Source organism: Glycine max, chromosome 19, assembly GCF_000004515.6.
Source record: "Glycine max cultivar Williams 82 chromosome 19, Glycine_max_v4.0, whole genome shotgun sequence".
Taxonomy (NCBI): Eukaryota; Viridiplantae; Streptophyta; class Magnoliopsida; order Fabales; family Fabaceae; genus Glycine; species Glycine max.
Window position 1 is genome coordinate 15,309,133 of NC_038255.2, and position 72,089 is coordinate 15,381,221.

Here is a 72,089-nt window from a genome sequence, read left to right on the forward strand (position 1 = left end):
TTTTTTTCCTATGATTAATAAAGAATATGACGTTATTTCAAGTACTCTAAAAATTAACAATAACAATTCTAAAATGAGCTGTCCAAGGAATATAAAAAATAGAGTAGAAATTTGAGAAATTAAATAATTAAGAAAATGGAAACAAATATACCTTATGATCACTAGACAAGTCCACGGCCTCACCTCCTCTTCCCAACACGGCCCTAGAATCACCGCAATTAGCAACGATAACCTCCTCCACCGCCACGACGGCGACAACCGCTGTGGAACCCACCATCCTGACGGCCGCGTTACCGGCGACCTCGCTGTCCATTTTCCGAAAACACCCTTCCATCACTCCCCGCCAGTCCCATTCCACGTGACTCTCACTACTCCCCACCACTTCCTCCGCCACCAGCCGGTGCAGCCTCTCCTTGCACGCCTCCGCCACCTGAGCTCCGCCGTGGCCGTCGTACACCGCAAAGAAGTCGCACTTCGCTGCAAACCCTATCTCCGAGCTCACCGCGTCCTCCATCTCCGTCCTGCTCCCTATCACCGACGCCGAACCGTACGACAAAACGCCGTCGCTTTGCTTCGACGACAATCGCTCTTCCTCTTCCGACGACGAGGAAGCCAGCGACAGCGATATCTCCACGTGCTCGTCAATCTCTCTCTTCTCTCCTTCAGAATCCACCGCCGGCGGTTGAGACACGCCGCCAGCGCCGGCGTCATTCCTGACGCGGATCTTCGTCTGGCAAGTGTACTTCATTCGCTTGATTTTGATCCTTCTCCGGCCACCGTTCTTGAACCTCGTGACGATCTCGCCGGAATCAGACTCCACTGGTCGAGCAGCGTTTGCCGGCGACGATTGGCGTTTTGGCGTCTTCATAGTCGTTTTTGCATGTAACGAAGGAAAGAACTGAACACAACACAACAACACAAAACAGGACAACACGAAACTCAGAACATGACGACATAAAAAAAACGGCAATAAAAGAGAAACGGCGTGTAGTGAGGAAGGAGGGAGTTTAAAGTGTTTGATTGCGAGATCTGAGAGGCGTGGAATGTGGACCGTTGATTTGAAAGGGAGGGTGTGATGGGGGTAACAGGTGGATATTTAAGGACCAGTGGGTTGGATTCTAGTGAGGGAGACGTGGACGGCTGAGATTGGAGGAGTAGGTACGTGGAGCGTCGATGTTGTGAGAAGCGATACGGTTGTGTGAAAGATGAGGTGAGGGTGGGGGCCATTGGTGAAAGGAAATGATAAAAAGAGAGAAGGGTCAGAGTCATAGGTTAGTTTACGTGGCATGATAGAGGTTGCTTTCCGTAATTTTTGCTTTTGTTGAGTTGCGCGAGATCGGAGGACAGTGTTCTCTCAAGCTGGGTTGCGTCTCTGATTTGGGCCATAGATACGATTTGCTCTCTTTCCAACTTTTTTTATAAGATTTTTTTAAAATTTTAAATGTATTGATTATTTTTTCACATATTTTAATTAATTATTTTTTTTAAAAAAATTAAATAGATAAAAAGATAAAATAATAATAATTTTGAAATCATAATATAAATAATTGATATATTTAATATGATTAATTAAATTAATTAATTTTTATAAAAAAATATAAATTAATTAAAAATGTCTTAAAATTAAGAACAAGGAGAGTATTACGCAGGGCAGAGACATATCGCAGTCACTCTCTTCTTTTCCTTTCTTTCTCTGTCCATGCTGATATTATTTCGTGTGGCCTAACCTTGTGCGCCTTGTTTTCTTTTGTATTTTACTATGTTCGTTCATCTCCGAAGCCTATATCATTTTTTGAAAAGGAAGCCAAACGTTTGGTGTTTGAACATTTTGTTTTTATATTATTATTATTTATTTGTATATTTTATTCTTGAAATCTTATTTATAGGGTTTTAATGTTTTGTAACTGGTATGATTGTTTGTCTTTCGTGGTGATTTTTTTTTTTTTGCTTTTTAAAAATAATAATATTAGGTACATTCTGTTCGGTGAATTATTATAGTCGTAGACTAGTGGCCCTAAGTTATGGGAAAATATCTTAGTGCCAGCTGCGGGTTTCTCCTCCCTGCGCCGAGTTTCCATAAAAAAGACATACGTAACTGGCAATCAGTGATTTGCCTGCACTTCTTTCAATAAACACGTGTGACAAATTTTCATGCTGTGTCGCAAACATAATTATAAAAAGGTTAAAATATATGTTTAGTTTTTCAAAATATAAAAATGTTTAGAATTTATTTTTGTAAGATTTTTAGTATATTTTTTATTTTCATAAAATTAAAATGTGTTATTTTTTTTGTGCGGCATAGAATAAGGTTTGAACATTCGAACTTATGTGCATGACTTTTAATATCAATTATATATATAATCGATGTAAAAAATATCATATTTTACATTGATTATACACACAATCTGAACCTACTTACACGCCAAAAAAATGTTGTGTTTTAATTTTGTAAGGACGAAAAGCATATTGAAAATTTTGCAGGAACGGATTCCAAATATTTTCATATTTATGAGGACAAAAAAACATATTTTGCTCTTATGAAAAATCGACCTAGTCATCGATTCAATTGTAGCACTAGGTCAATGTGTTTGAGGTCGAACTAGTGGGTCAGTTATTAGCCTGGTTGATTCAAGGATATTATGGTATTTTCCATTGGTTGTGAAATCCAATGGTTGTTGGTCCAGTTGTAAACTAATTGTGTTAGTGAAAATATCATCTTGAAGAGTGAGGATTGGATGTAGTCCTATATTAAGGTGAACTAATATAAAAATATTTGTGCACTCTTCCTCCCCATCTCTTTTATGTTGCTCTTGCATAGATCTCAAATATGGTTTTTATTAAAAACACTAAATTTGTTATTTTACTTCTTAACAATAGGACCAAACTTGTTTTGATCAAAAGGCTTTGAAAGAAAAGCTTTTATCTTTAAAAGAACTATTTTTTCTAGAATGGTTATATTTCCATGTTGAGCAAGAGGCAAGGAACTATTCCAACTACCCTTTTGTTCTAGTGCACAAGCTCTAAGAAGGTCCTCTAAGGATTGGATGATTCTCTCGATCTGGCCAGCAATTTGAGGATGATAAGCTAAACTCAACCTATGCTTGGTTCCCCAAGCTTTATGTAAACTTTCCCAAAACTCTATCAGATTACAAAAGATTAGATGACCAATATAGAAGAAAAGAGTACTTAACTAGATGACCAATGTTGTTGTCTGTCCTATCTCTATCGTCCATCGTCCAACAATCAACAATCTCCACCTTGGTTCAATAACATTTTTGAATTACAAGTAACTTTGTTCATCTCTAGCAATCTACATTAAGTACATCCAGGCAGTGCATAAACTTACTTCTTGGAACATGCTTCATGAACATATCAGTTGTATTCTCCCTCGTATTAACTTTCTGGACTTTGACCTTATTCTTAGTACGAATAAGTTGTATTTGATGTTAATGTGTTTAGTCCTTTCATGATGGAATTGATCCTTGGCTAAATAGATTGCACTTAGACTGTTGTAGAAAATGACAACCTTTTCTTGTGAAAATCAAAGATTTCTAATCGGACCCTTCAGTCAAATCCCTTCATTTGTTGCCTCTTCCAAAGCCATGTGCTCTTCCTATATAGTGGATTCACTATTAGAGATAGGGGGAACAACATGAGCAACATGGTACAACCTAAGGCTAAAGCTTGAAGAAGTTTTTTTGGAGAAGTTTTGGCTTTTACATGCCTAACTCCCTTGAGTGGCATTTGTATTGGTTGTTATTTTTGTTGTTGCATCTTAGTACATTTGATATATGTTTTGCATTGTGCATTATCATAGTGCGTGTGAAGAAAATTTTCTAAGTTAAAAAAATTTCTTTAGAGGCAAAAACTCTCTATGTTAATCGATTGCAACCTCATTGTAATCGATTACAACAAATTGTTTGAAGCTTGTAGAGTTAAGTCTCGTATCGGTTTAATCGATTATCGATATCTCATAATTGATTACACTGCTGTTTGAGACAATGATTGATTTAGTCAGGAGTCTCCACTTTAATCGATTACCAAGTGGATTAATCGATTACTTCTCTCTCGTTCATGTGTTCAGAGGTGAAAAAGAACACTTTAATCGATTACATAGGTCATCTACTCGATTATATTGTCCTTGAGTTGTTTTCTAGATGTTGGATGAACACTTTAATTCATTACTTAGATAATCTAATCGATTACTTTGTTAAAATAATCGATTACCTTATAGATTTAATCGATTACTGACAATTATAATTGTTTTCTCTATAAATAACCTTATGTTAGACCTTGTGGCCTCAATAATCTTAAGAGGGATAGACTTAGAATGCTGAAGAAGCAGCAACAATCAATTTAATAATGTTCTTTAAACATGCAAGGAAAAATTGATTGCAATAACATAAATGAGATAAGGGAAGAGAGAATGCAAACACAGTTTTATACTGGTTCGGCCACAACCCATGCCTATGTCCAGTACTCAAGCAACCCACTTGAGATTTCCACTATCTTTGTAAAATCCTTTACAACTTCTGAACCACATAGGGACAACCCATCCCTTGTGTTCAGGAATCCTTACAACTCAAGAGACCCTCGGTCCCTTAATTAATTTCATTGAGTAAGAAGAATGGAAGAAGAAATCTCTCTTCAAGAGAAGAATATTACAATGAAGATCATGTAAGAATCCTTATAGATTTGGCAAGTGTTTGGCCAAGGATTTCTTTTGAGAGAGCATTTGGCAATGAAGTTCTTTTGGAATCTCTCTCATTGTCTTTTGAGAGGATAAGACATTTTTGCCAAGAAAAACTCTCTTAATCTTTTGAGAGGATAAAACATTTTTAATCAATCAAAACTCTCTCTTTGTAAAATTCGTGCCCAAGTCACCTATTTATAGGCCTTTGATGGCCATTCACAAATCTAATGAAAAGATGTGACTGTTGGCAGATTTTCTGAAAACTTTCCACTGGTAATCAATTACAATGTTTGTGTAATCGATTACACAGTTATAATTTGAAGGGTTATGACTTTTGAATTTGAATTTTCAAAGTTCCGTTGCTGGTAATCGATTACAGACATATGGTAATCGATTACAGACATATGGTAATCGATTACATGTTGAAAATTCAAATTTAAAACCTTTTTCAACAGCTATTTCTCAACCCTGTCTTCTGGTAATCGATTACACTTCCTGGTAATCGATTACCAGAGCCTTGCATGTCTTGAAAGCACTTTGTTTTAAGGCAAGGCTTGGTCTTTAGTGAATCTTGAAACAAGGCTTTGTTTGTTGAAGCAATCTTGAATTATTCTTGAAGCAAATGCTTATCATTTGAAGCAGCCTTGTTTGATTCTTCTTTGGCATCATCAAAATCATGTATACATACATTCACACCTTATAGCATCTACATATCAAGAGATCATTAGATAATGCTCAATACATCTTGAAAATAACATCTTAGTCTTAGAATGAGCAAGACTTTGTGCTTTCATTAGTGGATAAGAGAATGGAAGAAAAGAGCTATATAGTAACTCACAACTTCTTAATCGTTTGGTTATGAAGATCTTTTCTTGAAAGTGAGTTGTGTCTTTTGACTAGAAAAAGATCACTTTCTCAATCCAGCAAGGTTTTTGTGGAAAGATTGGTCAGATTCTATCCCTCCTACTTGGTTTTTCTTGTGTATGGTTTTTACACGGTGTTTGTGTTTTATGCATGAATTGCTTACAATATGCTAGAATAGGGTTTTCTAGTTTGGGCTAAGAGTAGGTTCTCTTAGGCTTGTATTCACAAAGGATCCTAGTGTTGGGTGCCTTAGTCTCTTTTTCCGGGGTGGGAATTGTATATTGGTTGTGATTGCTTGTAAGGATTAATGTAGCTCCATGTGGAGCTTGTGGGCTTTGGATCTTCTTCATCAATAGAGTCTTTTGCTTCTTGAAGATCAATGGCAGCATAATGGAGAAGGAGGAAAGGTTATTGGAGACACCACTTCAAAGAGAAGTTGAGTCAAGAACAACCTCACCACCATAGGAAGCCATGGATAAGAGCTTGAAGGTAGGAGAATATGAGTGGAGGGAGAGGGAGAGAGGGGAACAAAATTTTGAGAGAAAGAAGAGGGAGAATGAGGTCTTAACTTTGAAGTCTAATTTATCAAATGATCAAAGTTGCAAAATGCACACACAAGGCTTCTATTTATAGCCTAAGTGTCACACAAAATTGGAGGAAAATTTGAATTTTTATTTAAATTTCACTTGAATTTGAATTTGAATTTGTGGAGCCAAATTTGGAGCTGTTAGACCCTAATTTCATCTGTGTATAATGTTTTTATCATTCGGATATGATTTTTTGATCATTGCTAATTGAATTACGGTGTTTGGCATCGGTTACAACACAAGGCCAAGGGGTTGCGCAGGGTTTTGATGGTTGTTTGTTAGTTCCAGAAACAAAAGCCACAAGGAAAGGGCAAAATGGTCATTTTCTAGATTTTTCAGGACCTAAACTCGCCCAGGCAAGCATGTGGCTCGCTTGGGCCATGAAATTTCTTCATCCCTAAGCAAACCATTCGCCAAGGCGAGCTGATACCTTCAGCTTTAAGCAACCAACTCACCTGGGCGAGCTTCCCTTGCACCAAATGGCCTTTTCCTATAAATAGCCATGCAGGGGAAGGGTTTAAGGGTTCAAAGAACTAAAGAAAGAGAGAAAAAATGCAGAAAGGAGAAAGAGAAGAAGAAAAAAAGAAAAACCGAGGTGTTGCCGAATCGAACCGTGGATTGATTCCTACATCATTTCTCTTGCAAGCCTTGTACCCTGTGCAACAGTCGGTTAGTTTTTCTTAAGATTTTGATGTAATCTTTGTACCCTTATGTATGCCTCTTGATATTATATATGTAATCTTTTCTACTCAAATATCACTTGAGATCGTTTCAAGGTCTAATGCCTTAACGACTCCCTCCGCTTTTTAAAATCTAAAACTGTCGTTTCAAGGTCCAATGCCTTAATGACTCTTTGTTTGCAATTAAAATAAATCTTTAAAAAAAACATAAAATCAATTCAACACACAAACATTTAGACTTAAAGAATTACGTAAGTCTGATTTCTTCAATGCACCTGAGAATACATAGGTGTAAGGGCAACATGCTTGTCGATTCAAAAAAAAAATTAAATAAAAAAATAATATAGTAAAAGAAAAGAAATTCACCACTCTTGGAAAAATAATTAATTTTGTAGTCACACTATTTTTATTGCACACTCGATTAAAGGCCGTCGTTCTTCGTGACGGGCGCATGGGGTGCTAATACCTTCCCTATGCGTAAACAACTCTCGAACCCTTCTTTTTAAAATTCACAGACCACTTTTGGTTTTTCTAACGTTTTCCTTGTTAGACAAGTGGCCTCAGTATCTTAAGAAGGAGGGTTGAATTAAGATACCAAACTATCCCAATTAAAATTTAACTCTCTTTTTAACTAATAATGAAACCCTAATTATGAATTATTTCAAGAACAATTCAAAATAAACTTCTTTAAAATGAAATATAAACTGCAATAAATAAAATAAATTTAAGGGAAAAGAGAATGCAAACTCAGTTTTTATACTGGTTCGGTCATGCCCTATGCCTACGTCCAGTCCCCAAGCAATCCGCTTGAGATTTCCACTATCTTGTAAAATTCTTTTACAAAATTTTGAACCACATAGGGACAACTCTTCCCTTGTGTTCAGATAACCTTACAACTTAAGAGACCCTTGGTCCCTTAATCAATCTCTTTGAATAATAATAAGAAGAAGAATTCTCTCTTTAAGAGAAAAATATTACAATTGAAGATCACTCAAGATTCCTTATTGAATTTGCAAGTGTTTTGGCCAAGGAATTCTTTTTGAGAGTTATAAGACAATTTGGTATTGAGAGGATAAGACAATTTGTTCAAGCAAACTCTCTTGAAAATTTCATGTCCCAAGTCACCTATTTATAGGCCTTTGATAGCCATTCAAAAACTTCTTGAACAATTGTGACTCTTGGGAGTTATTTTCAAAAATTCCTTACTGGTAATCGATTACATAATTGTTGTAATCGATTACACAATTAGTTTCTGAAGAGTTGTGACTCTTCAGATTTGAAATTTGAATTTTCATGTCTGGTAATCGATTACACACAAGTTGTAATCGATTACAAGCTTTAAAATTAAATTCAAATTTCTAAAGACTGTTATAAAACGTTTAAAACTTCTGGTAATCAATTACAAGCCTTGTGTAATTGATTACAGGCTTAAAATTTAAATTCAAATTTTGTAAGAGCATTTCCAAAATTATTTTGGCCATTGGTAATCGATTACAGCCTCTGGTAATCGATTACCAGAGAGTAAATATCATATTTAAGAAATCTTAGAAATTTTTTTGGAAAATATCCTTTGGCCAAACCTGTGCATCATCAATTAAGAAACTCTTTCTTAGATTCTAGGAACTAAGTTCATCAATTATCTTGAATTTCTGGATTCTTGACTTGAATTAAACTTGAGAAGCGCTTATCTTTGGCATCATCAAAACTTCATAGCATACATGCTACTACATTCCTCGAATAAACGTTGGTGGCGCCTCCCACTCATTTTCTCCCTAGGAGGCGAACGTGCTTTTATTTATTTTCTTTTGTCGTCCCGTCGTAAGGTAGGTTGCGACAGATGGCAACTCCACTGGGGACTTGTTAGAGAGTTAAGTCATTTGATCGAGTGTGCAATTTTATCGTGACCTTCTATTTATTTATTTTTCCTTTCTTTTTAATCTCTGTGTTGTACTCATGTTCGTTAAAGTTTCATTCTGTTACCGTTTGTTTTGCAGTTTAGCTTTGAACTCACTTTCTTTATTCGTTGTTGCTCATGTTTGTATATAACCTTTGCTATGTTGTTACTTCTTGGTGTGTATCTTTGTATCTATTACCTTTGTAGTTAGAAATAAATTGTGCCATTGAATCCTAGGATTGATGACATGTGCTATAATTCTTGTATCTGCCTGGGAAATTTTTGGTTGTTTTGCAGGTGGGGTTGGGTAATTCTTAGGTTGCTCCATTCACACATGACACCCATAATTTTTGCACACACTTTGAGATGTTGGGCCTTATACCCAGGTCTGTGTTAGCCATAGGGAGTGTAGGTCGATCTGTGGTCACGCTGGGTCCCTAACTCGCTTGATAACAGTGAAGTCTCATCTAGAGTTTTCCTCTTTTTGTTGACACATTATCGTTGATAGTCCGTATCGCCATAGTGTATTACCTAAGAGGATGATATCTCTAGAGGCCGGTAAGGTTACATGAAAATACCCTTGGGAGTTGTCACTAGATAATGGACTTTTGGATCCTTTCATTTAGGTTCCTGAATTAAGGACATGGAGCAAACTCACCATGTCTGATTTCCTTGATCGCATCATGCATATCTTCATGGCATCATAATGGACACATCATTCCTGCATTTATCATTTATCATATTCATGCATTGCATTTGCGTAAGTCATTGCATTGTCATACATATTCATTTAGCATGTTTTTGTTCAGCCAATTGCATACATTCTATTATCATTGTTCGCATGTTATGCATAATCCTGCCGTATAGTTGTTCACACCTTGCATGCCCTTCTTCGTCGCCAAAAGTGACAATGAAGTGTGAAAGTTTACACCACGTTTTTAGTTTCATGTGTTAGGTACCATGGTAATAGCTATGAACAATCCATGTTGGGGTTATACAATCCTTTCTCCTGAAAATGATTGAAGTCACATGAACATGGTACCCAATGCATTGTTAACAAGAAAGAGTTGTCTTTCGGGCGTCTTGGGTCGGTTTGATAAATACATTTGTCATGCATAGCATAACTATGCCCTGATTATTCATCATATCTCTTCTATGATAGATTGTTGAAATATTGGCGATCAAAATTTTTATTCCTGTGAACATAGGGTCGAACCAAGTGCAATCTTTTAAGAAAAGGATTTTCTCAAGTCAAGGTCAAAGTATGGAAGTAACCAGCTTGTGAAAGTTGGGGCAAAAGATGGGTCGAGTTTACATAGCTTCTTTGACTACTGCCAACACATTATTGAGCTAATAACTTACAAAATTAGGAACCTTTGATGTGTCCATGTTTTATTTCCAGTTGCACTTTGACTCTAATGAGATTTAATGAAAATTAGAGTTGATTCGACCCTATGTTCTACTGAGTGTCCTGTGTAAAATTCGCAATACTTCATCAACGTATCATTCACATGCATTCATGCTTGTTTGTCTTTCCACATTGGTTGCATTGCTCATTGCATTCTTTCCTTGAAATCAGAATCATAATCATTGTAACCCAAGAGAAAGATTGCGCTTTACGACACCCTTACCAGATGCGTGCCAAGGCCAGAGTAATGAGTGAAATCAAAGAAGTACAGGAACAAATGAAGGTCGATATGGAGGCCATGAAGGAAAAAATGACAACGATGATGGAATAAATGATGAGCATGAGGAAAATGATGGAGAATAACACTACTACAGTTGTTACTGCGAGTACTGCTACTGAGATGGACCCGATTCACTCAGCCAGTTTCAATCAAGTGAATCTTCTAGTCTCAGATGTAGTAGGTCAAGGAGGCGAGTCAACGAAAAATGCATGTGAGCCTCATCATGTTTAGGTTCAGAGAAAGCATTCCTTCCCACCATGTGGGTTGCCTCCTAATTATACACCGCCCACTGTTGTATACGCTTCTGGTGAGAATATCAACAATTTGGCACTCGTACTCATTCATAATCAAAAACCCTAATCTGATCATGCATATGTCTCTCAACCCATGGGGGAAACACATGAAGTTCCCCAAGACCACACTTTGGCTAAGTTCAGGGTCTATCCAGGATATACCACTGAAGGGTAGGCATTTTCTGGCATCCCTATGTCAAACGCTCCCGAATATCTCAATGTCGCCCGTTATCACAACCCTTGCATTTTGTGAGGGGAGAGGGGCCTTCCACAGTACTTGAAAAGGAAGGGATTAAGCATATGGAGGATAGGCTACGTGCCATTAAAGGATGAGGAAATTATGCCTTTGCTGGCATGGCAGAGTTGTGCTTGGTACCCGACATGGTTATTCCTCCAAAGTTCAAAGTGCCAGATTTTAATAAGTACAAGGGAGCCACTGGCCCAAAGAATCACCTGAAAATGTATTGTAGGAAGATGAGGGCGTATGCGAAAGATGAAAAGTTATTGATGCATTTCTTCCAGGAGAGTCTTGTTGGGGAAACTATTACCTGGTATACTAACCCGGAACTTTCCCAGGTCCATTCCTAGAAGGACCTAATGGCTTCTTTCATTAGGCAGTATCAGTATAACTCTAATATGGCTCCAGATAGAATGCAACTACAAAATATGTGCAAGAAAGACAATGAATCTTTCAAATAATACGCTCAATGGTGGAGAGATCTGGCAGCTCAAGTAGCACCCCCAATGATGGAGAGAGAGATGATAACAATGATAAGGACACATTGCCGGTGTTTTACTATGAGAAGATGGTAGGTTACATGCCTTCAAGTTTTGCAAATTTAGTGTTTGCTGGCGAGAGGGTCGAAGTGGGTCTAAGAAGAGGGAAATTTGATTATGCTGCTACTGCGAGTTCTAGTAATAGAAGACCTGGGACGAGTGGAGGGAATTAGAAGGAGGGAGAAACCCATACTTTGACTGTCATTCCTACATGACCAAATTTCCCACTAGCCCTTTTAAATCCCATGTGCCAATATCCTCCCTAACAATATCAATACTTAGCCAATATCAGTCCTTCCTATTACTCACCACCCTACCAACCAAGAACGCCCAATCATCCACAAAGGCCACCCCTAAATCAGCCATAAAATCCACCTGCTGCACATCCAAGACCAAACACCACCCCTAATACCAATCAAAACACCAACCAAGGAAGGAACTTTTACAAAAAAGAAGCATGTAGAATTCACCCCAATTCCAATGTCGTATGCTGACTTACTCCCGTATCTGCTCGATAATGCAATGGTAGTCGTAAGCCTATCAAAGATTCCTTAACCTCCATTTCCTAGAGGATACAACTCTAACGTGACATGTGCTTATCATGGGGGAGTTCTAGGGCATTCCATTAAGCATTGTATGACCTTGAAACATAAGGTGCAAAGTCTGATTGATGCAGGCTGGCTGAGATTTAAGGAGGAGAATCGCTTGTGAATTCTGATGTCATCAAGCAATACTATTCATGATGCTTAGGGCAATTTGAAGGTTGCTGTTAGATGTTTCCAATGACTTATTAGGATTTTCAGGTTTATGCTATTACTATAAACAACACTCACAATGTTAATAATATGGATGAATTTGATGTTGTTGTCTCTCATTCTCTCACAATTACATCTTTGCTTATTTAACCTTCACTGGAATGTGAATGTACGTCGTTGGTTTGTTTGCTCAAGTGACTTGCACTCCTGAGTTGATCTCCAAGTCCGCCTAATCAAAAATTGCACGTTCTACACGTTTGGTGGGGGTGTCATAAGTGACGAGTAAAGTTGAATAAACATTTGATTGACTGTGTTTCCAAATAAAAAATAGGAAGTATAGACATTCATCTGACCTCATCTTATCATTCTTAAAAAGTTGTCTTTCTCGAGAAAAAAAGTAAGTTGTGAAGAACAAGAGTCATTTGACTTAATTTGTCAATTGAAAATCCTTTAAATATTTCTTGTCCTTGAAAATTATTTTTCGAGAACCTGCACAGTTTCTTTCATTTCTTCTTGCTACAAGGTTGTCGCAACGTGCCCTTTTGCGGGCGAGCGAGGACGAGGCTCACGGGTGCGCTTTCCAAAGGAGGAAAGATGCGCGGAGTCGCCACCAATGTTTATTTGTGGAAAACGTCGGAAAAACCGAAGGAAACCGGTCAAAATGAAAATTCTAAGTTCGGGAGTTGTATTTACGCTTGAGGAAGGTATTAGCACCTCTCACGTTTGTCTCAAAGGACAACAGCCTATTTTTTAGAATTGTGGAAATTGTGTTACCTTAACTTTTATTTCTTTTTATTTTTTGAGGTCGACAAAAGCGGGGCTTTTGCTCCTACGTACCCTCCATCGAAGAGGAAATCAGACCTACGTAGTTCTTTCTTATGCGTGAATCAAGTGATTCTTTTTACTTGAAGGGTGATCATTTTAAGGCATTGGACCTTAAAAATGATCCATTTTACTTAGTAAGAAACTGAAATGATAAACTTTCAAAAAACCTATTTTTGTGGACGAGCTTGACTAGGCGAGTTGATTTTAGCCTTAGTTTCACTTTAGTTATTAGTCAATTCAATTAAGAATGAGAAATCCCAAAGAGAAAAACGTCCGATTGATTTTTCGCTTTACTTTACTAAAAGGTATTTTTTTGATTATTATATTATTATTTTACCTCTTTTTTTTTTATTTCCAACGTGGTTACGGCACGACCGAATGGTCGGAATTTATTTTAACCGAAATTAACGGATGATACAATTCAAACGATCGGTGGAAATTTATTTTATTTTTAGATTAGGCGAGAAATGACTTAAATAAATGACTTAAGCACGTCAAAAGGGGGTATAAAAAGCGAATGAAAACGAGAATAAAAATACATGAAACAAAATGTGGACCACCACGGGTACATAGAATGAATTGAAAAGCTCGGGTACATAGCAGACTCACAACTCACTGGCCGAAAGGTTCGACCTGCTCTGATACCACTAAATGTAACGACCCGCCTCGTCGCTACGGTATCCACACTCTAATATTAGATAATTTCAATTTTTATAAAAAGAACTCCCTTAATTTTTGATTATGAAAATAGAAGTGATTTTGTGACAACATAAATTCATCCAACAACATGCCATTACTTAAGTGAATATGCATAATTACATAGAAAGAATAATTCAGTACATGTCATACACATAACGAAAATTAAATATGTTCATATATATATAATTAAAATTCCAGTTTTTACATCTTTAACTCAACAAAATAAAACTTAAAAACCAACTACGGAGGAGTTGATTACAAAACACAACTCTCTCCCAAAATAACGCCAACGTCATCACGTCGGCTCGGCGGCTCCTCACCAGAATCTTACTCCCTACACCCTGCCACTGTCATTCTGCTCCCACGAACAAGGTTCGTGATCATCACAGGTATCAACCACACGATACAAAATTGCAAGGGTGAGTTTATTATAAAAGAACCAATACCAATTCCAAATAACCACAATTAGCAAGGAACATAGGCAAACATGATAAGCATACACAACAATCATTATTCAACACTCATATCCAACAAATATTCATCATTCACATCCAACAATTACTCATCATCCATCCATGGACCCAATCAAGACTGCACAGAATGATGCATGCACCTAACTCAACACTCAGATGCAATGTGGTACGTACCAACAACAACCAAATATCAGGAAATAGCCTAAGCGTGTCCACACGACACTCTCACTTAGGGAACTGTGCTGAGTTTGTCGAGACCACCCGGTTGTGCACGTAACAGCCCCCCTCCCATAGGTGATCAGCCTGGGAGCCCAAAGGTGTTCCCTACCAGGTGACAGCCCCCTAGTACAAAGTACACTTGGCCACAGTTACTCTATTTCCTGTGTCGTATGAACTATGATCACGGCCAAAAGTAAATGCCAAAGACCATGGACCAATTAAAGCACCTAAGCATCCCCTCAGGAATGCTTAGATTCTCTAACCACGCTAGTTACCCACGTCTGGGCCATCCGACAAGGTCAGTGCACTTTACCCCCCATGACATACACTTCATACGACGTATGATCGTGGCTAAAAGCTAGTGCCAAAGACCCTGGAAGGTCAGTGCACAGTGCCCCCCACGATCATACACAACATCCAACGTATGAACGTGGCCAAAAGCTAGTGCCAAAGACCCTGAAAGGTCAGTGCACAGTGCCCCCCACGAACATACACAACATGCACATGCCAATGCATTTCCAACATCAATGAACAAATCGTATTTCCATGTCATTCACAACATAAATATCATCTCATCTCAATGACGTTATCAACAACAACAACAACCTCATTTCATATTCACATATTCATCAAAAATAACAATTCATGTTGACATGGTCTTTATTAACAATGTCATCTCAAATCAATATCATCATAATCATCATTATCATCACATATCAATTAAAATCCTCAATAGCAACATCAACAACAATTCAAACAAACACAATAATATCATTTCCACACGCATAGTCTTCAAACAGCCAAAACAATATCATTCATCACAATACATATATATATCGCATCCCATTAGTTAAAACGTAATTTTCTTTGAAGAAAAATCAACATGCAACAAGGACAGGCAGATATCCTCATAGCTAGGTTCCCTGACCCTAACTATGGTGTTAAAATGGTAAATTTTATAATAAACTCCCCTTACATATTCACTTGAAGATTCCTTTTTGTCCTTGCTTGTCGATTCCACACAAGCCTCTACCATGCCAAAACGAAGGAGACTTAGTATGGATTTTAGAAAACAAAGCTAGTAACAATGCTCTGGGTCAAACACCACATCACTACATGAAAGAGTTGAGAGCATTTCGGGTTTTACAAAGGAACGTAATTTGGAAATTCCGACCACGCCAATGTGACCGAGGTTCAGTGTAGGTTACGAAAATAACATGCATTTCATGAAAGGATAATGTTTACAAAGTCTCTTTCTCTAAGGTTTTTCAAAGGAAGCATAAGACATGCAATGGCGGTTGCAAAGTTAGAAAAGATGCAAAGACTAGATGAAACTAACAAGAAACAAGCATAGAACCATGGTTACCTCGAAAGAAAACGAAATATCAGATTAGGGTTTTCGTTCTCTACCGAAACCGCAAGCCAAGTTGGAAATTCTGCTTCGGTTGAAGGGTTCCTCTCGGTGTGGGTTTTCAATGGAGAACAATGATGGTTTGTGGTGGCTAATGGTGGATGTGGGTGATGGAAAAAGTACTTGGAACTTTAGAAATGGATTTGGAAGAAAGAAAGAAGAAGAAATGGCATTTTTCCTAAGCTACAAGAAAGCAAAGGCTGAAATGCTTAAATAAGAGATGCTCTCGGGAACGGAAGCTTCTAGCACACTCCAGATATTTTCTCAAAGATCCCAACGGTAAATCATGGTAAATTGTCTTGTGAAGTTGCAAACCAAATTTTGAGAAGATCCAACGGTTAAGGAAGGCTGGGAAGCGTTTCTACCGAGGCAGCTTGTAGTTTTCTCTAGAAGCTTCATTAAGAGGCTTCCTCCAGAAGCTTCATTAAGAGGCTTCTAGAACACTCCAGACAACTTCTCAAAGATCCCAACGATTAGATAATGGAAAAGTGTCTTGTGAAGTTGCAGACCAAATTTTGAGAAGATCCAACGGTTAACAAACGCTGGGCATCGTTTTTATCGAGGCAGCTCCATGTAGCTTTCTCTAGAAGCTTAATTAAGAGGCTTCCTCCAGAAGCTTCCTCATGGCTTCTTTGAGAAGCTTTCTCAACAAGCTTCTTTGAGAAGCTAGATCCTTATCTATCCACACCCTTCTATTAACTAAATTAACTTCCTTAAAAATAATTACGGATGAAAATAACGCAACAAATAATCAAACATCAAACATAATTACTAATAATATATAGATATATATATCAGGGTGTTACAGTCCGCACTTAGACAATCATGAAACACAGCTCCAAACTCGAAAGTGGAGGACACATGAACAGCGTTAGGCAATAATATTCATGGGGCTCCAAAAAAGGGGAGAATGGAGGATTTCCTTGAGGGTCCGCACTTAGGCAATCATGAAACACAGCTCCAAACTCGAAAGTGGAGGACACATGAACAGCGCTAGGCAATAACATTCATGGGGCTCCGAAAAAGGGTGAGAATGGAGGATTGCCTTGAGGGTCCGCACTTAGGCAATCATGAAACACAGCTCCAAACTCGAAAATGGAGGACACATGAACAGCGCTAGGCAATAACATTCATGGGGCTCCGAAAAAGGGTGAGAATGGAGGATTGCCTTGAGGGTCCGCACTTAGGCAATCATGAAACACAACTCCAAACTCGAAAGTGGAGGACACATGAACAGCCTTAGGCAATAACATTCATGAGGCTCCGAAAAAGGGTGAGAATGGAGGATTTCCTTGAGGGTCCGCACTTAGGCAATCATGAAACACAGCTCCAAACTCGAAAGTGGAGGACACATGAACGAAAACGCAATTCATGGAGCTCCGAAAAAAGGGGGAGAATGGAGGATTGCCTTGAGGGTCCGCACTTAGGCAATCATGAAACACAACTCCAAACTCGAAAGTGGAGGACACATGAACAGCGCTAAGCAATAACATTCATGGGGCTCCGAAAAAAGGGGGAGAATGGAGGATTGCCTTGAGGGTCTGCACTTAGGCAATCATGAAACACAGCTCCAAACTTGAAAGTGGAGGACACATGAACGAAAACACAATTCATGGAGCTCCGAAAAAAGGGGTTGGCGGGACCGAACGGTCCACCGGGTTTTTCCACCTGAAAGGCAAACATGCTTTTTGTAAAGAAAAATAAATCATTCGCGAGAGCATCATATCTTAGAGAAACAATATACTTGTGCCAAGGGTAATCTTCCTTGTAACCGAGAATGAAGGGCAGGACGTCAACTTTTAGCTTTCAAATGAACATGCAGGGGAAACATCGGGCTAAGCTGAAAATAAATCACTCATAGTGTATAAAACTCACAAGGCAAGTGTTTTATCCTATTCCCAAACCATAACTGCACCATGACTTTATTTTGCAAACGGCTTCCTATCGAATCAAAGATCAAACGTACGATCATGGACCAATAGGATTTTCTCGAGGATAGTGTTTTTGGAGAGGAAGCTGGGTGTTTCGGTCTTTTCCTCTTTGTTCATGTGGGGTGGGATATTGCCAGTCAAGAATGATTCTAAGTGGCAATCTGGCTTTGAAGAATTTCCGTCCTCTTTCTTTCATTGATCGAGAATTGCTTCTTTTCCCTTTTCACTTCTTTTCGATCCTTGATCAGGAATCCTTCTTTCCTTTCTTCTGTTCTTTTCTTTATTTTCATTTTTCATTTTTTTTCCTTTCTTTCCATTTCTTCCTTTTCTTTCTTCTCACTTTTCCTCCCCCATCCCTTTCTTTGGGAAATCGGGTTTTAGCATTCTATTTGCTCTCCCTTGAGGAGATTCCGCTGTCCTTTGCTTTGGGGAAGGAATGAGGATTCCTTTTTTATAGGCCAAGGTTCAAAAAAGGTCTAAGGTTGTGTTTCAATGGGGTCTTTTATCGTGGGAACCCAATCTTGATATCTGGGGCGAAAAAAATTTGGGTGTCAAGGTGTCGCTCTCGGCCCGAACTTCCATATTTTTCCATAAGGCACGCGTGACAATGATGATTTGAAAACAACGTGCAAAATCAGTCATGGCTACAGCCAGGTGGGCACTCAAGCATCCCGTTTATGGCATTGTGATACTACGGTTGGGAATTTATACAGACAGACCCAACGTTTCCAAATTATGTTCTTTCATCAGTTCAATGCATTCATCCATCCTTATCTCGGTTCATTCCGGAAAATAAACTCTTGGCATCAGTCCCTTGTTTCCAGAAGATACGTTTGCTCTTTACGAATGATTTATACTTCTTAACTATAACATGTCGACCTTCGCGGTCTTTCTTTCTTTTTACCTTTTGTTTTATTTTTATATATATTCACTAAAATTATACACCTATGGTCCTTTATGAGGAAAACCTTCCTTTGCACATATATATTTTTATACATGACTAACTTTTTCTGTACACGCATTAGAACTCTTCTCTTTACGTCACACGGTCTATATACAAACCCTATTTATATTCAAAGATTTTTCATTTTTCCCAACACAAACTTATGGTTCACACAAAAGTTTCTTCATATACACTTGTTACTCACACACACAAGAATTCCTTTCCACGCATCATTTACACAAAAACCTTCTATACACATTTTCCTTTTACATACATGTATAAATAAAAACCTTTTTCTTTTCTTTATGAACATGACTTTTATTCACAATGCTTCTCTCTTTTTATTAGGATTTTTGGTTCATTTTATTTTTAGGACGACGTTCCTAAAATGAAAAACTCTACACGGTTCCGGAATTTCAACAAACACTATTGACAACAACGAAACAAGTACCGACGTAACAACTCCAACGATATGTATGTACAAAACAAAAGTCAAAACATGAAACAAACGTTAGTCCCTTAGTCAAACAAAAATAAGATGATATGTAACAGAAAAACAAATGGAAACAAAAAGAAATATAGATCAAGAGATCTCCCAATCATGTGGCTCCGCTCCCTCCTAAGAAATCAAGTAAATCGGTCATCTCCTCATCCTCGCGGGCCTCATCTGCCCCGTCGGGAGCCTCTGCTGGCGCCTCTCCTGCCCGGGCCTCAGGCCAATCTCCAGGTCATGCGACCTCTACCCTGAACTGGTCCGGAGTAGGGCACGGAAAAGAAGTAAAACCCTAGCTCTGCAGGCTGAGGCTCATCTGGTAAAGACAATCATGGGCCTGTACATGAGCCCGGTGGTTGGCCGCCTGCTGGCGAACCAAATGCCGCAAATACTGCTCCGTATCAAACGATCTGGCTAGACCAGCCTAATGAGGTGGCGGCGCGTCTGCGGCCTGCGGAGCATCCCCCTGGGCTTGTCTCTGCGTGCAATATTTCTCAATAAAAGCTCGGGTGATGGGCGGCCGAATCACCTTGCTAGGTGCGACAGGGACTCCGAACGACTGGCAGAGTCATGTGATCAAGGCGGGAAAACCCAGGGCCCTGTTGGACTTATCCGGGTCCAGAGGGTGCCTGGTAGGCGCCATACCTGCAAATATATAGATGGCATCAGCGATTAACTAAGCCACGTGAATGCTCATCCGCGTCAGGATGGCGTACACCAGCTGACACTTCGGCAGGGGGAGGTCGGAATTATGGTCGCTGAGCTGGATGTTGCTGAGCAGCAAAGTCATCCAGATCTGAGTCAGGGTGGTCATGTTGGTACGCATGATCCGCACCCGTCTCCCGGCAGCAGTCCGGGCAAAATCCTGCCCCAGTATACATAGCAACTGGGCGATGGCCTCCTCATCGAACCCATCGGACCGGTTCCTCCTCTGGCCATATTCGCACTCTTGACCCTCTTCCAGCACTAAAGGATATCCCAGGAGCTGGCCGATAACATCTGCATCAAACGGGATCCACTGACCCCTTACCCAAGACCTCATATCTCGCACGCCCTCCTCTGTAGGCCAAGCATTGGCATAAGATTCGAGGACTATGTCTGGATCGAACTTGGCCATGGGGGTGACCAGTGATGCCCACCACCGACGAACTATCTCTTCCTGGAAATCGGTATACTCATCGTCCCTGAGCTGGACGCGTCGCTCCCGGAGAAATGACCATCCCTTAATGGCCTCGAAGCGCTGCTGGTGTTCAGCGCTCCTAAAGCGGTGACTATCATACTCGGGAGCGGAACTAGTTCCTTCGGCCGCTTTATCTTTCCTGGATCTCTTTGAGGCAAGTTTCCTCGGGGCCATTTCCTGCGAGAACAAACATTTAGAAGTTAGCTTTACAAGATAACGCTTATCTTAACGCAAAAAGGTCGTGCTAATCCCTCTGATTTAGACCAAACTCATGTAATCCATTTATGCACACGCGTATGTGTAGAAAATATCCTATTACTCATGTCAACATGCAAGAACATCCAACATATTCTAACTGCCATACACCTATATACATTCTGAAAAAGAAAACACACTTTCATGCTCAAAGTGTTGCATCAAACTTTACACCTAATTTATATCCTAAGCATCTGTTATCACAAATTACTTACATACATTCAAAGTACGCCATACAAATTTTTACTGTTTCACTCATATTTATTTATATGCAGATCGGAAAGCTAATTACATCCTGCACATATTTGCATTCAAAAAAGCATTCCACACTATCATACAATCATTCACACTTTGCTAGGAATTTCATACTCCTTATATTTACACATATATCTACACACCATTGAAAAGCATTTCCCACATTACTTAGGTGCAAAGTACCAATCATGGGGCAGCCCAAATTCTTACAAACAAGTCCCTATTTTCATGCTTTTCTAATTCTAAAACCAAATTTTGGGTCCCTAGTCATGAGTATGTTTTCTTGCATTGAAGCTTAAAAAGTTTGGGTTCCTAAGCTTGGGATTGCATTTGGGCATCTATTTTGACTTTCCTATGCCGCCTCTACATACATAAAACAGCCCCACCATCTCAATTTTGCAAAAATCATATTCATATATCATTGGGGCATTTCACCGAGCACTTGGTGGGCGCACGTTTGGACATAAATTGCAAGAGAATGGGGACAATGTGGCATGCCCCATTGCTTCAGAATACAACCTAGGCCTAAGGCCTTCTCATTCACATCCTCAACTCAAGAAAACAAGCATAAAAATAAACCAAAACTGCCCCACAAATACAAGCATATTCCCACAATTTGAAGCATCAAAAGATGAAGAAAATATACCAATGGGAAGCTGAAAACATCAAGGATTGAATACTTACTTGTTGGAGTGAACAATAACACCAAAAATGAAAGCAAAAGGCAACCAAAAGTGGCTTGAGGGAGCAAGAACCGCAAGCCTTTGTAAGTCCTCTCTTTTGAATGAGGGGGGGGGGGGGGTTTGGATGCAAAAATGTTCCCCTCCCTCGTTTTTATATTTTGAATGCAGGGGTTGCTCGCCCAGGCGAGCTAACCTGCCACATTTTTTTTTGAGGGGAACATTAACCATGTCCCCTCCTTCCTTATGGGTTAGCGTTTTCCCACTTGAACCTACTTAAATTAGAATTAGGACTCGATTATTTATTTAAAACAAACAATAGTAAAAGAAACTGCGAACGCAAAGGATACTAGGCTGCCTTGCAGCGACGTTCTCTGCTTGTTTAGCGTCGGGAAGGGGTGGCGCTTGGTCGGTCGCGATCCTATCCTCCATTCGCTTCCATCCCTAAGTACCTGCAAGTAAGAGCCAAATGATATGCGACCAATCGTGACCGGTCATCGTCTTACCTTGGTTGATTTCTGCCATTGACTTGTCTTGACTTCTGACCGTGGCCTGAGACGATTCTGCTCCTTGCTATCACAAGATATGCATGTGCACGTGCATGTATGAATGTTTCTAATGCGATGATTTTATTTTAGTGAAGTCTGGTTAGATTCAATTTTAAATAAGCATTTGGGGCACCCCATACACCGAGCGAAGAGGGCTCAAGTTATAACAAATCTAAAACACAAAGTTTGAAACCAAAGGGAGGACTAAAACCTCGCCTATCTTTTCTTCTTTTAAAGGAACGAGATAAATACAGAGGAAGGGAATCCCTGGAGGAAACCAAGAAGAACAAAAACTCAGAATTAAAAGAACATGCAACGGTCCTCTCGATCGCCCCAGACTTCAAGCGTAATATCATTTAACTACATTGGAGTTCACGGGCGAGGGAAAATCCTCGCCATCCATGTGGGTGAGTATCAGAGCACCCCCAGAAAAAGCTCTTTTCACCACGAAAGGTCCTTCATAATTCGGGGCCCACTTGCCTCGATTATCTTTAACAGCGTGGGACATCTTCTTCAGCACGAGGTCCCCCTCGTTGAACTTGCATGGGCGTACCTTCTTGTCGAACGCGTTCTTTATCCTTCGTTGATTCAAACGCCCATGGCTCATGGCGGCCAAACGCTTACCTTCAATAAGGTTAAGTTGGTCGTAGCGTGCTTGAGCCCATTCTGACTCTTCTAGGCCTGACTCCGCCATTATCCTCTGAGAAGGAACCTTTACCTCAAATGGGAGTACTACCTCCATCCCATAAACCAAGGAATACGGTGTTGCCCCAGTAGAAGTTCGCACCGAGGTTCTGTATCCGTGTAGGGCGAAAGGCAACATCTCATGCCAATCTTTGTATGACACTGTCATCTTTTGAACAATCTTCTTAATATTCTTATTCGCAGCCTCTACAGCCCCATTCATCTTTGGCCGATAAGGGGTAGAGTTATGATGCTGGATCTTGAAGTCTTCGCACATCTCCTGCATCATCTTATTGTTCAGATTGGTTCCATTGTCAGTAATGATCTTCCTGGGGAGTCCGTATCGACAAATCAGCTCTTTCTTTATGAATCTAACTACCACATTCTTTGTGACATTAGTATAAGAAGCTGCTTCGACCCATTTGGTGAAGTAATCTATCGCCACAAGAATGAAGCGGTGACCATTCGACGCTTTGGGTTCGATGGCCCCAATGACATCTATTCCCCACATAGAAAAAGGCCAAGGGGCAGACATAACATTCAGAGGATGTGGCGGAACATTGACATTGTCCGCGTATGCCTGACATTTATGACATTTCCTGACATGAGCGCAACAATCGCTTTCCATGGTGAGCCAATAGTAACAGGCCCTAAGAATTTTTCTGGCCATAGCATGCCCATTGGCATGTGTCCCAAAGGAACCCTCGTGGATCTCCTCAATCATGAAGTTCGCCTCTTTGGCATCTACGCATCGTAGGAGGGTCATGTCGTGGTTTCGTTTGTACAGGATGGTACCACTTACAAAGAAACCAGTAGCCAATCTTCTCAACGTCCTTTTGTCATTGTCAGAAATCCCTGGTGGGTATTCTTTGTTCTCGACATACTGCTTGATGTCGAAATACCACGGTTTCCCATCCCGTTCTTCCTCTATTGCATAACAATATGCTGGCCTGCCTTGAGATTTGAATTCGATGTACGGCAGATCCCCGTGTGGGGCAAGTTGAAACATGGATGCTAGGGTGGCTAGTGCATCAGCCATTTGATTCTCTTCCCGAGGTAGGTGGTGGAAGGAAATGTCGTCAAAGTACTTGGCTAACCTCAAGATGTGAGTTTGATAGGGTATCAACTTCGAATCCCTAGTTTCCCATTCTCCTTTCAACTGGCGTATCACCAAAGCTGAGTCTCCATACACCTTGAGTAGTTTTACATCAAAATCAATGGCCGCCTGAACCCCGAGGGCGCATGCTTCGTACTCGGCCATATTGTTGGTACAATCAAAACCTAGCCTAGCCGTGAAAGGAATACACTGATCATCTGGGGATACAAGGACTGCCCCTACTCCGTGGCCCAAAGCATTAGATGCCCCATCGAAGCAAACAATCCATTTGTCTATGTCCTCATGTGTCCGCTTCTCTTCAAACAGGGCCATGATATCTTCATCTGGAAACTCGGGGTGCATCGGCCGATAATCCTGGAGGGGTTGCTGGGCCAAATAATCTGCTAAGGCACTTCCCTTTACTGCTTTTTGGGTGACGTAAACGATATTGAATTCAGATAATAGTACCTGCCACCTAGCGATTTGTCCCGTGAGGGCTGGTTTTTCAAAGATGTATTTCACTGAATCCATTTTGGAAATAAGCCACGTGGTATGGCTGAGCATGTACTGCCTAAGCCGATGTGATGCCCATACCAGAGCACAACACGTCCTTTCCAACATTGAGTAATTCATCTCACATGCGGTAAACTTCTTGCTCAGATAGTAGATGGCTTGCTCCTTTTTCCCAGAATCATCATGCTGACCCAATACGCACCCCATAGACTCGTCCAACACGGTCATGTACAGGAAAAGAGGTCTTCCTGTTACAGGTGGCATGAGCACCGGGGGATTCATGAGACTCTGTTTGATATTCTCGAAGGCCTCTTGGCAGTCACTGTTCCATAGGACCGCTTGGTTCTTACGTAACAACTTAAAAATGGGCTCACAGGTAGGGGTGAGTTGCAAGATAAATCTCGCGATATAATTCAACCTGCCTAAAAACCCCCGAACCTGCTTCTCCGTGCGTGGTTCTGGCATTTCAAGGATGGCCTTTACTTTCTCGGGATCTATCTCTATCCCTTTCTGACTTACGATAAATCCTAGCAGCTTCCCCGACTTCACCCCAAAGGTGCATTTGGTTGGGTTTAGTTTTAATTGGTATTTATGCAACCTTCCAAATAGCTTACGCAGATTGACAAGGTGTTCGTCCTCAGTTCGAGACTTGGCAATCATGTCATCTACGTAGACCTCTATTTCCTTATGCATCATATCATGGAACAATGCCACCATGGCACGCTGATAGGTTGCCCCAGCGTTTTTCAACCCGAAGGCCATCACTTTATAGCAGAATGTCCTCCATAGGGTGACGAAAGTGGTCTTCTCTACATCCTCGGGTGCCATCTTTATTTGATTATACCCCGAGAAACCATCCATAAATGAGAAAAGGGCGAATTTGGCTGTATTATCTACCAATATGTCAATGTGTGGCAGGGGAAAATTGTCTTTAGGACTGGCTCGGTTCAAGTCCCGGTAGTCTACACACATTCGAACCTTGCCGTCCTTTTTTGGGACTGGGACAATGTTGGCCACCCACTCTGGGTACCGCGCCACAGCTAAGAAACCTGCATCAAACTGCTTCCTTACTTCTTCTTTAATTTTTAAGGACATCTCGGGTTTCATTCTTCACAACTTTTGCTTAACCGGGGAAGACCCAGGATTCAAAGGCAACTTATGCTGCACAATGTCGAAATCCAGATCGGGCATGTCTTGATATGACCACACAAAGACATCTTGATACTCTTGAAGAAGGGTTATCAAGCCTTGATGGATTGGCGCGATCACACCGGTTCCTACCTTTACTTCTTTCTTTTCCTCCGTGGTCCCCAAGTTTACCAATTCGGTTTCTTCTTGGTGAGGCTTCATTTCACGTTCTCCCTGAGCGACCAACCTCTCCAACTCTGGTGACAGGACGTCCTCTTCCTCTTCCTCGTTTATCGTTTGGCTTATATCTCGATCAAAATCGATTGTCAAACCCTCGTTGTTAGGATCCTCAAAGAATCGACCCTCATATCTATACCAAACAATACAGAAGAAACGAAAAACATGCAAAATGATATGAGAAAAGGTGGGACCGCAAGAACAGATGAAACAAGATCTCTTTGTTTATTTAATAAGGTAGGTTTCACAAAACAAAAGAGAAAGGAAATCTATAGGCTCTAATTACATTGAATCAGCGGTATAGACTTCTGACTGGCTTATCACGCGCCAGTTCCCCACTTGGGAATCGGGGTGGCATGGTTGCACAAAACTTGGTGGGTCTTGAGGGAACTCCTCTTCTATTGCGGCCACCTCCTCCTCGGACACCATTCCAGCGCTGGTGAAACACTGGCTAATACGGCCGAGCCATACCCTATCCGCCCGAAATCTTGACGGCACATTCCTCCTCCCCGGCATCCTGGGTTCATACCCTAATCCATATTTGTATGGATTTCCCTTGATATTGACCACGTCGGCATTCCCGAGGCAGTCTTTGCCTAGACCCATTCCGGGCTCAAATCCGTTCTTGAGCATAACACGCGCCACCATTATGGCCGCGTTGTAGAAAGAAGGTAGCGACAGACTTGGTTCAACCGAGGCGCAGCTCACCACCTCAAAGGATTGGAAAGCCGTTTCCAATGATTCTTCCGCCGCTTCTACGTACGGTGCGGAGGAGGGGCAGCTCACTAACATATCCTCTTCACCCGACACTATCACTAAAAGTCCACCCACTGCTAACTTCAATTTCTGGTGAAGCGTTGAAGGGACCACTCCCAGGGCATGAATCCAAGGTCTTCCCAAGAGGCAGCTATAGGCGGGATTTATATCCATTACTTGAAACACCACATTGCAAGTGTGGGGGCCTATCTGAATGGGAATGTCGATTTCCCCCATCACTTCCCGCCGAGTACCATCAAAGGCTCGCACCACCATCGAGCTCGATTTTAAATGTGACGCACTAAAAGGAAGCTTTTCCAAAGTGGTCTTCGGCATTACATTTAAACTCGATCCATTGTCGATAAGTACCTTTGCGACAACGTGGTCCATACATCTCACCGACACATGTAGAGCCTTGTTGTGTCCTCTTCCTTCAACGGGAATCTCTTCTTCTGCAAACGTGATATAATTGTTGGTGGTTATATGATTAACGATGCCTTCGAACCCCTCCACTGAGATATCATGTGCTACATGGGCATCGTTAAGGACCTTCATCAACAGTGCACGATGAGGCTCAGAGTTTATGAGTAGTTCAAGCAAAGAGATCCTTGCTGGAGTTTTATTCAATTGCTCGACTACCTTAAACTCGCTTTGTTGGATGAGGCGGAGGAACTCATGGGCCTCTTCCAAAGTCAATGTTTTTCCTTGAAGTCCTTCTTTCTTTTCGGCCCCTCTTACCACTGGAGGATCTACTTCTTTCGAGGGGGTGGCTATATCTGTGGGCTCTTGGACCATGGGCACTTTCCCTTTGGAGGGCAATTCCGCCGGGTGAGGGGAAGCGAACACCCGACCACTGTGGGTTACACCACTAAGGCCGGTGATGTTGGTTACCTTAGCTGATAGGGAGTCAACTTCGGTTGCAACTCTTTCGCTGGATGCGGGAGGGGTATACTTCCACGGAACGGCCTTATTACTTTGATATGCAAATGGTGTTGATTTGGGCGCCGCCCGGGGGTATATGGGTGTGGAGCTGGTCCCCTTCCTAGTAAAACATATCACTAGGGCCTTGGGGGTTAAAGGAACCTTCTTCTCTTCCGACTGCATGCAAATTTGTGGTTCTTCCCCCCCTCCTATGGACACTTCAAGCTGTCCGCAATCCATGAGCCGCTGAAGCAATTCTTCCACCGCGGGACAGGTTTCCATGTCATGCGACTCCCCGAGGTGAAACAAACATTCATCCCTTTCGCCTCCACCACGGGAGACCATGCACACCGCTTGCAGTGATTGATAGATGAAGCGTCTAGAAGTAGCCACCTCTCCTAATCTCTTTGCCCACGATGGCCCATCCTCTTTGACGGCATTCACGCTAGCCCCTCCATGACTAGCTAGCGGGTTGGTTTTAACATTTGGGCCTTCCTCCTGAAACGATAGCCAGCCGGCACTAATCAGGTGCTGCACCTTATAATTGAACGGGATGCAGGAGTCAATATTGTGTCTGGGAACTCCACTATGGTACACACACTTGGCACCCGGGTCATACCACTTGGGGTAGGGTGGCTGGAGAACCTTCCCGGGTATGGCCACCACCAAATGATTCTCCAATAATGAAGGCCATAACTCGGAGTATGCCATAAGAATAGGAGGGAAGTTGTCTTTCGGGGGCGGGTGCTGTGCATATTTATAGGTCGCGCCGGGGGCTGTATTATTAACTGGCCGGGGTGCGGCTGGAGCTGTGCGTTGGGCCGGCGCTCTTTCTGCTGCAGGTGGTCCTTTTACTTGAGTCGGGAGGGAATTCCCGGCTCGGATTAAAAAATTTGGGGGATTGGGCTGGTATGAGCTTTGGATATTTTGGGGTGCTTTCATCCATGTTGGGGCGGTGGTGACTGTGTGGGCATCTCCTTCCTTTTGTCTCGCGGCCACTACTGGGGCTCTTCTGTTGTTGTTGGGGGCCATATTGGTAGCATATTTGAACTTGCCTTTTCGTAGTCCGGATTCAATCCTTTCTCCAGTGAAGACGAGATCTGCAAAGTTAGCTGGCATGTAGCCTATCAGCTTTTCATAGTAGAACGTGGGTAACGTATCTACCATAATTGTGATCATCTCCCTCTCCGTCATGGGCGGTACGACTTGGGCTGCGAGATCTCTCCATCTTTGGGCATATTCCTTAATGGACTCATGCTCTCGTTTAGTCATACCCTGAAGCTGGTTCCGATCGGGAGCCATGTCCGTATTGTACTGGTATTGCCTAATGAAGGCAGTTGCCAAGTCCTTCCATGATCGGATCTGGGAAGCTTCCAGATTGGTATACCATGCCACTGCTGCTCCGACCAAGTTGTCTTGAAAGAAATGGACCAACAACTTTTCATCCGCGGAATACGCCCCCATCTTTCAGCAATACATCCGGAGATGCCCTTTTGGACATGTCGTCCCTTTATACTTATCAAAGTCTGGTACTTTGAACTTGGGAGGGATGACGATGTCGGGCACAAGACATAAATCCGCCAAATCCGAGAACGGGTAATTGCCAAGGCCCTCGACTGCTCTTAATCTCTCTTCAAGTGCCTCCATCTTCCCCTTATCTTCCGCGAAGGGAACAGATTCTTTTACAGGTGTGGGTGAAGCCGGGATATGGCGGACTATGTTTGGTTGGGGTAGTTCCTGGGGGGACAGATCTTTGAGGTGGAGCAGGGGGCCAAGATGGGTATCTCCTTCCTCATTGTCTTGCCCGAGATAGTCTTCATAAGGTGGGAGTTGCCCCTCGAAAGTATGGGCTTGGCTTAAATCTTCCGGGGTGGCACGGGGGGTGAAGTCCGGAGGCAGGCCATAAGGATAAGCTTGCGGACTATACCTTCGACCGAACACGGCCGTGTTTCTGTCTAGGCCCGGATTCAAGGCGGGCTGCAGCACCGGCTCCGCTTCCCTAATTGTACTGGAGGCGTTTTCCGTGGCTTTATCCTCTATGGTTTTCTGGAGTTTTAACATGACCTCCGAGATGGAAGCCATTTGATCTTTTAAGGCCGATAGATCGGCCTTCATCTGTTCCTGCACGCCCTCTTCATTATCCATTTTTCTGGATCGAGTGTTATAGGGGTGCCTTGGTGTTTTCTTAGTTATGATGAAATTCCTAAAGAAATAAACAACGGTGAGTATGCCACCAAAACATGAGTATGCAAATGGATGATTGGAGCACTTGGATCCACCCCAAGGTTTTTTAGAAAACATGATGAGTTCAGAAGTTCTCATTTTATAAAAGAACAAAGCTTTCATCTAGCCAAGATTATACAAAAGGTGTTACAAGAGAACCTAACGATTCCTAATTATATGGGCCATCAAATCTATCATGTGTTGACAGTAATTGATTAGCTCATGAATCTCCTCGGGGGCAGCACACACTTCGGCCATGGCTTTTGCTTTGGCTAATAGACGCGGGAGGTCTTGACTTCCATTCAAGGTCAAGGCGAACCTATCCATCCACATAGTCACTTCTTGATGCAGCATCAATCACCCTCCCCCTTGCTTTTTTTTCGGCGTACACTTGTTCAAAATCTTCCACTAGCTTTTGTTCATGGGCCACAGGCTGGTTCAACTCTTCCTTGTATTGCCCTATGATAGCTAGCATGCTTTGCTCCGTGGCTTCCAAGTGTTGAGCCAAATCCTTTTAGACCTCGCGCAAGCAACTAACTCCTCTTTTAAGATCATGCCATGCACCCGTGACCGATCTCTCTCCTCTCTTCGGAGCTTGAGCTCATTGTTGCTACCCCACAATGCTCCTCAGAATTTCTCTCGGCCATATTCCTCTTTGCGGGCCCTTTTGGTTTCTTGTTCAAGGGCTCTTGCAGTGGCCGCGTTTTCCTCTTGTAACTCGGTGCACTCCTTCCGGATGTGTGTAGCAGCGGATTTGAACTTCTCCTTGGCGAGTCTTGCCTTCCCTAGCTCTAATTTTAGAGCTTGGACTTCTTCATCTTCCTCCGGAGCTTCAAAGTTCTCCTCATTGACAACTTTCAATTTGGAGAGCCAATCTAACCCTCGCGCATGAATTCTTAGCCATCCATGATAACCTCCGATGACGCCATTACGGATGCCCCTAAGCTCCTTGTCTTTCTTCAACGGACTCTTCCACGCCTTGTGGATTCTTTGTATAACCTTGAGACCTTGCGCGCCTAAATCTTTCACAAGGAAAGGCGAGAGACTTTCTTCGGTTGGCGCTCCCCTCATGGGATACCCTAGCTGTCTTATGGCGAGTGCGGGATTATAATTAATACAACCCCTAGTCCCTATCAGTGGAACATTAGGGTAGTCCCCACACGAGAAAAGAACTCATTCCTTGCCTTCCTTCCAACGAGGAAACCAATTGATTGCGTTGCCCCCTATCTCCGCCAAATGTTGGTCCCAATTGACTCTTCCTTTTTCGGCGCATGAGCGATAACTTTGAAGTGGACACGGGTGTCTTGTGTCTTGTTGGAATAGGTGTGAAATCAACCACACACAGAGAGCGGGTAAACAACAAACAATCCGTGCACTGTTTTTCTCACACCTTCGATCAAAGGTGTCAAACAAATCTGCCAAGATAGCCACCACTGGACTTTCCTTGCTATGGTGATATGCGAGGAAAGCATCAATGGCGGCTAAGTCTACCAAACCATCAACGTTCGGAAAGAGGACAACCCCAAAAATCAGCAAAGCTAACATATCCGCAAACGGGCCCCACTTCTCTTGGCTCGCCATATCCCTTGCCTTGCCTTCCAAGTATTTCCGTGGCAGGCCCACTATTCCATTGCGAGTTTGTTTCATGCGATCCAACTCTTTTGCTGAATCTCCAATCACAGCTGCAATCTTGCTCAAGGAAGGAAGAAAGCCGGAGAAAAGATACGGTTTTCTCCCCCCAAGAGGGCATCCTAATATCTCCTCAAACTCTTCAATAGTTGGTACCATTTGGAAGTCCCCAAACGTGAAACACCTCAACGGCTGGTCATAATATTGGGCGAGGGATACGACAGCTTCCGTAAATACCTCCGCTGCGGCCAAATCTAGAATCTTCCCGTACACTTTGCGGAAGGCTTGCCTTTGGAGAGGTCCCATCAATTGTCCCAATTCCTTGAGGCTAGTGACATCTAGACTTTTAACCTTGACCTGATAAAACCTTTTGCCGTTTTGATTTGTCCCCATCATTTACCTAAAAAAGGGGTGGATCAAGACTCCGACATGAATGATGCAATGCGTATGCATGAAACAGAAAGAAAACAACACAAAGGGGTAATTCACACATACGAGACCGCATAGAGCCAATTTTAATGCTACGTTTGGGCATGATGGCGCCTCGACGTAGCATTAAACAGGTTACGTATTACTCTAAAGAAACCAAACACCACTAGCAAAAAACTATAAACTAGTGCTATTTATCAAAAGATGCATGAGAACAAATGGCACGGAGCGTGTTTGCTCTTTGCCCCTACTTATAGGATAATATCTAGGGGTCTCTAATAACTACTTCCCAACAATTTATAACTTACACGGCCGTTCTCTAGAGGTATCATCACTCAAGATAATAATATTGTGGCGGTATGGAATACCAGCGACAACACATTATAAAGAGAGAAAGCTCTAGACGAGGTTTCACTATTATCAAGCAAGTCGGAGACCTAGCATGATGATAGATTCACCTCCACTCCTTAAATTCCCATAAACCCGGGTGTAGGGCCCCTTTTTTTTTACTCAAACCTGTGGGTGCTTTGAATGCAGTGTAAAGAATGTGAAATAGACAACAATTATTTACATTTTACACAGTTCAACAAATGCACACCCAAAGTTTCAAAAATCCACAATTCCTCAAAATAGGCCTAACTCACAAAAATATTCCCCAGTGGAGTCGCCAACTGTCGCAACGTGCCCTTTTGCGGGCAAGCGAGGGCGAGGCTCACGGGTGCGCTTTCCAAAGGAGGAAAGATGCGCGGAGTCGCCACCAACGTTTATTTGTGGAAAACATCGGAAAAACCGAAGGAAACCGGTCAAAATGAAAATTCTAAGTTCGGGAGTTGTATTTACGCTTGAGGAAGGTATTAGCACCTCTCACGTTTGTCTCAAACGATAACAACCTATTTTTTAGAATTGTGGAAATTGTGTTACCTTAACTTTTATTTCTTTTTATTTTTTGAGGTCGACAAAAGCGGGGCTTTTGCTCCTACGTACCCTCCATCGAAGAGGAAATCAGACCTACGTAGTTCTTTCTTATGCGTGAATCAAGTGATTCTTTTTACTTGAAGGGTGATCATTTTAAGGCGTTGGACCTTAAAAATGATCCATTTTACTTAGTAAGAAACTGAAATGATAAACTTTCAAAAAACCTATTTTTGTGGACGAGCTTGACTAGGCGAGTTGATTTTAGCCTTAGTTTCACTTTAGTTATTAGTCAATTCAATAAAGAATGAGAAATCCCAAAGAGAAAAACGTCCGATTGATTTTTCGCTTTACTTTACTAAAAGGTATTTTTTTTATTATTATATTATTATTTTACCTCTTTTTTTTTATTTCCAACGTGGTTACGGCACGTCAAATGACTTAAATAAATGATACAATTTATTTTATCGGATGGAAATTTATTTTATTTTTAGATTAGGCGAGAAATGACTTAAATAAATGACTTAAGCACGTCAAAAGGGGTTATAAAAAGCGAATGAAAACGAGAATAAAAATACATGAAACAAAATGTGGACCACCATGGGTACATAAAATGAATTGAAAAGCTCGGTTTGAGGTACTTACCCGTTGAAGACTGAAGAAAACGAAGAACGAACGATGAATGTTGAAGAACGGTCGAGAATCTTCGCGTAATTACTCACGTAAACGTTACAGAAGCGCCTCGGCTTGGATTTTCTTCACGGAAATAATTTTCCTCAGCAATTTCGACAGAGAGAGAAGTGCCAAGAAGGCTGAACCCCTTCTCCCTTCACTCCTCCTCCTATTTATAGCAAAATAGGGGAGGAGCTTGCCACCCAGCTCGCCCAGGTAAGCAAGGTTGCTTCCTCCAGAAGCAACAGCCTTCTGGAGGAAGGATCTGGAAGGCCCAAGTGGGCTAGATTGCTATTTGTACCCCCCTTTTTACTAAATGCACCCCCTTTCTATTTTTTGGTAATTCTTTTTCCGTAAAGTTACGAAACTTTACGAATTTCGTAACGATACTTATTTTCCTTCCGCAAGGTTACGAATCCTTACGGATTATGTATTTACTCTTTTTTAGCTTTCGAAGAAGTTACGGAAACTCACGAATTTCGCAAAAACACCTCTTTTCGATTTCCGCCACATTACGGAATTTCACGGATCGCGCAAGCCTGCTTCCTTTTGATTTCTGACACGCCTCGGGACTTCATTTTTTGTGCAACAAAGGATGCCAAGTATCTCAAAGTGGCTAACCAAAGGTTGTATGTCATCAAGTAATAATCCCCAGACGAAATTAGGGTATGACAAAGGTCATGAAAAACGACAACAACATATACCTCTGAAACCTACACTAGGGCAATGATAGGCATCGTGCATGAGCTTCAAGCAAACCTAGAGGCAGACAAGAACCGATAGGTTGAAAACCCAAAAGGGTGGCCTAGGAAAAAGTTAGGGAAATAAAAAAGGAAAAAAGACCAGGGGTGTGTTATCAAAGGTTTTGTCCCAAAATCCAAACTGCAAAAGTCTCTAGTCAAGATTTGAAATGACACATGACCGTGTTTTATCATCCCAAACACTAATTTATCCCTTGTTACCCCTTCCGAGCCAAAGCATATTTGTTTTCTTTTTTTTTTTTTTTATAAAAAAACAACTAAAAACCCTAAGTAGGAACCACCACTAAACTAGTGGAAAGAGCAATGCAAACAACACATGCATGAGGTTTACCAAGCTCTAGGTTGGGCAACAATGATGTTAAGGAAAAAAAAGCAGAAAGGAAATTCGGCAAAGGCGAGTGGAAAAAAAAGAGACAAAAGATCTCCAAAATTTACAAGGAAGGCACAAAAGTGCAATAAAGATTAATGAATAAGACAAAAGGAGTAGAGCCCAACCCAAAAAAATTGAAATGAATAAAAGTACAAGCAAGACTCTCAAGGTTCTTACTCAATATAACCCTTAAACACTCTTTGAGCCTCTCTGATCCTTTCTTTCATAGCCTTCTTGTCCCTAACCACGTTACAAGCCCAATAAAGCCCATGTGGATCAAGGAATGGCTAATTTTTCTTTTAAGTTTGGATTCTAGAATGGAACTCGCACACGCTTGTATTTGTTGAAAAAATATATAAAAATAATAGTAAAAAAGAGAATCCTTGAGGTTTGCACTTGCACATCTAAGAAGAAAAATCATTCGACTAGGAGCTCGAGGAAAATGCCCAAAGACAATTGTGATAGTAGGGTACATCTGATGTTAATTGCTCATGCAAACTCTTTAGGATTCCTTTCGAATCCAAGGGTAGCCTTCGTTATATAAATTCTTTCGTGATCAACCCATGTCATCAAGTTTCAGCAGGATCGACAGACCCTTGGCATCACTCTATGACCTTAAATCAGGAAAGTTTCACTTGGTCATATACCAAAGTGTAACAATCCATTGCCATCCTTCAATGGTGCATGTGATCGGTCCTAAAGCCTTATATTTTCTTATTGTGCAAAATAATCAAAGTTCTTAAACAAAAAGAAAGGGACGAACCCTAGGATCAATATTTCAGTTGATTGATTAAATATCAAATGGCTCCACTGCTGTCACTCCAAAATTGTCAAGTGACTAAATCAATTAAAACATACACTTTGAGGGAGTCCCTGAAGAGATTTGCAAAATATAGGATGAGTTCGCATGAGTTATCACATCTTTCAGAAAAGGACAATCAATCTGTGTTTTTTGAGATAAAAAAAAAATCAAAATCGCAAAAAGAGGAAAGAATGTCATGAGCATTGCATAGTTTTCATGATTCAAAACTTTTTGCATTGCTAGATACAAAGTCCACATTTATTGCATTTTAAGATGAAGGTCGCATGCCTCTGCATTCCAAAACTCATGTTTCACATCAGGCTATAAGTGCATAGATTTCCCTTTATATACCAATTTCCAAAATCCAATGTCCTATCTTTTGAGTTTAGGATGAGAGGATCTCTTAAAGATTCAAACTTTTGCTTTCTTATAAGGTTGAGCCTTGGGGTATTAGTACATACTGGCATGATTCATAGGACTCAACGTCCTTTGTTTTTGTTTCATAGGATTCAACGTCCTTTGTCTTTACTTTTCATAGTACTCAACGCCCTCGCCTTTATTTTTCATAGGGCTCAATGTCCTCTGTTCTTATGTTTCCGTAGGACTCAACGTCCTCACCTTTATTTTTTATAGGACTCAATGTCCTCTATCTTTATGTTTTCATAAGACTCAATGTCCTCGTCTTTATTTTTCATAGGACTCAATGTCCTCGGTCTTTATGTTTCCATAAGACTCAACGTCCTCACCTTTATTTTTCATAGGACTCAATGTCCTTTGTCTTTATGTTTCCATAGGACTCAACGTCCTTCGTCTTTATTTTTCATAGGACTCAATGTCCTCGCCTTTATTTTTCATAGGACTTAATGTCCTCTGTCTTTATGTTTCCATAGGACTCAACGTCGTCACCTTTGTTTTTCATAGGACTCAATGTCCTCTGTCTTTATGTTTCTGTAGGACTCAATGTCCTCGCCTTTATTTTTCATAGGACTCAACGTCCTTTGTCTTTATTTTTTGCAGGACTCAACGTCCTCTGTCTTTATGCTTTAATAGGACTCAATGTCCTCGCCTTTTATGTTTCCATAGGACTCAACATCCTCGCCTTTATTTTTTCATAGGACTTAACGTCCTCTGTCTTTATTTTTTGTAGGACTCAACATCCTCTGTCTTTATGTTTCCATAGGAGTCAACGTCCTCACCTTTATGTTTCCATAGGACTCAATGTCCTCTGTCTTTATGTTTTCATAAGACTTCAATGTCTTCTATTTTATGCTTTACAAGACTTCAATGTATTCTACTTTTATGCTTTTCAAAGTCTTCAATGTCTTTTATTTTTACGCTTTACAAGACTTCAATGTCAATGTCCTTTGCTTTTATGCCCTATAAGACTCTAATGTCCTCCATTTTATGTTTTATAGGACTTCAAGGTCCTCTGTTTGGTGTTATATGACTTCAATGCCCTTTTGTTTTTTGGGTTTCATTTTTTTGTTTTCTCTGGCATCCAATTTTGAATAGTCAGATTGCTAGAATGAAATTAGTGTCATTATCTTATCTTTTATTTTCAATAAAAGATAAGTAAAGAGGGACAATTGTCAGACCCTAATTTCATCCGGGTATAATATTTTTATCATTCGGATATGATGCTTTGATCATTGCTAATCGAATTATGGTGTTTGGCACCGGTTATAGCACAAGCCCAAGGAGTCGCACAGGGTTTTGATGGTTGTTTGTCAGTTCCAGAAACAAAAGCCAAAGGAAGGGGCAAAATGGTTATTTCCTAAATTTTTCTGAACCTAAACTCGCCCAGGCTAGCATATGGCTCGCCTGAGCCATTAAATTTCTTCAGCCCTAAGCAAGCCACATGCTTGGGCGAGCTCCAGCTCGCCTAGGCAAGCTTCCCTTTCACCAAATGGCCTTTTCCTATAAATAGCCATGTAGGGAAAGGGTTTAAGGGTTTGAAGAACTGAAGAAAGAGAGGAAAAACATAGAAAGGAGAAAGAGAAGCAGCAAAAAAGAAAAGCTGAGGCGCTATTGAATCGAACTGCGGATCGTTTCCTACATCATTTCTCTTGCAAGCTTTGTACCTTGTGCAACAGTCGGTTAGTTTTTGTTAAGATTTTGATGTAATCTTTGTACCCTTATGTATCCCTCTTGATATTATATATGTAATCTTTTCTACTCAAATATCACTTGAGATCATTTCAAGTGTTGGATCGAGTGGCCTCAGAATAATTCAGAAGGGGGGGGGGGTTGAATTAATTATTAATGTGTCTTGACTAATTAAAAATTATCCTTCTTAATATTACTAGATTCAATTGGGCTTTACTACTAAGTTATGAGAAAGTAAGGAATCGAAACAATAACTTAGACAAAAGTAAAGCGTAAATAAAAAGTGCACAGTGGAAATTAAAGAGTGTAGGGAAGAAGGAAACAAGCACAAGTTTTTATACTAGTTCGGCAACAACCCGTGCCTACATCCAGTCCCCAAGCAACCACCGGTTCTTGAGATTTCCTTTAACCTTGTAAAATCATTTACAAGCAAAGAGCCACAAAAGAGTTACCCTCCCTTGTTCTCTTTGAAACACCAAGGTGATGTACGCTTCACTTGAACTGATCCACAAGAGATATACCCTCTCTTGTTCTCAGTATTACAACCCAAGTAGATGTACGCTCTACTTGTACCACAAAGGATGTACGCTCCAATGTGTTCAGACAAAGAATTCTTTGGAGGTTAGTCCCTTGAATCTTTGTAAGGGGAAACAAAAGATATCTCAGGCGGTTAGTCCTTTGAAATCTTTTGTTTAGGGGGAGGAGGAAGAATCAAAAGGATTCTTAGGCGGTTAGTCCTTTGAATTCTTTTGGCAAGAGGGAGAAGGAAGAAAAGATAGCACACTTTTGTTTTCTGCAAAATTTCCACTTGTAGAAAAACAAAGTATTGAAACCGAAGTTTAGAAATATTTTTGGCAAGAGTTTTTGCAAAGAAAAACAATGGGCAATGGTCATAAAATATTTGAAAGAGATATGTGGTTTTTTTTGGATGCTTGTAAAATGCGTGCCAAGGTCTTGCTTTTATAGACTCTTCATGTCTGGTCAAAAAACCATTGGAAGAGTTATGACTTTTGAGAATATCGTGTTAAGAGTTATAACTCTTAACTTTTTCTTCAAAACTATTCACTGTTAATCGATTACCATAATGGTGTAATCGATTACACAATGTATTTTATGAAAAGTTGTGATTCTTCACAATAGGATTTGAATTCCAACGTTCAGATTCACTTGTAATCGATTGCTAATATAGTGTAATCGATTACACTATTTAAAAGTCATTTTGGAACGTTACAAATCATTTGAAATCATTTAGAAAACCAATCTGGTCATTGGTAATCGATTACTGCCAACTGGTAATAGATTACTAGAGAGTAATCACTCTGGTAACTTTAGAAAATTTGAGAAAATTCTTTTGTAAAACAAAACTGTGCTATTTGGTTTTTGAAAAAATCTTTTTATACTTATCTTGATGCTTTTCTTGAAGTTCTTGTACATCTTGAGTCTTCTTTTGAATCTTTACTTTAATCTTGATTCTTGATTGAATGACTCTTTGATTCTTGATACTTGCTTGACTCTTGATTCTTGACTTGAGTCTTTGGCATCATCAAAATAAACTTGGAAAGCTTTGCTTCCACAATCTCCCCCTTTTTGATGATGAAAATCCTGAAATCAAGAGAATACGTGCAAGTTTTGTTCTATCGTTCACTCATCTCTTTCTCCCCCTTTCTTTTTGAATTCATGCTTAATTTTAAAACTTTGAAAATATAATATCTTGATTTCTAAAATACCCATTTTCTCTCCCCTTTTGGCAACATCAAAAAGCCAAAGTGCGTAAAATAAAATCATACATAAATGGATAAACATACAAGAAAAAAGGAGAAACTTATAAAAATCAAACAAGATAATAAATTATCCACAAATCATAAAAGCATATGTATCAAATAAGTCATAAGACATCATAACATAAAACAAATCATTTGTCTAAGTCACTAGCATCTAGAAGTCCTAATTCTCTTATAATGGTGTAGAAAGAATCTTTGGGTAGTGGTTTTGTGAAGATTTCTGCGAGTTGGTTTTTGGTATCTACAAATTCTAGAACACAGTCACCTTTTACGACATGATCTCAAAGAAAATGATGCCTAATTTCTATGTGCTTGGTTCTAGAGTGGAGGACTAGGTTCTTAGATAGATTTATGGTGCTTGTGTTGTCACATTTTATGGGAATATGGTCTAATACAATCCCATAATTAGATAGTTGTTGTTTCATCCACAAGATCTGTGAACAACAACTACCAGCAGAGATGTACTCTGCTTCGGCTGTGGATAATGCTACACTATTTTGCTTCTTGCTATGACAAGAGACAAGAGCAGACCCTATGAACTAACATGTGCCACTAGTGCTCTTCCTATCTGTTTTGGATCCAGCAAAATCTGAATCTGAGTATCCTATTAAATTGCATAAAGAATTTTTAGGGTACCATAATCCTAAGTTAACTGTTCCTAAGAGATATCTTATGATTCTTTTTATAGTAGTTAGATGTGAAAACATTGGATTTGATTGGAATCTTGCACACATGCACACACTAAACATAATATCTGGCCTACTTGCAGATAAGTAAAGTAGAGATCCAATCATACCTCTATATTGCTTTTCATCAACGGGTTGACTGGACTCATCCTTGTCAAGGTAGCAACCAGTGCTCATAGGAGTAGCCAAGTGTTTTGAGTTTTCCATTCCGAATCTCTTGATGAGTTCCTTACAATATTTTGCTTGGTTTAAAAAGATCCCATCATTTGTTTGTTTGATTTGTAGTCCAAGAAAGTAATTCATGGACATCTCAAACTCACTTTGCATGTCAATAGAAAATTCCTTGCACAAAGATTCATTAGTAGATCCAAAGATTATATCATCAACAAAAATTTGTAGCAATAAGATATCATTATCCTTCTTCTTTATGAATAAGGTGGTATCTACCTTTCCTCGAGTGAAATTTTTTACTAATAGGAATTTACTTAATCTTTCATACCAAGCCCTAGGTGCTTGTTTTAACCCATAAAGTGCTTTCTTTAATCTATAGACATGGTCTAATTTTTGTGAGTCTTCAAACCCGGGAGGTTGTTCTACATATACCTCCTCTTGGATTTGACCATTTAAGAAGGCACTCTTGACATCCATTTGATATAGTTTAAAGTTCATAATAGATGCATAAGCTAAAAGCATCCTAATGGCTTCTAATCTAGCCACGGGTGAAAATGTTTCTTCATAGTCTATCCCTTCTTCTTGGTTGTATCCTTTTGCAACTAGTCTAGTTTTATTTCTAATTACTATACCATTTTCATCTAGTTTATTTCTAAATACCCATTTTGTTCCTATAATAGGGTAGTTATGTGGTTTCTCAACTAGTTCCCAAACATGATTTCTCTCAAATTGATTTAACTCTTCTTGCATAGCAACTATCCATTGATCATCTATTATGGCTTCGTTAAAGTTTTTAGGTTCTATCATAGAAACAAATGCCATGTTATTGCATAAATCTTTGAGCGAGTGTCTAGTTGTTACCCCTTTTGAGATATCTCCGATGATATTGTCAAGAGGATGATTTCTTGAAGTTTTCCATTCTTTGGGAAGATCATCACTTTCTTGGGCTATGTCATATTGAACATCCTTGTTTTCTTCATTTCTCTTCCTTTTTAGATTCCTTTCTTGATTGTACGTATCTTCCAATGAATCTGCAATATCATCAAGAAACTCCTTTCTCGGAGAGAAAATATTAGTTTCATCAAAAGAAACATGTATTGATTCCTCAATTGTCATGGTTCTTTTGTTGTATATCCTAAAGGCTTTGCTATGTAAATGGGCAATGTTTGGTTTTCTATTGTTAAACAGTTCATATGGAGTTTTCATAAGAATCAGTCTTATTAAGGCTCTATTCATAATATAACATGCGATGTTAACAGCTTCAACCCAAAAATATTTTGGGAGTGGAGTGTCATTTAAGAGAGTTCTAGCTATTTCTTCTAAAGATCTATTTTTCCTTTCCACTACACCATTTTGTTGGGGTGTCCTAGGTGCAGAAAAATTGTATTCTATGCCTTGTTCATCACAAAACATTTCAAAATCCTTGTTTTCAAATTCACCTCCATGATCACTTCTAATGGAGATAATTTTGAGACTTTTCTTGTTTTGGATGACTTTGGCAAGTTTCATAAATGCATGAAATGCATCATTTTTGTGAGTAAGAAATAAAGTCCAAGTATACCTAGAATAGTCATCAACAATTACTAATGCATAGTAACTACCACCAAAACTCATGACCCTAGAGGGTCCTAACAAATCCATGTGCAGTAATTGTAATGGTTGAGTGGTAGAGTCAATATTTTTAGATTTAAAAGATGCTCTTGTTTGTTTACCTTTTTGGCATGCATCACATAATTTATCTTTTTCAAAATTTAATTTTTGATAAACCAACAACTAGGTCTTTTGAGATTAATCTATTTAGATGATCCATGTTAATGTGAGAAATTCTCTTATGCCATAACCAAGGATCACTATCTTTACTTATAAAGCATTTATCATTTTCAGATTTTTGTTTCAAATCAATCATGTAAACATTATTTTCTCTGAAACCTATATGTTCAATATCTTTGTCATGCTCATGCTTGATAACACATTTTTCAGAATCAAAAGATACTTTATATCCTCTATCACATAATTAACTAACACTTAATAGGCTATGCTTTAAACCTTCTACAAGTAACACATTTTCAATAGGAGTAGAGGAACTCGTACCTATTTTGCTGACTCCAATGATTTTGCCTTTGTTGTTGTCACCGTATGTAACATGTCCACTTTTCTTGGGGGAAATGGTTGTAAATTTGGATACATCTCCCGTCATATGCTTGGAACATCCACTGTCGATGTACCACTTCTTCCTTATAGATTCTTCCTCGTTGTTCTCATAAGATTTTTTCATGAGACATAAGTTGGCTTGATCTTCATCATGATCTTGAAATGATTTCAGATTTGACCTATACCTAAAATTACTTTCGGAAAACAAAGAATTTAAAGAGGCCATTTATCTTGAAGTTGTGAAGCTTTTCTCAAGAAACCTGCTCTGATACCACTTGTTGGATCGAGTGGCCTCGGAATAATTAAGAAGGGGGGGTTGAATTAATTATTAATGTGTCTTGACTAATTAAAATTTATCCTTCTTAATATTACTAGATTCAATTAGGCCTTATACTAAGTTATGAGAAAGTAAGGAATCGAAACAGTAACTTAGACAAAAGTAAAGCATAAATAAAAAGTGCACAACGAAAATTAAAAGTGTAGGGAAGAAGGAAACAAATACAACTTTTTGTATTGGTTCGGCAACAACCCGTGCCTACATCCAGTCCCTAAGCAACCACCGGTTCTTGAGATTTTCTTTACCTTGTAAAATCCTTTACAAGCAAAGAGCCACAAAGGATGTACCCTCCCTTGTTCTCTTTGAAACACCAAGTGGATGTACGCTCCACTTGAACTGATCCACAAGAGATGTACCCTCTCTTGTTCTCAGTATTACAACCCAAGTAGATGTACGCTCTACTTGTACCACAATGGATGTATGCTCCAATGTGTTAAGACCAAGAATTCTTATGCGGTTAGTCCCTTGAATCTTTGTAAGGGGAAACAAAAGATATCTCAGGCGGTTAGTCCTTTGAAATATTTTGTTTAGAGGGAGGAGGAAGAATCAAAAGGATTCTCGGGCGGTTAGTCCTTTGAATTCTTTTGGCAAGAGGGAGAAGGAAGAAAAGATAGCACACTTTTGTTTTCTGCAGAATTTCCACTTGCAGAAAAACAAAGTTTTGAAAATGAAGTTTAGAAAGCTTTTTGGCAAGATTTTTTGCAAAGAAAAACAATGGGCAATGGTCAGAAAAGATTTGAAAGAGATATGTGTTTTTTTTTTGGATGCTTGTAAAATGTGTGCCAAGGTCTTGCTTTTATAGACTCTTTATGTCTGGTCAAAAAACCATTGGAAGAGTTATGACTTTTGAGAAAATCATGTTATGAGTTATATCTCTTAACTTTTTCTTCAAAAATATTCACTGTTAATCGATTACCATAATGGTGTAATCGATTACACAATGTATTTTATGAAAAGTTGTGACTCTTCACAATTGAATTTGAATTCCAACGTTCAGATTTACTTGTAATCGATTACAAGTAATCGATTACACTATTTGAGAATCATTTTGGAACGTTACAAATTATTTGAAAACATTTTGAAAACCAATCTGGTCACTGGTAATCGATTACCAGAGAGTAATCACTCTGGTAACTTTAGAAAATTTGAGAAAATTCTTTTGTAAAACAAAACTGTGCTATTTGGTTTTTGAAAAAATCTTTTTATACTTATCTTGATGCTTTTCTTGAAGTTCTTGTACATCTTGAGTCTTCACTTGAATCTTTACTTTAATCTTGATTCTTGATTGAACGACTCTTTGATTCTTGATACTTGCTTGACTCTTGATTCTTGACTTGAGTCTTTGGCATCATCAAAATAAACTTGGAAAGATTTGCTTCCACATTAAGGTCCAATGCCTTAACGACTCTCTTCGCTTTTCAAAATGTAAAATAGCGTTTCAAGGTTCAATGCCGTAACAACTCTTTGCTTGCAATTAAAATAAATCTTAAAAAAAACATAAACTCAAATTCAACACACAAATATTCAAACTTAAAGAACTACGTAGGTCTGATTTTCTCATTGCACCTGAGAATACGTAGGACCAAGGGCAATACCCTTGTCAATTAAAAAAATATATTAAATAAACAAAAATAATTTAGTAAAAGAAAATAAATTCACCGCTCTTGGAAAAATAATTAATTTTGTAGTTACATTATTTTTATTGCACACTCGATTAAAGGTTGTCGTTCTTTGTGATGGGCACATGGGGTGCTAATACCTTTCATATGCGTAAACAACTCTCAAACCCTTCTTTTCAAAATTCACAGACCTGTGTTGGTTTTTCTAACGTTTTCCTCGAATAAACGATGGTAGCAACTCCCACTCGTTTTCTCCCTAGGAGACGAACATGCTTTTATTTATTTTCTTTTGTCGTCCCATCGCAAGGTAGGTTGCGATAGGAGCCAAAATTTCACTAATTTTGATTAGTGAATTTCAGCTATGATTCAGCCCACTAATCCAAGATTCTCCACTAAGTGTGTTTATGTGTCATGAGGCATGTAAAGCATGAAGGACATGCACAAAGTGTGACTATATGATTTGGCAATGAGGTGTAGCAAGCAAATGCTCACCTCCCCCTTAGGCTGGTCTGAAATTTAATTGGATTGGACTTCTCCCAATTCAATTAAATTTCTCTCCCAACATACACATCAAATAGTGCACTTAATGCATGTAAAATTTATCCTAAGGCTCAAGAGAACCCTATGGCTTTCTCCTGCATCCCTAGCCCAATCTTCCTGGAGTTTCCTAGCCATGGCTCTGGTGATGGGAGGATTGCATCAAGGATTCTTGATGCATAGTGGAAATCTAATTCAGGTTGTGGATTAGATAACTAGATTAGCTTCTCTAGAAATAGAGAGTGAACCAATATAAAAGATTGTGTCATTCTTCTCTTGTTCTAATCTTTTTCTCTCATTCAAGGTTTAATCACCTCATTCAAGTATTGAACAAGTTTTTCACTAAGATTCAAGTTTTATGATTGTGAAAGAAATTATGTTAATGAAGGATCATGTTTAAGGAAGGATCAAGTATTTAAGTATTTATTATGTTCGATTCATATTTGTTTTATGATACGATCCATGCAAAATGTTTTTTTGTAACTCTGTTTTTAAAAGTTATATTTTGTTTTGAAAACCAATTCACCCCCCTCTTGGTTTATTGAGTTGCATCATCTTTTTCATTCACTATTAGAAAATGATTCCTATATGTTAATCTTATTAGGATACTGAGGGTATAAATGATGAAATGCAATCCTATGTTTTTCTTAAATTAATTGAATTTGTTATTATTGTTTCCGTAAATTTTACGTATTTCTGACGCACTCAATTTCATTATTTTTGTAATTTCTGCTATTTTGTTACTTTAAGTTATCTTTCGTTAGTTAGACAAACCCATGATAATTCAATTAAATTTGTAAATAACTATTGAAATTGTTTATTTTTATCTGAATGAATTTAGTAACTCAAGTTCCTATGGAGACGATCTCTTTTTATAAATCTGTAACCTGCAACGTCATTGGTATGCTTACCAATAGTCTAACAAAGACCCCTGCTGGCTTTGTATCATCCTTTGATAAAAATCTTATCAGGTCAGTCGGGTTCCAGCATGCCACGGATTCTGCCAAGGTCCTCCTTTAGCGGAGTCTGGCAATTCTTGAAGAAAATAGGCAGTGGCATCAATAGACGTTGAGCAGAGTGGCCTTTTTAGAGGCTAATGTTGCTAAATGGAGGGCGAATACTCGCACTCTTTGGAGAGTGGAGCACCCTAAGGTAGCTAGTGCCATCGTTGCTCTTGCTGAGGCTGTGAGGTCAAACCACCAATTGTCTTCTAAAGTTGGCAGTGTATTGGCCAAGTTGTTGTGCACCAGATTAGACAGTGATGAACTGTTCAAACATTGTAAGGACTTGCAGGAAGAGAAAAAGAACTTGGCTGATAAGAGCTTGAGGAGGAGCTGCTCGTTTATAAGAAAGAGGCTGTGGAGCAACATGAAAAAAGGTTTCAAAAAAACATCAGACAGGTCAGGTTCTTCGCCAAGGACCTCGACTTGAGTCTCTTTTACCCTTTCAAGGACGTAAAGGACGGTGTTCAGCTTGATGAGGATGATCTTGCTGGAGAGGAGAAGGCTACTGGTGAGGAGTAGGGTGTTGATGATGTTGATGTTTAGGCTGCTTTCTGTTTATTTTCTTTTCTTTTGCATTGTTGGATTTTGACCGAATAGGCCTTGTAATGTTGACACTTTTTATTTTTGTTCAATGCACATGCTTTCCTTTGATGACAAATTTTGCACTATTTATGTATGTCTTATGTGTTTGCCTTTGTCTATGCAACACTCTGTACTTATGGTAGTACGAATAGGCCATCATAAGGATAAGTGTGGAATCTTTGACGGCACAAGAAGCATGACCTTGTCGATGTAGAGGTAGGACCGTGGTGGTCTTGTAAAACTAGATGACATAAAATTGTCTCAGGTTTGATTTCAACTTGGTTAAAGGTCTTGGCTTCCTTCTGCTTTGCTGAGCTCCTCCCTTGATGCTTGTGAGGAGAATGTTTGACTTGCCCTTGGTTGAAGGTCTTGCCAACCAGTTTAGGAGTAGGTTGCTAGACCTTTGGAGTTTCTCCTCTGATGGTTATGAGGAGTAACCATAAGTTGCACTTGATTCAAGGTCTTGTCACTCAATCTAGTGATGCGTCGCTTTGACTTGCGAAGCTTCTCCTTTAATGGTTATGAGGAGTAAGTATGACTTCCACCTGATTGAAGGTGTTGCCAAAATAGTCTGGTGGTAGTTCGTTTTGTTGAACTTGGACCTTAGGCGGTGGTCATCATAGTTGTTGTGAGTGAGCGGACCAAGTGGGTACCTTGGGTTTTGTAGGCGTGCGTACCAAGGTAGACCTTGGGTTTTTTGGTACCAAGGGTGGACCCTGGGTTTTTGATAGACTTGAATTCTTGTACAGATAAAAATTAGGAATAGAAAAGATTGTCAAGGGCAGACCTTGCGTACCTTGAGTTCTTGTGGAGATGGAACTTAGTAACAAAAAGGTCTCACCAAGGGTGAACCTCGGGTTCATAGAGTCTTGGACCGGGGATGTGTTTGACTTGGGTTTCGACAAGCTTGTAGAGTTTCATCGAGGCTTGGATTTTGTGAACCTGTGAGGATCATCAAGTTTGGGACTTAGGTTTGACGAGTCTTATGTGCAACGCATGTGTTGTGCTCTTGCATACATATCACTCATCATGGGTGGCATGTACTGGAGACATCGTGCCGTGAATCAGTAGGACTAACCAAGGGCGGACCTTGGGTTTTGCAAGCCCTTTGGAGGATTGACTAGGGAATTGTCTAAACTGGGTTTTGGGCGCCATGCTGTTGCATACATGTCACTCACCATGGGTGGCACATACTGCAGACTTAGTGGCGTGCTCTTGCGTACATGTCACTCGTTGTGGGTGGCATGTACTAGAGACGTAGTGGCGTGCTCTTGCATACATGCCACTTGTTGTGGGTGGAATCTACTAGAGACTTAAGGGTGTGCTCTTGCGTACATGTCACTTGCTGTGGGTGGTGTGTATTGGAGACGTAGTGGCATGCTCTTGCATACATGTCACTTGTTGTAGGAGACACTTACTAGAGACTTAGTTGTGTGCTTTTGCATACATATCACTCGTTGTGGGTGACACGTACTAGAGACTTAATTGTAGAAGGAGGGCTCACCAAGGGTGGTCCTTGGGTTTTGAGAGCCTTGGAGCTACGATTATGGATGTTCCTGTCTTGACAAGAAAGTTATGAATAGGAAGGGGTGTAGAATTTTTATTCAATGTATTTGATTGGGTACAAATTCCCTTCGTTATCCCAGATGTGCCTCGTTAAAACCTCTCAAGCCAAAACCCCAATTTTTCTATTTTTGGGACAGAAGACCTAAGTAGGAAAAAGAGTACAACATTGGGTTTGCATTTATGTCAACTAAAGTAAAACTTCCGGTGGGTGGAATTCCATGTTCTTGGAATTTCTTTGCCATCTAGCTCTTGTAGTCTGTATGCTCCATTGTCCAGGCTTGTTGTGACCTTGGATGGGCCTTCCAAGTTGGGGCCAAGCTTTCCTGCTCGGGGATGTTTTCTGGCTTCACCTCAGACTCGCCATACGAGGTCATTAGGTTGAAAGGCTTGTGGTTGAACCTTGGTATTATATCTCATCACTGCTCGGAGTTTGGTAGCTTGTTGTCTGTGACAATGGTGTATGGGAGGTCGTACCTGCATATGAGGTGTTTTCGGGTGAATTTCTTAACCTCACTGACTGAAATTTCCCGCGGTGGTCTTGCTTCTACCCACTTGGTGAAGTAGTCGATGGTTACTAGTAAGCATTTGATTTCTCCTGGGGCCTTTGGTAGTGGTCCCAGTATGTCCGTTCCCCACATGGCGAAAGGCCAAGGGGAGCTCAGAATATGAAGATTGAGTGTTGGAACAACTGCAAACTCTTGGCATTGTCTGCACCTCTTGGTGAAGTCGAGGGCGTTTGCCTTGAGTGTTGGCTAGTAGTAGCTAGCCCGCACCACTTTAGTGGCAAGGTAGCATCCTCTGGTGTGGAGACTATAGATCCCTTTATGAAGTTCTCTCATGATGTAGCCTACCTATTGATTGTTTAGGCTTTTGAGTAGGGGTGTTGTCAACCCTTTTTTGAATAGTTCGCCATCAAGGATGATGGAGCAGCTGGCCTTCCATTTCAGGTGGCGAGCTTCATTCTCGTCTGATGGCAACACCCCCTGAGTTAGAAAATCTCTGTAGCTGGTCATCCAGTCTGGTTTCTCCTCTTCTTCGGCCATAACTTCTTTAGTGTCTATGGTGGGGGTTTAGAGCATCTCCTAGATGATAGTCTTGAGGTGCCCAACCTTTTTGGTGTTGGCTAGCTTGGAGAGCAAGTATGCTCTGGTGTTGCTCTCTCTGGGTAAGTAGTACATTTCGAAGCATTCAAAATTGTTGATGAGAGTTTTGGCAATGTGGTAGTACTTGAGTAACACTGTCTCCTTAGTCTGGTATTTGTTAGCAACCTATCTCTGGAGAAGCTGCGAGTCTGTGTAGCATCATAGCTTCTCGGCCCTGACTCCTGTTGCTAGTTTCAGACCGGCAATGAGTGCCTCATACTTTGCCTGGTTATTTGAGGCTCTGAAGTTGAGCTTGAGTGCTTGCTCCAGAGTGACATTGTTAGGGCCTTTGAGGATAATTCTTGTCCCGCTTCCTTTTACATTGGACACACTATCTACGTAGAGGTTCCATTAGTCTGGGGTGGTTTTGTCATTTCTAGCAAATTCTGCTAGAAAGTAAGCCATGAATTGTGTCTTCATGGGGTCTGGAGGTTTGTACTGGATGTCAAACTCTAAAAGTTCTACAGACCAAGCCACCATCCTTCCTGCGAGTTCAGGCTTCGCAGAACCTTCTTGATGGGGTTGTTCGCTTTGACTACCACTAGATGACTCTGGAAGTAGGGCCTAGGTCGTTGGGCCAACGTAATGAGTGCTAGCACCACCTTTTCTATCATTTGGTAGCACTTCTTGGTGGCATGAAGTATACAGTTGGTAAAATAGATATTGAGTTGGTGTTTCCCTTCCTTTTGTATGAGGGTTGAGCTAATGGCTTCGTCGGCTACTAAAAGATATAGCAGTAGGGGTACTCCTTGCTTGGATCAGCTCAAAACTAGCAGTATGGCAGGAAAGCTTGTTCGTAGGTCTCATCCCATAGGAAGGGCTTAATTTTCTTGAGCAGTTTGTAAAACAACTTTACCTTTTCGACGAACTTCAAGAGGAACCTGGACAGGGATGCTAGCCTACCATTTAGTATTTGGACTTCTTGGTCATTGGTCTGGCTGCACATCTCCAATATGGCATTGCATTCATTGGGGTTGGCTTCAATCCCTCGGTGAGTGATCATGAAGCCGAGGAACTTGCCTCCGCCTGCCCCGAAAGTACATTTTTGAAGGTTGAGGCGCATGTCATACTCGCGGAGCTCCTCAAAGACTTCTTCTAGGTCTGACACATGTTGGGCTATGCTTTGAGACTTGACAACCATGTCGTCCACATATACCTTGACGTTCCATTTGATCTGCTATTTAAAGACTTGGTCCATCAGTCGTGGGTATGTAGCGCCTGCATTTTTTAAGCCGAAGGGCATGACCCTATAGCAAAAACTGGCATCTTCAATAATGAATGTCATTTTCTCCTCATCTGGAGCATGCATCCGAATCTGGTTGTACCTAGAGTAGGTGTCCAGGAAGCTTAGTACATGGAACCCAAACACTCCATCGACTAGTTTGTCGATGCTGGGTAGAGGGTACGCGTCTTTGGGGTATGCCCTATTCAGATCAGTGTAGTCAATGCAAATTTTCCATTTATCATTGGCCTTTTTGACCAGGAGGACATAGGCGAACTAGGTGGAATACCAGATTTCTCTGATGAAGCTAGCATTAAGGAGTTTGTCCACTTCTTCTTTGACACCTTTGCACCATTCTTCTCCCATCTTCCTTTTCTTCTGTGATATCAGTTTGGCCTGGGGACATATGCAAGTTTATGGCAGATAATGTTGGGATGGATTCCTAGCATGTTAGACGACTGCCAAGCAAACAAATCCGCGTTTCTGTGTAACATGTCGATGATGCGCCGGTGAGGTCCCTACTGAGTTGCTTACAGTGCCCGGGTTGAGGCTTGGCAGTGCACCGGTGAGGTCCCTTCGTCCACGCTCATGACTTGATTACCTTCAGCCGTTGTGGGGTGAGGCTTGGCAGGCTCCCTGGTGGGAGGATAAGGTGCTACCATCAGGCTCTCTGCATAGCATTGTCGTGCTTGCTTTTGATCTGCCCTGAAGTTCACAATCTCACTAGTCAGGGTAGGGAATTTCATTTTCAAATGTGGCATGGAGACTATGGCTCCAAGCTCGTTAAATGTCTTTCTGCCAATCAAACAAAATATGATGTATCTGGATAAACAAGTGGATATCTTATTTTGAAGCTCCTAGAGAGCTGGCCTTGACCAAAAGTAGTCATTAAGTCCACTTAGCCTCTGGTCTCTACTCTTTCGCCTGCAAAGCCAAGGAGTGGACCAGCGTGAGGGTGGATAGTGTCAAGGGAGACCTCGAGCCTCTGGAAAGTTCTCCAATATAGGATATTAGTGGAGTTGCCCTAGTTGATGAGGACCTTGGACACCATGAAGTTTGCAATGTTGATGGAGACAATCACGGGGTCGCCCTAGTTGACAGGGTTGGTACCCTTGAAGTCTCTATCTATGAAAGTGATAGGAGGGAGACTTCATTGTAATGGTGCGTCGACAAAATTGATGTCGATGTCCCAAATGGCGTGAAGATGGTGTTTCCGGGACTAGCTGAACTGTCCCCTATAACGACCTGAAATTTCGTTGACTGTAAATCGTGTTTAAATATATTTATCATGTTATTTAATTATATGATTGACTTGGATGAGTTGAGGAATGATGTGAATTAGCCATGTGTGATTTGTTTGATGTGGGTGTTGAAATTATGAGACTTCAAATTTTACCTAAACCTGTTTCGGTAAAACCGTGATCCTGGATTCGTTAATCGTTGGATCATCTTCAAATTTGGACTATAGATTCCTAAACCATTTTCCCACAGTTTGACCGTGGGGATTTGCAAAACAACAATTTTACCTCTCCCATAGCATGAGAAGTGCACTAAGCAAAATTCAAACTCGAGAGGGAATTGCGCTGAGCATGAATTGTCGTGCTTAGCACAAGAGGAATTGTTCTCAACGTGAATTGTCATGCTCAGTACAAATCCCAACCCGAGAAAAATTGCGCTAAGCGTGAAAAGTCGCACTTAGCACCAAAGGTGGATTCCGCTTAGCGAGACGAGCTCATTAAGCGAGATCTACAGATTATAAATACATTCTTTAGCGTGAAAAACATGATTTTTCACTCTCCTCCTCTCCAAACACCCACCCAAACCCTAACACTTTCCCCACAACCGATGACCACCAATGGCCACCACAAAGCGCTGTTGCTTGCCACCGAACCACCACATGGAAAGGAACGTTTTAATTGGAGCAAAATTCTCAGAATCCACCTCAAGGATTCGGTGGAGAACAAGTGCTCAATCCTTTCTTTCGTAGCTTCTCTAAGGTAACCTTGACTTTTAAGCCTTTCTCCTAGTTAGTTTGATCTTCTCTTAGTGTCTGTTGTGGGTTGGGTACTGTAATAACACTTCCTTTGAAAAACCCTTGAAAATGAGACGTTGTAAAAGTTATCTTTTTGTAAAATTGATGTTATTTTCGTGACATTCGTTGAACCTTGGTCACATTGGCGTGATTAAAATTTCAAAATGGCACCTCCTTGTAGTGGAATCCAAAATACTCCTTAGCCCTTTATGTTTTAACAAGGGAAATTAACCTTGTTTTTGAAATCTATACTAAATTTCCTTCGATTTGGTATATAAAACCTTGTGTTTGGACTGATGAACATGAACAAAAGAGGTCTCTGAGCGACACAAAGAGGAACTAACGGAGACCTCACAATAGGTGAGGAGAGTTTATTACAACTTATGGCTTTTGATAGCATAGTTGGGGTCAGGGAACCTAGCTTTGGGGATGTATGCATGTTCTTGTTGCATGTTGTTTTACAAGAAAAATTGTGTTTTTTTATTAATGGGATGTGATATATTTGTTATTGATGAATGAAATTGTGAATAATGTTGTTGTTGTAACAATTGGAATTTTTGGGAAAGGTCTTAATTACAGAGGCGACGGGCAAATGCCGGAGAGGGCATGGCTTAGGATGGCGAAGAGAGAGGCTTAGGAGGACAAAACAGAAGCAACGATTTTTAATAAAACCGATGTTGACAAAATCACTTTATTTACAAAAATGCCACTGTGCTTTTGTTAACATCGGTTTTATTAAAACCGATTTTAATTGCCTAACGTTAATTCCATCTTTTAGAGTAGTGTTGGTTTTAATAACTTAATTATTCAATTAATCAGAATATATTTTATTTTAGTTAAATTAGTTTCTTAGTCTTCTAATTTATTTTTTAGATTCAATTTGGTTCTTTAGTTTTCTTTGGGTTCAATTTAGTCCTCTAATTTTTTAAATCAATTCAATTTGGTCATTCAGTCTAAATCGTAAGAAATTATACTTTGTGGTGATTCACAACTGTTACTAAGTGATTTCAAACCGCCACAAAATGAACATTTCCCAAAAAAATGAATTGGTTTTAAAAATTGGAGGACCAAAATGAACCCAAAAAGAATTAGAGGACCAAATTGAATTAGTTTTAAAAATTAGAGGACCAAATTGAACAAAAAAAATTAGAAGACCAAATTAAACCTAAATAATAAGTTAAAGAAAAAAACTAATTTAACCTTTTCATTTTTCTTCATTTCTTTTTCTCAATATTTTTTCTTTAAGTATCACACGATAATAATTATTAATAACTTGAAGAGAAAGACTCAAATCTTGCCACAGCCCAATCAGCAAGAAGAAAACAAAAACACTTATAAGTGAGAAGAAATTACACTTTCACAAAAAGACTCAAATCTTGCCACAACCCAATCAACAACAAGAAAAAAAAAACACTTAAAAGTGAAAAGGGATTACACAAGTATTGAAAATGTAATTAAAAGAGAGATTGACACTTGTTAGAGAGAGAGAGTTCGCTTCCGGCAAGTGCACCGGATCACACAAGTAGTATAAAACGGTAAGAATCGAGTATCAAACTCTCGGGGAACTTGTGTTATTTGGTAAGCTATTTCAGCAAATAGGTGTCTGGTGTGTAAAGATAAGTGTGAATATGAACAGGTGTGTAAACTATATGTGCAAAAAGGAAAATCACGCAAGAGAAATGATGTGTAAAAACTAGTAGAAAACACGTTGGCCTTCCTAATAGGTGCCTGATGCTAAAAAGATATTCTCTATCTAACAATGCTCATGTGTTCCTATGGTGTCTCCTGAGATACTAAACCCCGATTCCTCATGATAGTTTAACCTAATCCTGATCAAGCATCGTCCACAGATTCCTCTTGTTGGACTAAACTAAACCAGGACCGCATTAAGACACACATACACAACTAAATTATCACACCCCGATTCCTCGTGATAGTACGACAACTTAGCCCTGTACTATCAAGGACTTTAGAATCAGACCAGTTTCCACTGTTGAATGACCCTAACAAAGCATGCATCTACGTGATCAAGGTAAAGGCATACTGGAGTGAAAAGCAGATAGCACAGAGAACACACTAAACATCATTAAATAGATAGAAATATATTTACATCAGGTACCTACAGGGAAGATCCAACAGAGGATTTAGCTTTCCATAACCAGGAAGACTTCTTTATAACAAAGAGAAGAACAAGATGAAAGATTGCAAAAATACAAGTGGTGAGGATGTCTCCTTCACCTCCAGGATCTCACAATCACTCACAAACTCATCTCAAGCTCTTAGAACGGCTCATGCTTCAAGCTTTAGTCTCTGCAGATCTTCACACAACAAAATCTCTCAAAACTCTCTGGAACTTGGACCTTTCTCTCTCTAGAATCTCTAGACATGCAAAGCTCTGAATCCCAGCCCAAACTCCCTTCACAAAATCTGATTTTAGGCTTAAATAGGTGGCTTTGTTTGTGCTCGTGCGCTTAGCGAGATTATGATCCACTTAGCGCACATTAGTGAATTTTCGCTTAGCGCTCTTTTCTCGCTCAGCAGATGGGCTGAAGCGGTGTGCTTGATGAGATGAAGCGGTGCGCTCAGCGAACCTGTACAACTCATCTTCTTCTAGATCCTTCCTCACACTTAGCCACTAAGTGTTGTGCTTAGCGAATGCTCGCTAAGCCAACAAATTGGCTTAGTGAGGAGGTGAAAAACAACACTTTGCCAAATTGCCTAATTCACTTGAAATTGAGAGAAATTGATTATTAAATACACAAAATAGAAGTATTAAGTGTCTATTACCTATACTTAACAGAAAGTACTTATTATACTACAAAACAACCATAAATTGGGGAAATTTGATACAATTTACACAAGTTTTATACAGAAAAGTTAGTCATATTCATCAACTAACAGAGAGAAAGATTGAGTCTATTACCTAGTCATTCATCTCTATGATATGTTGTTGAAGTATTGACAATCAAAATTTCTATTCCTTGGATTACGGGGTTGAACCAAGCACGTGCTTTTAAGGAAAGATTCATCAAGTCAAGGTCAAGTATGGAAGTACCAGCTCGCAAAAGTTGGGGCAGAAGATGGATTGAGTTACATCGCTTCTTTGTCTACTGCCAACACATGATTGAGCTAAAAATTTACAAAATTAAGGATTGTTGACGTCCATGTTTTATTTCTAGATTCACTTTGACAATATGTGATGAACCATGTTGTTTTAATAAAAATCTGAATTGATTCAACCTTATGTTCTACTGAATGTCCTATGTAAAATTTGCAATACTTCAAGAATGTATCATTCACATACATCCATGCCCATTTTTATTTTCACATTAGTTGCATTGCTCATTGCATTCTTTCCTTGAAATCAGAACTGTAATCAAAAGGAAAGAATGCGCTTTATGGTGCCCTTATCAAACACGTGCCAGAGCTAGAGTGATGAGTGAAATAGAGGAGGTGTAAGAGCAGATGAAGGCCGACATGGAGGCCATGAAAGAGAAAATGGCCACAATGATGGAAGCCATGATGAGTATGAAAAGAATGATGAGGGTCAACGCGGCTACAGTCATTGCCATAAGTACCGCCACTAAGGTGGACCCGACTCACCCATCTGGCCTCAATCAAGTAAATCCTCCAGTCTCGGATATGGTAGAGCAGGAAGGCGCAACGTTAGGAAGTACAGATGACCCCCATTTTGTGCAAGTTCAGAACAAGCATTCCTTCCCACCATATGGCTTGCCTCCCAACTATACACCACCCGATGTTGCACACGCTCCCGATGAGAATGTCAATAACTCCACTCCCATACTCATTGAGAGCCAACAACCCCAATCTAATCATCCAAATGTCTCTCAACCCATGGGGGGACACATGAAGCGCTCTGAGACCACACTCTAGCCGACTTCAAGCCTCAACTCGGATGTGCCACTGAGGGGCAAGCGTTTGGTGGCACACCCCTGCCAAACACCTCGGGGGGCCCTCAATACCACCCATAACCATAACCCTTGCCTTTTGTAGTGGGAAGAGTCCCTCTTGCCATGGTTGAAAGGGAAAAATTCAATCATATAAAGGAAAGTGATGTAAGCTCCATAGTAGCTTGTAGGCCTAGGATCTTCTTCATCAATGGATTCCTTTGCTTCTTGGAAGATGAATGGCAGCAGAATGGAGAAGGAAGAGAGAGAGAGGAGACGCCACTTCAAGGAGAAGATGAGTCTAGAAGAAGCTCACCACCATAGGAGGCCATGGATAAGAGCTTGGAGGAAAAAGGAGATGAATGAAGGGAGAGGAAGAGAAAAGCATGAAATTTTGTGCTCTAAAAGAGCTCCGAAATCTAAAGTTTAATTTTCAAATGATCAAAGTTGAAAAAAATGCACACACATGACCTCTATTTATAGCCTGAGTGTCACACAAAATTGGAGGGAACTTTGAATTTCAATTCAAATTTCACTTGAATTTGAAATGAATTTGTGGAGCCAAAATTTCACTAATTATGATTAGTGAATTTCAGTTATGGTTCAACCCACTAATCCAAGATCAATTCCAAGATTCTCCACTAAGTGTGCTTAGGTGTCATGAGGCATGTAAAGCATGAAGGACATGCACAAAGTGTGACTATATGATGTGGCAATGGGGTGTAATAAGCAAATGCTCACCTCCCCCTCTAAAATTTAATTGGATTGGGCTTCTACCAATTCAATTAAATTTATTTCCCAACACACATCAAATATTCACTTAGTGCATATGAAATTACAAAACTACCCCTAATACAAAAACTAGTCTAGGTGCCCTAAAATACAAGGGCTGAAAAATCCTATATTTCTAGGGTACCCTACCTACATTATGGAGCCCTAAATACAAGGACCAAATATAATGACTTCCTAATATAATATGTACAAAGATAATTGGACCCAACCTTGGCCCATGGGCTCAGAAATCTACCCTAAGGTTCATGAGAACCTTAGGGCCTTCTTCAAAAGCTCTAACTCAATCCTCTTGGAGCCTCTTGGTCATGGCTCTAGTGACTGGTCCCTTCCTAGGGAGGATTGCATCAGAAAGGCTGAGGGCCATTGAAGGAGGTAGAGATCATGCTTTTGTTGACGTGGCAGAGTTATGCCTAGTGCTTGACGTTGTCATCCCTCCAAAGTTCAAGGTGTCGGATTTCGATAAGTACAAGGGGACTACTTGCCCCAAGAATCACCTGAAAATGTACAGTAGGAAAATGGGGGCATACTCGAAAAATGAAAAATTGTTGATGCATTTCTTCCAGGAAAGTCTTACTGGGGCAGCCATCACCTGGTATACTAATCTGGAAACTTCCTGAGTCCATTCTTGGAAGGACCTAATCGTTGCCTTCATTAGGAAGTATCCGTACAATTTTGATATGGCTCCGGATAGAATGCAACTACAAAACATGTGCAAGAAGGAACATGAGTCGTTCAAAGAATACGCCCAAAGGTGGAGGGATCAGGCAACTCAAGTAGCACCTCCAATGACGGAGAAGGAGATGATAACAATGACAGTGGACACGTTACCAGTGTTCTACTATGAGAAGATGGTGGGTTACACACCTTTAAGCTTTGCCGATTTAGTTTTCATTGACGAAAGGATCGAAGTGGGTTTGAGAAGAGGCAAATTTGATTATCTTGCTTTGATGAATAGGAAGCCTGGGGCAAATGGAAAGAATGAGAAGGAGGGAGGAACCCATGCTGTGACTATCGTTCCTACATGGCCAAATTTCCCACCAGCTCAACAATATCAATACTCAGCCAATATTAGCCCTTCTCATTACCCACCACCCTATCAACCAAGAACACTTAATCATCCACAAAGGCCACCCCTAAATCATCCACAAAGCCCACCCCTAAATTATCCATAAAGCCTGCCTTCCGCACATCCAATACCAAACGCCACCTTTCGTAACCTACCCTTCGGCGGGAGGGTGACGCGAGACTCACGGGTGCGTCTTCCAAGGGAGGAAAATGCGCGGAGTCGCCACCAACATTTATTTGAGGAAAACGTTAGAAAAACTGAAACGTGTGTCTACAAACTTTAAGCATGAAAGGTTTGGAAGTTGTTTTTATGCACGGGGAAGGTATTAGCACCCCATGCGTCCGTCACAAGGGACGACAACCTTAAATCAAATATGCAAAATCATGACTTTCATTTTATTTGATCTTCCCTTTTTTATGTTTTTTATCTTTTGGGGTCGACAAAAGCGGGGCTTTTGCTACTACGTATCCTCAATTGCGATGAGGAACTCAGACCTACGTAGTTCTAAAGAAAGCAAGAAAGTTATGTGGTGTGTTGATTTTATACTTTTGAACGGTCCATTTTAACTGATAAAATCAAAGAGGACCGTTTAAGGCATTGGACCTTAAAACGGTTTCAAATGACCTTTTTGCAGACAAAGCTTGGTTTGTGAGTTGATTTTAGCTTTAGTTTCACTTGGTTATTTATCAACTCATTCAAAAGAACTCTCAAAGTAAAATGTCCGATTGGAGCTTATTTACCCCTTTTTGATTAATCGAGGTTACCGTGTGAACGATCGGTTGAATTTTATTCTAACAGTGATTAAATGAGATTACAACACAAATGATCGGCTGAAATTCATTTTATCATTTATTAGGAGAGATAATGGCTTAAACGATCGGTCGAAGCTCGTTAAAAACGGAAGAAAAGGATACCAAAAGTAAACGAGCTGAAGATGAAAGCATACGAAGCAAGAATGGACCACTAAGGATGCATAGAGTGAATTGAAAGCTTCGATATCGAAAACTAACCGGTTGAAGCTCGAGGAACGATGAAGAACGAACGAAGAACGGCGAAGAAACTTTCACAAAATCGATCACGAAAATGTCTTGGAAGCATTACGGAAGCATCTCGACTTGGATTTTTTCCTTCCTTCTTCTTCTCCTCACTAATTTTAAGTGATTTCTTAGTTATCAAATTGCTGAACCCCTAAAACTCAGCCCCCTCATGCCATTTTATAAGAAAATGGGGGAGGTGGTTGCCGCCCAGCTCGCCCAGATGAGCTAGGTTGCTTCCACCTGAAGCAATCCCCTTTCTGGAATATTCCAGATGGGCCCAGATGCTAGGTACACCCCCAGTTTGATTACTACACCCCTATTTTTGTGTTTTTAGCTGATTTTTTTCTGAAACGTCGTGAAACTTTACGGATTATGCGGCGATGAGTGTCAAGCATCTCAAAGTGGTCAATTAAGGTCCGCATGCCGACAAACAATTATCCCCAGACAAAATTAGGGTATGACAATTGCCCCTTATCTTTTATTGGAGATAAAAGGGAAGTAAAGATATGACACTAATTTCGTTCACTGGATCTTCACCCGACCGACCAATAGCTCAATTATCGAAACCTGTCAATTAGAAAAATCATAAAAGGCATTTGGTGCACAACAAAAAGCCTTGGTGCTTTGAAAGTGATAAAAAAAAATAGATAATCGTGACGGTCTCTACATGCTATCGGACTTGTTGGTCTCTAAATAGCAAAAGAGAGTCTTTGTGCGTCATCAGACTCGATTGTTTCTGGAAGACAAAAGGAACTGCAATAATCTCAAAAAACAATTAGAAATGGACGACCATCATCGTCCCCGCACACCATCGGACTCGTTTATCTCTGGATGGGAAAAGGGACTTTGATAGTCTTAGAACAACGAAAGCGAGTGACCATTACGGTCCCTGCATGCTATCAGACTCATTTATCTCTGGATAGCAAAGTGAGCCTACAGTAGACTCGATCGATAGACATTGAGTCTTCGACAAAAAGGCGCAGATGACCACATTGGTCTCGACGTGTCAATGGGCTCGCTTGCCTTTGGTTGACGAAAGGTGGCAGATGACTATGATTCGTCCCTGCATGCTATCACACTTGATTGTCTCTGGATAGCAAAGCGCGGATGAACATAATTTGTCTCCGTGTGTCATTGGACTTTCTTGTCTCTAGATGACGGAAGTGAGACTAAAGTAGTCTCAGTCAACAAACGTTGAGTCTTCGACGAATGGTGCAGACGACCATGTTGGTCTCTGCATGTCAACAGGCTCGCTTGACTCTGGTTGAATGAGGTGCGGATAATCGTAAGGTGTCTCCGCATGTCATTGGACTTGATTGTCTCTGGATGACGAAAGGTGGCAGATAACCCTAAGGTGTCTCCACGTGTCATCGGACTTGTCGTCTCTAGATGACGAAGGCAATACTAAAGTAGTCTCAGTCAATGGGCTCGTTTGCCTCTGGTTGACAAAAGGTGTTGATAACCGTAAGGTGTCTTCACGTGTCATCGGACTTGATTGCCTCCAGATGACGAAAGGTGGAGGATAACCATGAGGTGTCTCTGCGTGTCATCAGACTTGCCGTCTCTAGATGATGAAGGTGAGACTAAAGTAGTCTCGGGTGACGTGCTTACTTGCCTTTGGTTGACAAAGGGTGCAGATAACCATGTGGTGTCTCCGCATGCTATCGGACTCGATTGTCTCTAAATAGCAAAGGTGCGGATAACCATGAGGTGTCTCTGCGTGTCATCGGACTTGCCATCTCTAGATGATGAAGGTGAGACTAAAGTAGTCTCAGTCAACATGCTCACTTGCCTCTGATTGACAAAGGGTACGGATAACCATGAGGTGTCTCCGCATGCTATCAGACTCGATTGTCTCTGGATAGTAAAGGTGTGGATAACCATGAGGTGTCTCCGCGTGTCATCAGACTTGCCATCTCCGGATGACGAAGGTGAGACTAAAGTAGTATCGGTCAACGGGCCCGCTTGCCTCTGGTTAACAAAAGGTGCAAATAACCATGAGGTGTCCTTGCATGCTATCGGACTCGATTGTCTCTGGATAGCAAAGGTGTGGATAACCATGAGGTGTCTCTACGTGTCATTGGACTTGCCGTCTCTGGATGACGAAGGAGAGACTAAAGTAGTCTTGGTCAACGAGCTCACTTACCTCTGGTTGACAAAGGTGAGACTAAAGTAGTCTCGGTCAACGGGCTCGCTTGCCTCTGGTTGACAAAAGGTGCAGATAATCGTAAGGTGTCTCCGCATGTCATTGGACTTGAATGCCTCTGGATGACGAAAGGTGACGGATAACCCTGAGGTGTCTCCATGTGTCATCGGACTTGCCGTCTCTGGATGACGAAGGCGAGACAAAGTAGTCTTGGTGTTCTTTCACTAAAATGCGAACATGCTTTAGCAAAGAAACAAAACCTCCAACCGATTAGAGCAACATATATTTTGAAGAAAAATAATGTGTCTATTGGGGAAGGAAAGTATGCTGATAAAATTTTCTCATAACCATAAATGAGATTCAGGATATTAGTATTTTGTTTCTAAACGATCATTTAGGGGAAATACTGGGTCCAACTGAAATAGAAGAAAATCACTCAAGGTGTATAAATCTCACACGGGCAAGTGTTTCCTCCTAATTCTGAACCACAAATATATCATGACTTGACTTTGCAAATCATTTCCTATCAAAATCAAAGATAGCATGTGCAATCATGGATCAATAGGACTTTTTCGGGAAATTATGTTTGGTGGGAAACTTGGCTCTAGGTATTTTGGCCTTTTCCTTTTCTGTTTTTGTCTAGTGCGGGGCGACAGAGTCCCCGGCGCATAAAATTTTGGTTGGTAATCAAAGGGAGAAGACCACTTCTCGTGTCGCTAGTCGTGGTTTCCTTTCTTTTCTCATTTGCTTGTGACAATTCTGTATGTTTGTTCAGATATTGTCTGGTTTGAAGACCTTTATGTATATTTTCTCTTGTTTTCTTCTGATCTTTGATCGGGAATTTCTTTTTCTTTTGCTTTCTTTCGATCTTTGATCGGGAACTTTCTTTTTCTTTTGTGTTTTTAAGCACTTTTGGAGCTTAACAGTGAATGGATCTTCTTTCTTGGGAGATCCCTCTGTTCCTTTCCCTGATGGCAAGGATGGAAGTCCTTATCATAGGTCAAGGTTTATGGCTGATGAGTTGAGATTTTGGCTCAAAAGGCTTGTAGAAAGGGCCGGACATGATATATGTCAGGGCATTGGTTTGGCCAGCGTTTCAGGGATACAAGAATGCCCCATGTTATTTCCATGACTCGCATGCAACAATGATGATTTAGAAATTTATGCAAAATTGGTCATGCATGCACCCATGTGGTCGCTCAAGCACCAAGTTTTGTGGTCATGTGACACTAGGGCTCAGGATTCATTTTTCCTATTTAAGTCAACCTAGTGTTTCCAAAACATGCTCCTTTATCAATTCATGCATTCATTCGGGTCATTTTGGGTGTTCGGGAAAAATTCACAGCATTCACCCTTTAGGTGTACACACATTTTTTTCTCAAAAATCTTCTTGTGTTTTGAATGGTGAAATTTTGGCAAGTTCATTTTTCAAAAGCGTGTTGGCTTTTAGTTGACCAAAATTTTTATCTTTATCATTTTTTTTTTGTTTTTGTCTATTTTTTTTAGTCAAACGCTTCAAGAAAGGATTAGAGATAGTTTGCAAATCGGGTACAGTTGGTATCCACGATTACATGTTATGGAAAACAAGGTGTGCAACTGAAAGTACACAAGACCTACATTATTTTTAGCGTTTCATACAAAACATCGCGAAGAAAATACGACAATGCGTGACAGATAACTGAAAGTGATAACGTCATATTCAATTTGGACATAACAACTGATAGCAATAATGTCAAACAACTGAAAGCAAATAACATCCAACTCATGAAAATAACAATGTAAAACACATGAAAGCACTAATGTCAAACACATGAAAAATAACAATGTCAAAATAACAATGTCAAACACATGGAAATAACAATGTCAAGCACATGAAAGCACTAATGTCGAAAAAGGAAAACCACAAGTTTGGCGATTTGACCGTCCCTGCCTCTCTCACAGGAGGAAATCTATCAGGTCCGCCATGTCCTGATCTTCCTCAGCCTCGTCCTCACCTCCAGGAGTATCGGCAAGTCCAGTCTGATCCTTGGGCCAATCCCTTGACCATGCTACTGCAGCCTCAAACTGCTCCGTAGTAGGCCACTGTATGGGCTGGAAACCTGGCCCTGCCGATGGTGCGTGTCCTGGTAGAAAGTCTCATGCAGCCGCACCTGACCCCTGTGGTTGGCTGCTTGTTGGTCAGCCACATGACGTATATACCGCTCCAATCTCCGCAGGTGATCAGAGGTAGACTCCGGAGGTGGCGGTGGGGCATCTGCGGCCTGCTACTGATCATCCCCTGGCTGTTGTGGTGCCTCACCCTACTCCAGCATGGACATGCAGTACTTCTCAATGAAGGCTCTGGTGATAGGCGGCCGGATGACCTTGCTGGGGGTGACCGGCACTTCGTAAAACTGGCAGAGGCTTGTGATTAGTGTTGGAAATCCTAATGCCCTGTTGGACTTTTCTGGGTCCACAAGGTGCCTCGTAGGTGCCATTCCTACATACTGATAGATGACATCAGCAATCAACTGAGCCACGTGAACACATGTTGGATTTCCCCTGCAGTTACTTTTTGGTTCACTTTTTCTTTATACAAATATGTTCAAGGGAAATCCGGTTTACCAAAAAGAGCACCGGATCATCAAGTATTTAAAATTAAAATGGATGAATCCGAGTATCGAACTTAGGGAACTAGTCTAAGATAGGGTTAAATTCAGAAATAAGGCATTGTTGAAAGAAACATTGATAATTGATGATTTAAAACAGGATTAAACTAAGTCTAGGCTAAAAATAGTAAAAATGCAAGTAAGTAAAATTGACAGCAGTAGGTAGAGATGTTGGGTCTTTCTAACAGCCCAGCTGATGCATATAAAGATGTTTCTCTAATCAATCATGCTTTTGTGTTCTATGTTGTAGCCTAAATTACTAAACCTTGATCCCTAGTTAGACTGAATCAATCCAAGCTTCATCCTCAGATCCCTCTTGTTGGACTAGGCTCAATTTAAACAGCCCTCCTAGGTACTAACTTAAACTAATCTTCATCCTCAAATCCCTCTTGTTTGAATAGACTTAGCTTAAGTAGCTTACGAAAATTTAGACTAATTTAGCCCAAGCTTTGTCCTCAGATCCCTCTTGTTGGACTAGACTTACACCAAACAACATTATTGTGACAACATACATAAAACCAAAACTTATTCCGCAGATCCCTGTTGTAAGACTAAGTTTCAATTCTGCTTCATTCAAGTTCAAAGGCAACAATACATTTCCCAGTGCTAAAGTCACCTAACTATGCACACAAATGGGTGATCAAACCAAGAGCACACATAATTTAAGAACTGAAAGAAGCAATGAACACAAGAAACACAATCAATTAGATATTAAAATAATTACATCAGTTGATCATTAGAAATCCCCAATAAGGGTGTTTAGCCAGCCATTACAGAAAACCCCTAATAATAATAATGAGATTACAAAACTTAGGTATCTCTGCAAAAGTTGCTCCTCTTGCTACCTCCAGAGCTCTATTCCTGAAAAAGGCACTGTGGTGTGCTATGGAATTTTGTGCCCTGGGCATTGTACCCTAATTCTGCACAAAATAGGCTCTAAATTCGTGATGTTGCGCTTAGCACCACCCTTGCGCTTAGTGCGAGTAAGTGGATTTGAGCTTAGCGCTAGTCGTGCGCTGAGCCTGGTTGAAGACAACTGTTGTGCTTAGCGCATTGATCTCACGCTTAGCGTGTGGCGTTGATATTGATGCTCTGCCAGATTCTTTTGTCACACTGAAGCTGCGCTTAGCGGTGGATGCACGCTTAGCCCACTGATGAGCTAAGCTCAACTGTCACTTTTAACACTTCATGACTTAGCCTCTTTTTCACCTGAAATTGCGCATATTTCATGATTAAATCCAATGGAAATATTCTAGAGACAGCTTTAACCATAAAACAATATTTATTTACAAAATCACTACAAAATAACCATAAATTGGGGGAACTATATAAGTTTTGGAAAATGTTTTCTATACAAAAGTTAGTCGTATAAGACGACTAACAACACTCATCTGTGCCAGAATGGCATACACCAGTTGACACTTCGGCAGAGGGAGATCAAAGTTGTGGTCACTGGGCAGGATGTTGCTGAGCAGCAATTTCATCCATATCTAGGTCAGGGTGGTCATGCTAGTGCGCACGATCCGCATCCGTCTCCGTGCAGCGGTCCGGGCGAAATCCTGCCCTGGTATGCCCAAAAGCTGAGCGATGGCATCCTCGTCAAAGCCGGAAACCTGGCTCCTCCTCTCGTCATATTCACACTGTTGACCTTCCTCCAAGATCAGTGGCTGGCCCAAGAACTGGTTGAGGGCATCTCTATCAAAGGGGATCTACTGGCCCCATACCCATGAGCACATATCTCGAGCTCCCTCCTCGGTAGGCCAGGCGTTCGCATAGAATTCCATGACTATCTTCGGGTCGAATTTAGCCATAGGGGTCACAAGGGGTGCCCAGCGCCTGCGAGCTACCTCCTCGTGGAAGTCAGGGAACTCATCATCCCTCAGCTGGACCCGCCTTTCTCTGAGGAATGACCATCCCTTGATGGTCTCGAAGCGCTGCTGATGCTCGGCGCTCCGAAATCGGTGGCTGTCATAATCCGTGTTTGGTGGCTGGGCAGCACTGGAGCCTTCTCCAATGGCGTCCTTCTTGGATCTCTTTGTGGCAAGCTTTCTCAGGGAAATTTCTTGCAAAAACAAATATTCGAAAAGTTATTTTACAAGGAAATGCCATTTTAAAGCAAAGCCTAGCAACAACAGCCTACGACCCTTTCCGAGTGTAAACCTAGAACAACTTATATACTTACGGGCATACACGCATATTCAAGGTATTTTCGCTACCTAAGAAATACACATGCACATAGCCAAGGCATTTGCTAATTAAGTCAACAAGGCATTTCGCTACCTAAATTGAATAAGGTATCTTCGCTACCTAACACAACACACATACATTTCATGAGACATTTGCTACCTACACGCAACACACATACATTCACGAGGCACATGCAACATATATACATTTTATGAGGCATTTTTGCTATCAAAATTTACATACACACATTCAAGTATTTTGCTACCTGAATTTATACATACACGTATTCAAGTATTTTTGCTACTTAAATTACATATACACATATTTAAGTATCTTGCTACCTAAATTACATATACATATATTCAAGTTTTTTTTTTCTACCCAAATTTATACATACACATATTCAAGTATTTTCGCTACCCAAATTACATATACGTACTTTCAAGTATTTTTGCTACCCAAATTACATATGCACATATTCAAAGGTATAAATCAATAAAGGTATTTTTGCTACCATATAAAATTAACAAAGGCATTTTGATACCTAAATTAATACATGAATTAATAAAGATATTTTTGCTACCTAAATTAACAAAATATTTTTGCTACCTAATGTATTTTGCTACCTAAGTTATTTGAGGTATTTTTGCTACCTAACCTGCACCTACAAGTACATGATGAGCAACATTTTCGAACATCATGGTGCAGGCAAAAGTTGATTGTTGGCCTAAAGGGAAAGCTTCAGCTAAAATGCACCCACTTTTGTGTTCTCTTGCACTCAAAAACACCCCTAGGTTCCTAGGCCTAAGGTATCATTCTAGTCCTCATGAAAACTACCTACATGCTTAAAAATGGCTAACATTCGCATACCAAATTGTTTCATAGGTTATTCCTCACAAAATCATGTGCAAATGCCATTGAGGCATTTCACCGAGCACTTGGCGAGCGCACGTTTAGGCATGAATAGCAAGGGAATGGGGGCAATGCGGCATGCCCAATCTTTTCAGAATACAACTTAGGCCTAAAGCCATTGCCTACAACCCTTCAACTCAACAAAAACAAACAACAATTCAAGGATAAATGCTTCATGGTTTTGGGCAAATATATGCAACTTAGAGCACCCAAATACATCAATGGCAAGCTAGAGAGCCCAAGAACGAGGTACTTACTTTTTGGAGTGAGTAAGAGTACCAAAAACGGAAGCAAAAGCACCAAAAATGGTGATCTAGGGCTGCCAATTCATGGTTACCATGGGTAATGGCGTTTTTGAGTGAGGGGGGGGGGGGAGTTTTGGGTGAAGAAAACTCACCCCTCTTCTTTTTTAAACTAATTCGTGCAGGGGGTGCTCGCCCAGGCGAGCTAACCCTGTGCATTTTTTTTACCAAATTCTTTACAAAATTGTGTTTCCTTTAGGTTAGCGCTTGTTTATTTTAAGTTCCTAGGATTAAGAATAACCTAGGCACATTCAACTATGACTTTTAGAAAAAGATGGATAAACCACAAGCAGGAACTTAAAGGATACTAGGTTGCCTCCCAGTAGCACTTCTTTAACGTCTTGAGCCGGAAGCGGGATGATGATCTGCTGATCACAGGCCTAGCATCTGCTCGTATCTGTCCCTAAGTCTTTGAAAGCAGGAAATGGCACCACGATGTAAAGCTGACTACACTACCACTTACCTTGGTTTATCTTTGTCTTGAATTTGGTGTGGTTTTGACCATCGCTCGAAACAAATCCTTTCCTGTCCTTTGATTCACAGGATAAAAAATTGCATGTGCATGCGTATGCATGAGCAGTTCAAGCGTAATAACTTAAACAAACGTCTATTATGTTCAATTTTACTTAAGCGCTTGCGGCACCCCTATAGATCGAGCGAAATGGCTCGGACCATAAAAAGAATACACATCTTAAAGCAATAGTAGACACAACACGAAGCTAATCATCAATTTGATGTTCATTAGATGTTCCAATCAGAGTTTACAAAGGACATAAAATCTTTGGGGGAAACCACAGAGTACAATCATGAAATGACTCTCCTAATTGCCCCAAGTGTTAAGTGTAGTATCGCTTGACGACATCGACATTCATAGGTGAAGGTAACTCCTCGTCATCCATGTTGGCGAGCACTAGCGCTCCTTGGGAGAAGGCCTTTTTTACGATGAATGGCCCTTCATAGTTTGGAGCCCATTTTCCCCTATTGTCCTTTAGGGCTTGGGATACTTTCTTCTGCACAAGGTCTCCCTCTTTGAATTTGCACGGGTGTACCTTCTTGTCAAAAGCATTCTTTACTCGCCTCTGGTACAGACACCCGTGGCTCATAGCTGCCAGACGCTTGCCTTCTATAAGATTGAGTTGATCAAAGCGTGCTTGGGCCCACTCTGATTCTTTCAACCCAGACTCTGCTAGAATCGTCAAAGAAGGGACTTCCACCTCAAATGGTAGCACAACTTCCATTCTGTACACCAATGAAAATGGTGTTGCCTCGGTTGATGTGCATACCGAGGTGCGATAACCATGCAATGCGAAAGGGAGCATTTTGTGTCAATCCTTATATGACATGGTCATCTTCTAAATAATCTTCTTGATATTCTTGTTGGCCGCCTCTATTGCCCCATTCATCTTGGGCTTGTAAGGTGTGGAATTATGGTGTTGGATATTGAAGTCCTTACACATTTCCTTCATCATTTTGTTATTCAGATTGGTGGCATTGTTTGTGATAATCTTCCTTGGCAATCCATACCGGCAGATTATCTCCCTTTTAATGAACCTGACTACCACGCTCCTCGTGATGCTGGAGTATGAGGCGGCTTTGACCCATTTGGTAAAGTAGTTGATCATAACCAGGATGAAGCAATGCATGTTCGAAGCCTTAGGCTCAATGGCCCCAATCACATCTATTCCCCACATGGAGAAGGGCCATCGCGCTGCCAGAACGTTCAAAGGCATGGGCGGAGCGTTGACGTTGTCCGCGAACGTCTGACACTTATGACATTTCCTCGCATGGAGGCAACAGTCACTCTCCATGGTGAACCAGTAATAGCCTGCCCTTAGAATTTTTCTGGCCATGGCGTGCCCATTGGCGTGTGTTCCAAAGGAACCCTCATGGACTTCCACTAACATCCACTCAGCCTCCTTAGCATCCACGTATTGGAGTAAAACCATGTCATGGTTTCTTTTGTACAGTATGCTTCCACTCAAGAAGAAACTGGCTACCAGCCTCCTTAATGTTCTCTTGTCATTGTTAGAAGCCCCTTGTGGGTATCCCTTGTCCTCGATGTATCGCTTGATGTTGAAGTACCAAGGTTTACCATCCTGTTCCTCTTTTATCAAACAGGAATGTGCAGGCTTGCTACGACATCTAAACTCAATGTATGACAAGTCTCCATGTGGAGTTAGTTGGAACATGGATGCTAGAGTGGCAAGCGTGTCGGCCATTTGATTTTCCTCTCGGGGAACATGGTGGAAGAGACCTCATCGAAGAACTCAGCCAATTTCTTGATGTAAGTCTAGTAGGGTATCAGCTTATGATCCCTAGTTTCCCATTCTCCTCTCAGCTGGTGAATCACCAAGGCTGAGTCTCCGTACACTTTGAGCAACTTGATGTTGAATTCAATTGCTGCTTGGATCCCAAGGGCGCATGCCTCGTATTCGGCCTTGTTGTTTGTACAATCAAAACCCAACTTGGCCGTGAAGGGGATGCATTGATTGTCGGGAGAGACCAGAGCCGCTCCAAGCCTGTGGCCTAACGTATTGGACGCGTCGTCGAACCACACGATCCACTTATTCTTGTCCTTATCCTCTGTCTTTTCTTCAAACAAGGTCGTAATGTCTTCATTCGAAAACTTTGAATGCATGGTGTCGCAACCTACCCTTCGGCGGGAGGGCGACGCGTGACTCGCGGGATGCGTGTTCCATGAAAGGAATACGCGCGGGAGTCGCCACCAACGTTTATTTGAGGAAAACGTCGGAAAAACCGGAAAAGACGCGATCTACGAACTTTTAAAGTGAAAGGTTCGGGAGTTGTATTTACGCACGGGGAAGGTATTAGCACCCCACACGTCCGTCCCAAGGGACGACAGCCTTTAATCGAATGTGCAAACATGACTTTGATTTTTATGTTCCCTTTTATGTCCTTATATCCTTTATACCCTTTTTATATTTTTTTTCTTTTTTGTGGTCGACAAGGGTGTTTCCCTTTGCTCCTACGTATTCCTCAATTTGGGATGAGAAAATCAGACCTACGTAGTTTTTTCTTATCAAGTGATTCTTTTTTACTTAAGTGGTGATCATTTTAAGGCATTGGACCTTAAAAATGATCCATTTTACTTAGTGAGAAATTGAAATGACAAACTTCAAAAGCCTATTTTTATGGACGAGCTTGACTAGGCGAGTTGACTTTAGCCTTAGTTTCACTTTAGTTATTAATCAATTCGATTAAAAATGAGAGATCCCAAAGAGAAAACGTTCGATTGATTTTCCGCTTTATTTTGCTAAAAGATTTTTTTTTATTATTATATTATTTTTTTACCTCCTTTTTTTTTATTTCCAACGTGGTTACGGCACGACCGAACGGTCGGAATTTATTTTAACCGAAGTTAACGGATAATACAATTCAAACGTTCGGTGGAAATTTATTTTATTTTTAAGTTAAGCGAGAAATGACTTAAGTAAAATGGCTTAAGCACGTCAAGAGGGGGTATAAAAAGTAAACAAAACGAGAATAAAAATGCACGAAACACAATGTGGACCACTACGGGTACATAGAATGAATCGAAAAGCTTGGTTCGAGGTACTTACCCGTTGAAGATCGAAGAACGATGAAGAACGAATGAAGAACGTCGAAGAACGGTCGAAACCTTCGCGAAATTCTTCACGGAAAACGTTACGGAAACGTTTCGGAAGCGCCTCGGCTTAGATTTTCTTCACGGAAACAATTTTTCCAAGCAAATTCGAAAGAGAGAGAAGTGCCTAAGGGGCTGAACCCCTTTCTTCTTCACTTCCTCCCCTATTTATAGCAAAATAGGGGAGGTGGTTGCCGCCCAGCTCGCCCAGGCGAGCCAGGTTGCTTCCTCCAGAAGCAACAGCCTTCTGGAGGAATATTCTGGAGGGCCCAAGTGGGCCTAGGTGCTATTTGCACCCCCATTTTTACTAAGTACACCCCCCTCTGCTTTTTTTTGGTGATTCTTTTTTTCGTAAAGTTACGGAAACTCACAAATTTTGTAACGATACTCGTTTTCTTTCCGTAATGTTACGGAACCTTGCGGATTACATAATCATCCCCTTTTTGACTTACGAAATGTTACGGAACCTCACTTAATTATGCAACGATGCTTCCATTTGATTTCCAGTGTGTCACGGAAACTTACGGATTGTGCATCAATATTTTTTTTGGTTTTTCGGCATGTCCTGGAATTTCACAAATTGCCTAATGATGGATGCCAAGCACTTCACAAGGACCAAAGAAAGGTCGCATGTCATCAAGCAAAGGTCCCCGGACGAAATTAGGGTATGACACATGGGCTGGTAATCATTGAGAGGCTACTGAGCCAAATAGTCTGCCAAGGAACTTCCCTTTATCGCCATTTGGGTGACATAGACGATGTCGAACTCAGATAGCAAAACTTGCCACTAAGCGATCTGCCCCGTAAGAGCGGGCTTTACTTGACTGGGTCCATCTTGGATACCAACCAAGTAGTATGGCTCAACATATACTGCCTTAGATGATGGGATGCCCATATTAAAGCGCAACACGTTATTTCCAGCATAGAGTAGTTCATCTCGTAGGCTGTGAACTTTTTGCTCAAGTAATAGACAACCCGTTCTCTTTTTCCGAAATCGTTGTGCTGCCCCAACATGCATCCCATCAACCCATCCAACACTGTCATGTACAGGATAAGAGGCCTCCCGGGTACTGGCGGCATAAGCACAAGAGGATTCATAAGGCATTGTTTGATCTTTCCAAATGCCTCTTGACAGTCGTCGTTCCAGCGAACAGAATGGTTCTTGCGCAAGAGTTTAAAAAGTGGCTCACAGGTAGCAGTGAGTTATGAAATAAACCTTGTGATGTAGTTCAAACGCCTAAGAAACCCCAGACT

The 72,089-nt window shown here is 40.7% G+C and overlaps 2 protein-coding genes across 2 annotated transcripts in view; both read right to left on the bottom strand.

Annotated features, from left to right (window-relative positions):
• LOC100818568 (probable protein phosphatase 2C 8) overlaps positions 1–1,376 on the bottom strand; it is a 3,754-nt gene extending 2,378 nt beyond the window's left edge. Inside the window, exon 1 of the mRNA XM_003553769.4 lies at positions 152–1,376. Within this exon, the coding sequence (XP_003553817.3) occupies positions 152–868 (717 nt within the window). The 5' untranslated portion in view covers positions 869–1,376. The remainder of the gene's footprint in view (positions 1–151) is intronic.
• A 10,388-nt stretch (positions 1,377–11,764) lies between these two features.
• Positions 11,765–24,778, bottom strand: LOC106797328 (uncharacterized; the record flags this gene model as incomplete). Its single annotated transcript, XM_014771604.1, has 2 exons — positions 11,765–11,881; positions 23,576–24,778. Coding segments are annotated over 2 exons (1,320 nt in total), but the record flags the coding sequence as incomplete, so codon positions are not given.
• Positions 24,779–72,089: the final 47,311 nt, after the last annotated feature.